The 72089-nt window shown below is 48.0% G+C and overlaps 1 protein-coding gene and 1 pseudogene across 1 annotated transcript; both read right to left on the reverse strand.

The window, feature by feature from the left end:
* Window positions 1-28298: 28298 nt before the first annotated feature.
* LOC125509566 lies at window positions 28299-33021 on the reverse strand (annotated as a pseudogene).
* Window positions 33022-58433: 25412 nt separating this feature from the next.
* LOC125507099 (heat shock protein 81-1-like) lies at window positions 58434-59796 on the reverse strand. The gene is made up of 3 exons (XM_048671792.1): window positions 59638-59796; window positions 59233-59415; window positions 58434-58445 (listed from the first exon to the last, which is right to left on the reverse strand). The coding sequence occupies exons 1-3, from the start codon at window positions 59776-59778 to the stop codon at window positions 58434-58436; spliced, it is 336 nt and encodes a 111-aa protein (XP_048527749.1). The 5' UTR covers window positions 59779-59796.
* Between the last annotated feature and the right edge of the window lie 12293 nt (window positions 59797-72089).

The raw sequence follows: 72089 nt of genomic DNA on the forward strand, positions 1-72089 counted from the left end.
AAAAATCAAGAGGCTTAGGTCCGACCATGGTGGAGAGTATTTTTCCAATGAGTTTGATGCTTTTTGTGCGAAACATGGTATAATCCATGAGAGGACTCCTCCCTACTCACCTCAGTCAAATGGCGTGGCCGAAAGAAAGAACCGTACTCTAACTGATTTGGTTAACGCCATGTTAGATACATCGGGTCTCTCCAAGGCATGGTGGGGGGAGGCGATATTGACAGCATGTCATGTCCTGAACCGAGTCCCCACAAAGAACAAAGAGATAACTCCATTCGAGGAATGGGAGAAGAAAAGTTTAAAACTCTCTTATCTACGAACATGGGGTTGTTTGGCGAAAGTCAATGTTCCAATTCCAAAGAAGCGGAAACTTGGACCAAAGACTGTGGATTGTGTTTTCCTGGGATATGCTTTTCATAGCATTGGCTATAGATTCTTGGTCGTAAAATCTGAGGTACCTGACATACATGTCGATACGATCATGGAGTCGAATGATGCGACTTTCTTTGAAGATATCTTTCCCATGAAGGATATGGCTACCTCATCTAATCAGGAGATGCCTAGTTCATCGAATCAGGAACCAATTACAATTACCGAACCTACAGTTTCGATGGAACACTTTGAAAGTCCTGTGGAGGAGAACAATGAAGTTCCTATTAGGAGCAAGAGACAGAGGACTGCAAAGTCCTTTGGTGATGATTTTCTTGTGTACCTCATAGATGACACTCCCAGTTCTATTTCAGAGGCCTATGCATCTGAAGATGCTGACTACTGGAAGGAAGCGGTTCGTAGCGAGATGGATTCCATCTTGGCAAATGAAACTTGGGAGATAACTGATCGTCCTTATGGGTGCAAACCTATAGGATGCAAATGGGTATTCAAGAACAAGCTTAGGCCTGATGGTACTATTGAAAAGTACAAGGCTCGGCTCGTTGCTAAGGGTTATACCCAAAAGGAAGGTGAAGACTTCTTTGATACTTACTCACCTGTGGCTCGACTGACCACTATTCGAGTTCTACTTTCACTAGCTGCCTCGCATGGTCTTCTCATTCACCAAATGGATGTTAAGACTGCTTTCCTAAATGGAGAGTTGGACGAGGAAATTTATATGGAACAACCAGATGGGTTTGTACTAGATGGTCAGGAAGGGAAAGTGTGCAAGTTGCTGAAGTCTTTGTACGGACTTAAGCAAGCACCCAAACAGCGGCATGAGAAGTTTGAAAGAACTTTAATAGCTGCAGGCTTTGTTGTGAACGAAGCTGACAAATGTGTGTACTATCGCCATGGTGGGGGCGAGGGAGTTATCCTGTGCTTGTATGTTGATGACATACTGATTTTCGGAACCAATCTGAATGTTATTAAGGAGGTCAAGGATTTCCTATCTCGTTGTTTTGAGATGAAGGATTTAGGAGTGGCTGATGTCATTCTGAACATCAAGTTGTTGAGAGACGATGATGGTGGGATTACATTGCTTCAATCTCACTATGTGGAAAAGATCTTGAGTCGCTTTGGCTATAGTGACTGCAAGCCCTCTCCAACACCATATGATGCTAGTGTGTTGCTTCGAAAGAATCGAAGAATTGCTAGAGACCAATTGAAGTATTCTCAGATTATTGGCTCGCTTATATACTTAGCCAGTGCTACAAGACCTGACATCTTTTTTGCTGTTAGCAAACTGAGTCGGTTTGTTTCAAAACCAGGAGATGTGCATTGGAAAGCTCTAGAAGAGTTTTGCGTTATTTGAAAGGCACTGCAAATTATGTAATTCACTACACCGGGCATCCAAAGGTGCTTGATGGGTATAGTGACTCAAACTGGATCTCAGATGCTGATGAGATAAAGGCCACGAGCGGTTATGTACTCACTCATGGAGGTGGCACTGTTTCTTGGAAGTCTTGCAAGCAGACCATCTTAACGAGGTCAACAATGGAAGAAGAACTCACAGCACTAGATACAGCTACGATTGAAGCAGATTGGCTTCGCCGGCTCTTGAATGACTTGCCGGTTGTTGAGAAACCTGTACCGGGTGTCCTTATGAACTGCGACAATCAAACTGTGATCACGAAAGTGAGCAGTTCAAAGGATAACATGAAGTCATCAAGACACATTCAAAGAAGGTTAAAGTTTGTCAGGAAAAATGAAAAACTCCGGAGTTATTGTGTTGGATTATATCCAAACGTCTAAAAATTTGGCAGATTCTTTTACTAAGGGTCTATCACATAACGTGATAGATAATGCATCGAGGGAGATGGGTATGAGACCCACAATATGAGTTGTTCACAGTGGTAACCTATTCTTTGTGATCGGAGATCCCGTGAATTAGATGTGGAAGACAAGCTGTTGGTCAACTGAGAGGAGAGTATCCTTACTATTTATAATACCACTCCATGAAGATGCAATACTCTCCTAATCTGCATGGCAGGTTGATGTATATCTTAGTGTGTTCTAAGTGGCTTATTTAAGCAGAGATGTTATCCTGCAGAACATCTTTTGAAGAACACACCTATATGAGTCTGATTGTCAAACGTCGCAATCTATGAGAGTAGGGTTCTCTCTAGTAAACTCATGAAAGGTCAACGAGTATGACGCATAAGCTCCACCCGCAGGGAAGATCCACGGTAGCCACGTATCGGTCAAGGCTTTATGTGAAGCTAGATTCACAGAAAACTTGCAGTTCATGGCCCAGTCCACTGTTCAAGTTGCTTACTAGTGTAGCATAGAGTTCTAGGTGGAAGTTCAACTTAACAGTCTCCACTGCAGTATCGGTATATAAAACAGTGTTTTGGAACCAAAGGCAAATTTTTGTGTGCCTCTAGGATCTGGTGGGGGATTGCTGGAATTTTGTCTATTTTGGGCCTAGCCCAATAGCAGTTTCAGAAATTCCTAATAAATCCTAGAGGCCCACGCAGCCCATTTGTGCAAGGCAAGAGGTGGAACAAAAATTTAGTCCCACATTGCTAGTTTAGAGGGAGTTGGACCTCTTTATAAGGGAGGTTCTTCCCCCACATGTATGAGCATGAGAACAAGAGGGACAGCCACGCGCGCTCCTCCTCCGCCGCCCGCCTCGCCACGCCACGCCTCGTCACGACGCGCCGCGAGTTGCGGGTTGCGGGAATGAGCCGAGCCGATGTCTAAATTTTTGCCACGCACGACGGGTATACGAAAGGTCACGTGGGAGTTGAAACGTTTTTCTGTAGTGGACACTGAATTCGAACGGCGCGCCTCCTCGGCCGCTGCCTGTTCGCTTCATCTCCCTTCGTTGCTTCACCTCCCACCGCAGCCTCTTCGCGTCCTTCTCCTGTGCCTATATAAGAGAGGTCGCTCCTCTCCAGAGAGACACACCAGAAGATCCCCTTACTCTCGCCACAAAGTTCCTGAGCACTACGCTACTGCTACGATATTCCCCATCCCGGTTTGCGGCGTGCACCGCAGGTCGGGACAGTAGGCCTCCGAAACCGCACCTTTTGAGTCCTGTACGGGAGAAGGGTGATAAGGTTTTTGGGGAGCGCTCAGCGCGACTACTGGCTGCTTCATCACGGACGATCCGTTCGCCGACGACTACTTCCCCGACGACGACTTCTTCCCCGACGTCCACGACCTCCTCGACGACATGGCAGGCGAGGACACCGACCCCAAGTCCAGTGCTTCTGCTGCTGCTGTCCCGTACGTGTTCTTGTCTTTCCTATTAAAGGTTCTACCGCAGTTCCTTGTTCTAGTCCTTGTCCTACACATGTTAGGTTCTACTTCATATATGCTACTTGCTATACTGTCTGCTTTAGATATGATAGGCTATGGTTCATATATGCAGAAGCTATTTACCTTCTCTCTGTCAGAACGCATGACTTGTTTTATCTCTTCTATATTCTTCATGCTTTATCTAGTATTTCTGTTAATAAAATCATTTGGTAAATTGCTCATATTTCCAACACTCCTCCTCCCTGTTCCTTCCTTTGTTAACCCCCTTCGTTAACAATGTGCGGAGTGTAGTCTAGGAAGTAGAGAAAGATTTGGGGCGTAAAAGGCCAGATGGCCCTTCCTTCTTTTTCTCCGTCAGTTTAGTTATGTATGCAGATAAAGCTTATCGATGCAAATGCGATGATGCCGAAATCTCCCTTAGCTGAGTGATGTATGTAATCTAATCTATGCTAAAGTTTATTAATAGGGAAACGATTACAATCAGCCATCCGATAACGCACTGAGTTCCGTCGCATAGACAGGCGTCAGATAAGACTGATCAGACAACGCACGACCTCTAAACAACCGATCAGGACTTTACAGCTTGACGCGTGCCTTTGTCATCTTGACAATTTTTCTGCAACATCAACCGTGTTATAGAAGTTCTTCCGCAACAACATCGATGTTGCAAAAAAGTTAAGGTGAAAAAATTTCTGCACAACATCATCTCTTTCCGCAACAACACTCATGTTTTAAAAAAGTTAAGACAGAGAAAAAAACTATGAAATAGAACATCTGTTGCAAATGATTTTGCAACAAAAGGTCTGTTGCAAAGAGTTCCGCAACACCGTCTCTGTTGCATTGGTAAGGAAAACGGACGGACCGCTAAAAAGTCTGTCGGCCGACGCGTAGCGTCGCCCTGGGGACCGCCTATGCATCAGTTAACTGAAATAAAACTACGTCAGTCACTTTGATCTAGAGCCCTTAGATCTTCATCCAACGGTGAAATAGATTGCGTTACTGTTCATCTTCTACCTCCCAGCGTAGCCAGGCCGGCGGCCTAAGAGCCTGCCTCCGGCCCCCGCGGTCGGCAGCTAACGCCGCCCCGCTCTCCCCTCCACCCCCCACCACCACCACCACCGTACCGGCCGCCGTGCCGGCTGCCGCCCCGGCCATCCCTCTAAGCTCCGCAACATCGGAAAACAACTCCGGCGATCCCCTGCACCCCCCCACCCCTAAGATAGATGGTGGGGCTAGTTCTTCTCTGGCGAGGTCCGGCTAAGAGGGAAAAGGAAGGAAGAAGAAAAAATGTGACTGGCGCGAGGAAGCGCCAAATCCGTAAGTTTTGTGGTTTCTTTGTGTGTTACATTTAGTTCATCATGTGTTCACAAATTATAGTTGACCCAGTCTCTTACATTTTCAGCCGCTATCATTAAACATACCCCTTCCGATCCAAAATAAGTTTTGTGGTTTTAGTTCAAATTTGGACTAAAACCATGTCACTTATTTTTGGATCAGAGGGAGTAGTTGAATATGTAAACTTGAAGTTGTGCATTGTAATTTGTCAACGCACATTTAAATACCATTTCTGTCTTACTATTTCTGGATTTATTGACTCAAAACGTGATGCACTAATCTAGTCCTAATATTCATGCAAGTTTCTACATAACCTAATTTGTCTATTTGTTATGGGTAGTAGGATTTATGCACAGGAGAAGGATAACTTGCAACTCAAGACATATAATACATCTCATAGTCTTAACTCTCTTATTGTACTCCATCTGTTTCTAAATACAAGCCTTTCTAGAGATGGACTACATATTGCTCCGTACGTAGTCCATATTGAAATCTCTAAAAAGGCTTATATTTAGAAACGGAGGGGGTACTATTGACTCTGATACTTAATTAATTTTCTTCCTAATTTATCTTCAATCCTCTATAGGCCTAACCTAATGTGCAAGAACTTGACTAGTTCAATTAAAGAAACACGGTACTGATCAGGGTGCCCTGGGCCTATATGACAAGTGATGGTTAATAACTGTTGAATCTTGTGTTTTTTTCATTATGTACTTGTTTTATTAGTTTATATGGTTCTTATTACTAATCTAGTTTTGTGTGTTCCCCAGGTGGTTTCAACTTACAGGAGAGCAGAGTTCCTTGGGCTTATCATTCCTCGCAGCCCCAGCCCCCAGTGAATGCCTTCACAAATCCTGTCAAGCCATCATTGTTTTCATACTCTCCTGAGCCATCCTCAGCACCCTGTGGGACTGCAATCCTCAGCACTACCACCAACCCATTTTGGTTGCGCCCTCCAGGACCCCAGTCACCATTATTCTCATACCCTCCTGAGCCAATCCACAAGCCATCATGGTTTTCAAGCTCCTCTTTTGCACCATCTACTATATGTTGGGCAAATGTATCCAATAACACAGCGGCATATACAGCTCCTGCAGATACATCTTCTGCTGTAAGTATTCCTATAGAAGATTATTCTTTCATGATGCATTTCATTCATACGAGTTGGTGTGTGTTCTCATTGATTAATTGTTCTGATGGAAGCAGCAAGGCCATATGTTTAGCCAAATTTTCTCCCTTCAAAATCTAGTCAAGCTGGAGGAAGTTTACTCAGCTCTTCGGTCGCCCATTCAGCACCAGCTCCATCGCCAAACGGTCATTCCACTACTGCAGGTGTCACTGAATGGCTATATTTCCTGGATTTTTGTTTCTTTATCTGATTTATTATTGTCGTCCTTTCCAGATAAATATTGGTCAAGCTGAGAAAACTGTGGAGTTGGTACTACCAGTTGACATTACTACTGCAAGGATTAGATTTTCTCCAAGGAATGATGATACTGGCAGTCGTGCTACAGAGGTATGGCAATAAATCTCCATAGCCAAGAATTGTGTTGCAAGTAAAATGAAATATTGTGGACCTCTTCAAACATGTTTCAAGCCATATATGCTCACATGTTTGGGCTCATGAATATTCATATAAAATGCTCCCAGCTGCTTTTTATTGCATCAAAAGAATTGAATCTGTCCATTTGAATTACCCCATAAATGAAATTTGCATATCCTTTTGCATAGGTTCATCATAATGTTAAAGCTTCAGCAACACCAGTGTCTTTCTATATCTATCCTGGAGAGAACCAAGAGCTAACTATCCGATCGGTTGAAAGGATAGAGCAGAGGTGTTTAGAGGGGGGTGATTAGACCCTCAATAAGCAAAAGTATCAGTTTTTAAGTTCTTCAAGTTGATGTGGAGTTTTAGCACAAGCTTAAGCATTCACAATACATTTCAAGCAAGCATGGCAAGAGTATAAGCAACGGAAAGAGTAAAGCATGCAAGTTGCAAGAAAGTAAAGGGATGGGATTGGAGTGTGCAAACGCAATGAAGACACAGATATTTTGGGCGTGGTTCTGATAGGTGGTGCTATTGTACGTCCACGTTGATGGAGACTTCAACCCATGAAGGGTAATGGTTGCGCGAGTCCACGGAGGGCTCCACCCATGAAGGGTCCACAAAGAAGCAACCTTGTCTATCCCACCATGGCCATCGCCCACGAAGGACTTGCCTCACTCGGGTAGATCTTCACGAAGTAGGCGATTTCCTTGCCCTTACAAACTCCTTGGTTCAACTCCACAATCTTGTCGGAGGCTCCCAAGTGGCACCTAAACAATCTAGGAGACACCACTCTCCAAAAGGTAATAGATGGTGTGATGATGATGAACTCCTTGCTCTTGTGCTTCAAATGATAGTCTCCCCAACACTCAACTCTCTCTCACAGATTTGGCTATGGTGGAAAGATGATTTGAGTGGAAAGTAACTTGGGGAAGGCTAGAGATCAAGATTCTTGTGGTTGGATGGAATGTCTTGGTCTCAACACATGAGTAGGTGGTTCTCTCTAAGAAAATGAGTAGTGTAAGTGTAGGCACATTCAGATGGCTCTCTCTTGAATGGAGAAGGGGTGGAGGGGTATATATAGCCTCCACACAAAATCCAACCGTTACACACATTTGACCCAACTCGGTCAGACCGAATAGAAGAACTCAGTGAGACTGATTTAGATCAAAATGTGAACGTTAGGAATCTCGGTGGGACCGACATGATCAACTCGGTGGGACCGATGTGCTAGGGTTAGGGCAAAACCTCATCTCGGTGAGACCGTTTGCATGAACTCGGTGAGACCGATTTCAGCAAAGTGCAAACAGAGAGTTGGTCAAGCTAACTCAGCGGGACCGATTGCACATGTCAGTGAGACCGAAATAATTACAACATGTAACAGAGAGTTTGCAAAGCCATTTTGGTGAGACCGAGATCCCGATCGGTGCGATCGAATTGTCTAGGGTTTCTCGCAGTGGCTAGGTCAAATGAACTCGGTGGCGCCAGATAGATCAAATCGGTGGGCCAAGTTTGACTTTAGGTTTTGGACATATGTGGAAATGATAAAGTGGCTGAGGGTTTTGGAGCTATATCATTAAGCACTTTGAGCAAGTAGACCATTAAGCTACACCTCATCCCCTTTTAATAGTATTGGCTTTCCTATGGACTCAATGTGATCTTGGATCACTAAAATGAAAATGAAGAGTCTTGAGCCTTTGCCAATCTTTGTCCTTAGCATTTTGAAGGGGTTCCACATCCTCTTGTCCTTGCCACATCATTGTTGAACTCATCTGAAATATACTAGATAAAAGTATTAGTACAACAAGATATATGTTGACATTAATTACCAAAATCACCCAGGGAGCACTTGTGCTTTCAATCTCCCCCTTTTTGGTAATTGATGACAACATACATCAAAGCTTTAGATAAATATATGAAGAGTAACAAGTAAAGCTTTGGAAAGACATGTAACATGCATAGGCTCCCCCGTACACGTATGCAATCATGTAAAGATAGAATGTAAGAGCATGTGAATGCATAAGCATGTCACAACAAGCAATGAGTTACATTTATCTTGGCTATATGCATCAGAGAAAATGATGTAGATAAAAGGAAGTGTACCTTCTATTGGAAATATGCCCTAGAGGCAATAATAAAATGGTTATTATTATATTTCCTTGTTCATGATAATTGTATATTATTCATGCTATAATTGTATTAACCGGAAACCGTAATACATGTGTGAATACATAGACCACAACTTGTCCCTAGTAAGCCTCTAGTTGACTAGCTCGTTGATCAATAGATGGTCGTGGTTTCCTGACCATGGACATTGGATGTCGTTGATAACGGGATCACATCATTAGGAGAATGATGTGATGGACAAGACCCAATCCTAAGCATAGCACAAGATCGTGTAGTTCATTTTGCTAGAGCTTTTCTAATGTCAAGTATCGTTTCCTTAGACCATGAGATTGTGCAACTCCCGGATACTGTAGGAATGCTTTGGGTGTATCAAACGTCACAACGTAACTGGGTGACTATAAAGGTGCACTACCGGTGTCTCTGAAAGTGTGTCTGTTGGGTTGGCACGAATCGAGACTGGGATTTGTCACTCCGTGTGACGGAGAGGTATCTCTAGGCCCACTTAGTAATGCATCATCATAATGAGCTCAATGTGACCAAGAAGTTAGCCACGGGATCATGTGTTACGTAACGAATAAAGAGACTTGCCGGTAACAAGATTGAACGAGGTATGGGGATACCAACGATCGAATCTCGGGCAAGTAACATACCGATAGACAAAGGGAATTGAATATGGGATTGATTGAATCCTCGACATTGTGGTTCATCTGATGAGATCATCGTGGAACATGTGGGAGCCAACATGGGTATCCAGATCCCGCTGTTGGTTATTGTCCGGAGAACGTCTCGGTCATGTCAGCATGGTTCCCAAACCCGTAGGGTCTACACACTTAAGGTTCGGTGACGCTAGAGTTGTTATGGGAAATAGTATGTGGTTACCGAAGGTTGTTCGGAGTCCCAAATGAGATCTCGGACATGACGAGGAACTCCGGAATGGTCCGGAGGTGAAGATCGATATATTGGACGAAGGGTATTGGAGTCCGGAATTGTTCCGGGGGTACCGGGTGACGACCAGCGTGCCCGAAAGGGGTTTCGGAGGCCCCGACAAGCGTTGGGGGGCCTTATGGGCCAAGGGAAGGGGGCACATCAGCCCACTAAGGGGCTGTGCGCCCCTCCCACACCATCTCACGTAACATGGAGAGGTGGGGGCGCCTCCCCTAGGGCAGCCACCCCTCCCGGCTTGGGGGGCAACTTTCCTAGGGGTGGGGGCGCCCAAACCCATCTAGGGTTTCCCCTGTGGCCGCCGCCCCTCCCCTAGGGAAACCCTAGGGCACCTCCTCCTTCCCCCTTCCCCCTATATATAGTGAGGGAGAGAGAGGGCAGCCGCACCCCTTCCCTGGTGCATCCCTCTCCTCCTCCAACTCCTCCTCCTCCGTAGTGCTTAGCGAAGCTCTGCCGGAGAACCATGAGCTCCATCGCCACCGCGCCGTCATGCTGCTGGAGTTCTCCCTCAACTTCTCCTCTCCCCTTGCTGGATCAAGAAGGAGGAGATGTCCCCGGGCTGTACGTGTGTTGAACGCGGAGGTGCCGTCCGTTCGACACTAGGATCGGATCTTCCACGATTTGAATCGCCACGAGTACGACTCCATCAATCGCGTTCTTGTAACGCTTCCACATAGCGCTCTTCAAGGGTATGAAGATGCACTCCTTCTCTCTGGTGACACGTAGGAAAATTTTGAATTATTACTATGTTCCCAAACAGTGGCATCATGAGCTAGGTCTATGCGTAGATTCTATGCACGAGTAGAACACAAAGTAGTTGTGGGTGATGATTTGTTCAATTTGCTTACCGTTACTAGTCTTATCTTGATTCGACGGCATTGTGGGATGAAGTGGCTCGGACCGACCTTACACGTACTCTTACGTGAGACAGGTTCCACCGACTGACATGCACTTGAGGCATAAGGTGGCTAGCGGGTGTCTGTCTCTCCCACTTTAGTCGGATCGGATTCGTTGAAGAGGGTCCTTATGAAGGGTAAATAGCAATTGGCATATCACCGTTGTGGCTTTTGCGTAGGTAAGAAACGTTCTTGGTAGAAACCCATAGCAGCCATGTAAAACATGCAACAACAATTAGAGGATGTCTAACTTGTTTTTGCAGGGTATGCTATGTGATGTGATATGACCAAAAGGATTGATGAATTATATATATATATGTGATGTATGAGATTGATCATGTTCTTGTAATAGGAATCATGACTTGCATGTCGATGAGTATGACAACCGGTAGGAGCCATAGGAGTTGTCTTAATTTATTGTATGACCTGCGTGTCAATGAAAAACGCCATGTAATTACTTTACTTTATTGCTAACCGTTAGCCATAGTAGTAGAAGTAATAGTTGGCGAGACAACTTCATGAAGACATGATGATGGAGATCATGGTGTCATGCCGGTGACGAAGGTGATCTGCCGTGCCTCGAAGATGGAGATCAAAGGCGCAAGATGATATTGGCCATATCATGTCACTTTATGATTTGCATGTGATGTTTGTCATGTTTACATCTTATTTGCTTAGAACGACGGTAGCATAAATAAGATGATCCCTCACTAAAATTTCAAGAGATGTGTTCCCCCTAACTATGCACCGTTGCGAAGGTTCGTTGTTTCGAAGCACCACGTGATGATCGGGCGTGATAGATTCTAACGTTCGCATACAACGGATGTAAGCCAGATTTACACATGTGAAACACTTAGGTTGACTTGACGAGCCTAGCATGTACAGACATGGCCTCGAAACACAAGAGACCGAAAGGTTGAACATGAGTCGTATAATAGATATGATCAACATGGAGATGTTCACCGTTGATGACTAGTCCATCTCAGGTGATGATCGGACACGGCCTAGTCGATTCGGATCATGTATCACTTAGATGACTAGAGGGGTGTCTATCTGAGTGGGAGTTCATTAAATAATTTGATTAGATGAACTTAATTATCATGAACATAGTCTAAATTGTCTTTGCAAGTTGTGTTGTGGATTAATAGCTCGCGCTTTAGCTCCTTGTTTTAATACGTTCCTAGAGAAATACTAAGTTGAAAGATATTGTAAGCAATTGTGCGGACTAGGGCCGTAGTCTGAGGATTGTCCTCACTGCTACATAGAAGGCTTCTGTCCTTAATGCACTGCTCAGTGTGCCAACCCCTCTGGCGTCGTCTGTGGATGTTGTGAACATCTGGCAGACACGTTCTGATGACTACCTGATAGTTTAGTGCGCCATGCTTTACGGCTTAGAGTCAGGGCTCCAAAAGCGTTTTGAACGCCATGGAACATATGAGATGTTCTAATTAAGAGCTGAAATTGGTATTTCAGGCTCATGCCCGTGTTGAGAGGTGTGAGACCTCTGACAAGACCTTTGCCTACAAGATGGAGGAGAATAGCTCAGCTAGTGTGCATGTGCTCAGAATGTCTGGGTAGTTCAATCAATTGAATCAAGTGGGAGTTAATCTTCCAGAGAGTGATTGACAAAAGTTCTCCAGTCACTATCACAAGCTACTAGAGTTTCGTGATGAACTATAACATGCGAAGGAAGATGATCCCGGAGCTGTTCGTCGTGCTTAAGGCCGTAAAGGTAGAAATCAAGAAGGATCATCAAGTGTTGATGGTTAACAAGACCACTGGTTTCAAAGAAGGGCAAGGGCAAGAAGGGGAAACTTCATGAATAGCAAGCCAGTTGCCCCTCCAGTGAAGAAACCCAAGAACCCAAACCTGAGACGAAGTGCTTCTATTAAGGGAACGGTCATTGGTAGCGGAACTACCTCAAATACTTGGTAGATAAGAAGGCTGGCAACTTCAACAAAAGTATATTTGATATATGTGTTATTGATGTGTACCTTACTAGTACTCCTAGTAGCACATGGTATTAGATACCGGTTCAGTTGCTAATATTGGTAACTTGAAACAAAAGCTACGGAATAAACGGAGACTAGCTAAGGGCGAGGTGACGATATGTGTTGGAAGTGTTTCCAAGGTTGATGTGATCACCATCGCACGCTCCCTCTACCTTCGGGATTAGTGTTGAACCTAGATAAATGCTGTTTGCATTGGTGTCTGCATTGAGCATGGACATGATTGGATCATGTTTATTGCAATACCGTTATTCATTTAAGTCAGAGAATAATGGTTATTCTGTTTACATGAATAATACCTTCTATGGTCATGCACCCAATGTGAATGGTTTATTGAATCTCGGTCATAGTGATACACATGTTCATAACATTGATGCCAAAAGATGTAGAGTTGATAATGATAGTATCACTTTCTTGTGGCAGTGATGCTTAGGTCATATTGGTGTAAAGCGCATGAAGAACCTCCATGCCGATGGACTTTTGGAGTCACTTGATTTTGAATCACTTGACACATGCGAGCCATGCCTCATTGGCAAGATGACTAAAACCCCGTTTTCGGGAACAATGGAACGGACAAGTGACTTGTTGGAAATCATACATGCTAATGTGTGCTATCCGATGAGTGTTGACGTGTGCGGTGGATATCGTTATTTTCTCACTTTCACCGGTGAATTGAGTAGATATGGGTATATTTACTTAATGAAGCATAAGTCTGAAACATTTGAAAAGTTCAAGCAATTTCAGAGTGAAGTTGAGAATCATCATAACAAGAAGCAAGTTCCTACGATCTGATCAAGGGGAGAGTATCTGAGTTATGAGTTTGGCAATGACTAAAGACAAGGTGGAATCGTTTCACAGTTGACGCCACCTAGAACACCATAGCGTAATGGTGTGTCCGAACATCGTAATCGCACCCTATGTGATATGGTGCGATCTATGATGTCTCTTACCGATCTACCGCTATCATTTTGGGGTTATGCATTAGAGATAATTACATTCACTTTAAATACGGCACCATCTAAGTCAGTGGAGATAACACCGTGGTTTGGCAAGAAACCTAAGTTGTTGTTTCTTAAGGTTTGGGGCTACGATGCTTATGTCGATAGGCTTCGGCCAGAAAAGCTCAAACCCAAAGCGGAAAATTGTGTCTTCATAGAATACCCAAACAAGACGATTGGGTGTACCTTCTATCTCAGATCTGAGGGCAAAGTGTTTGTCGCTATGAACAGGTCCTTTCTCAAGAAAGAGTTTCTCTCGAAAGAATTGAGTGGGAGGAAGATAGAACTTGATGAGGTTGTTGAACCTTTACTTCAACCAGAGAGTAGTGTAGCACAGAAAGATTTTTCTATGGCACCTACCTCAGTTGAAGAGAAAGCTAATGATGATGATCATGGAGCTTCAGATCAAGTTACTACCGAACCTCGTAGGTCGACAAGGATGTGTACAACTTCTGAGTGGTAACCCTGTCTTAAAGGTCATGTTGTTGGACAACGATGAACCTATGAGCTATGAAGAAGCGATGGTGGGCCGGGATTCCAACAAATGGCTGGAAGCCATGAAATCCGAGATAGGATCCATGTATGAGATCAAATTATGGACTTTGGTGGACTTGCCTGATGACCGGCAAGCCATTGAGAATAATTGGATCTTTAAGAAGAAAACAGACGCTGATGGTAATGTCACCATTTATGAAGCTCGACTTGTCTCAAAGAAGTTTCCGACAAGTTCAAGGAGTTGACTGTGATGAGACTTTCTCAATCATAGCGATGCTAAAGTCTGTTAGAATTGTGTTAGCAGTTACTGCATTTTGATTTACGAAATCAGGCAGCTGGATGTCAAAACAAAGTTTCCTTGATGGTTTCCGTGAGAAAAGGTTGTATGTGATACAACCAGAAGGTTTTTTCAATCCTGAGGATGCTAAAAGGTATGCAAACTCCAGCGATCCTTCTATGGACTGGAGCAAGCATCTCGGAGTTGGAACATACGCTTTGATGAGGTGATCAAAGCATTTGGGTTTATACAAAGTTTGCAAGAAACTTGTATTTGCAAGAAAGTGAGTGGGAGCACTACAACATTTTGATAAGTATATGTGGATGACATATTGCTGATCAAAAATGATGTAGAATTTCTAGAAAGCATAAAGGGTTGTTTGAATGGAGTTTTTCAAAGGAAGACCTGTGTAAAACTGCTTACATGTTGGGTATCAAGATCTATAGAGATAGATCAAGACACCTGATAAGACTTTCACAGAGCGCATACCTTGACATGATCTTGAAGGAGTTCAAGATGGATCAGTCAAAGAAGGAGTTCTTGCCTGAGTGTTAAGGTGTGAAGTTAAGACTTTAAGCTTGACCACGGCAGAAGAAAGAGAGAGGACGAAAGTCATCCCCTATGCCTTAGCCATAGGCTCTATACGATATGCCATGCTACCGCACCTGATATAGATGTGCCTTGTCACGTGTCTGGCAAGGGGGTACGAGAGTGATCCAAGAATGGATCATTGGACAGCGGTCAAAATTGTCCTTAAAGGAATAAGGAAATATTTCTCGGTTATGGAGGTGATAAAGAGTTCGGCGTAAAGGGTTACGTCGATGCAAGCTTTAACACCTATCCAGATGACTCTGAGTAGCAAACCGGATACGTATAGTGGAGAAACCATTTGGAATAGCTCCAAGTGGAGCATAGTAGGAACATCTACAATATGAAATAGATATTTGCAAAGAACACACGGATCTGAATGTTGCAGACCCATTGACTAAAACCTCTCTCGTAAGGATAACATGATCAAACCCTAGAACTCATTGACTGTTAATCACATGGTGATGTGAACTAGATTATTGACTCTAGTAAACTCTTGGGTGTTAAGTCACATTGCGATGTGAACTATGAGTGTTGATCACATGGCGATGTGAACTAGATTATTAACTCTAGTGCAAGTGGGAGACTGTTGGAAATATGCCCTAGAGGCAATAATAAAATGGTTATTATTATATTTCCTTGTTCATGATAATTGTCTATTATTCATGCTATAATTGTATTAACCGGAAACCGTAATACATGTGTGAATACATAGACCACAACTTGTCCCTGGTAAGCCTCTAGCTGACTAGCTCGTTGATCAATAGATGGTCGTGGTTTCCTGACCATGGACATTAGATGTCGTTGATAACGGGATCACATCATTAGGAGAATGATGTGATGGACAAGACCCAATCCGAAGCATAGCACAAGATTGTGGAGTCCGTTTTGCTAGAGCTTTTTTATGTCAAGTATCGTTTCCTTAGAACATGAGATTGTGCAACTCCCGGATACCGTAGGAATGCTTTGGGTGTATCAAACATCACAACATAACTGGGTGACTATAAAGGTGCACTACAGGTGTCTCTGAAAGTGTCTGTTGGGTTGGCATGAATCGAGACTAGGATTTGTCACTCCGTGTGACGGAGAGGTATCTCTGGCCCCACTCGGTAATGCATCATCATAATGAGCTCAATGTGACTAAGAAGTTAGCCACGGGATCATGTGTTACGTAACGAGTAAAGAGACTTGCCGGTAACGAGATTGAACGAGGTATGGGGATACCAATGATCGAATCTCTGGCAAGTAACATATCGATAGACAAAGGGAATTGAATACGGGATTGATTGAATCCCCGACATCATGGTTCATCCGATGAGATCATCGTGGAACATGTGGGAGCCAACGTGGGTATCCAGATCCCGCTGTTGGTTATTGGCCAGAAAACGTCTCGGTCATGTCTGCATGGTTCCCGAACCCGTAGGGTCTACACACTTAAGGTTCAGTGACGCTAGAGTTGTTATGGGAAATAGTATGTGGTTACCCAAGGTTGTTCGGAGACCTGGATGAGATTCCGGACATGACGAGGAACTCTGGAATGGTCCGGAGGTGAAGATCGATATATTGGACGAAGGGTATTGGAGCCCGGAATTGTTCCGGGGGTACCGGGTGACGACCAGCGTGTCCGAAAGGGGTTTCGGAGGCCCCGGCAAGCATTGGGGGGGGGGCCTTATGGGACAAGGGAAGGGGGCACATCAGCCCACTATGGGGCTGTGTGCCCCTCCCACCCCATCTCACGTAACGTGGAGAGGTGGGGGCGCCTCCCCTAGGGCAGCCACCCCTCCCGGCTTGGGGGCAAGTTTCCTAGGGATGGGGGCGCCCAAACCCATCTAGGGTTTCCCCTGTGGCCGCCGCTCCTCCCCTAGGGAAACCCTAGGGCGCCTCCTCCTTCCCCCTTCCCCCTATATAAAGTGAGGGAGAGAGAGGGCAGCCGCACCCCTTCCCTGGCGCAGCCCTCTCCTCCTCCAACTCCTCCTCCTCCTCCTCTGTAGTGCTTAGCGAAGCTCTGCCGGAGAACCACGAGCTCCATCGCCACCACGCCATCGTGCTGCTGGAGTTCTCCCTCAACTTCTCCTCTCCCCTTGCTGGATCAAGAAGGAGGAGACGTCCCCGGGTTGTACGTGTGTTGAACGCGGAGGTGCCATCCGTTCGGCACTTGGATCGGATCTTCCGCGATTTGAATCGCCGCGAGTACGACTCCATCAACCGCGTTCTTGTAACGCTTCTGCTTAGCGATCTTCAAGGGTATGAAGATGCACTCCTTCTCTCTCGTTGCTAGCATCTCCTAGATTGATCTTGGTGACACGTAGGAAAATTTTGAATTATTACTACGTTCCCCAACACTTTCGTGTTCATGAATCATTCTTGCAAACAATATGTACATCAGCAAGAGATCATCATGCACATGAGTGTGATGCATATATTTACCTTGTGGTCTAGAGCTGGCTTTGGAAGAGATGAACTTGAGAAAATAGGGTTAGATAACACAAGAACATTCTAATTAAAGCAATTTCAAAAAACCACAAGAGTACCAAGACTGGGATGACATGTAATGGGTGAGTACTTAGTACTTCATTTGGATATAGTCATGTCCCCAAAGATTAAATATATGCAATGAATTCCAGAGATTTTCTTCCTTATATATGGACTCTTTCTCCCCCTGAATCTGATATTGGATAATGGGAGAAGGTAGGGTAAGAGGAAATCAGAGCAAGAAAATTAGAGCATGAAAAGATGCAAACAATCATATATTGACATGTATTTCCCCTCTTAAAGACATGTGACTTCTCTCCTCATGTTTTACTAGCATCTGGAAGAGCTAATATGTGCTCTCTCTCTCTCCTATGTGATAAGCTTTGATGTGCTCTCTCTCCCCCTTTGACATCAATTTCTAAGAAGGGAACTTCTGGGGCATGAGTCAAATAGGTCTGGTCCTTGAGACACACTACAAAGCAACATGTAAATTAAGATGTGAGTAGAGGATAAGAATCATTGACTGGAGCTAGAGAAGAATTGAAATATGCAATGACAAAAAGTTTTCTCAGCAGTGAAATCGGTAACGTCGATCCCTTTTCATTGGTGACACCGAGTTGGCAGTGTCACAGATGATGCATATCAGTCGGACCAGGTTGGTCAATGTTGGTTGTACCGATGAACTGTCTATAAGATATTCTTGTAGTTCGGTCTAGCCGGTAGGCTTGGATCGGTGAGTCCGATTTCAATGCAGAGGAAATTTTTTGTCAACTTAGCTCACTTGGCAATTGAATCTTACAAGGAATTGCAAGGAATTTATTAAAAGATTTGCAATGAATTTGACATAGAAGAAGTAGAAAAAACATACAAAAGGAAAGAGATCTAGATGAAGATTTTTTTTATAAGGGGAACAAGGTAGCAAGAAACATATGAAAAACACAAAGTAAGTGAACAAGGAAACACTAGAGACCTTCATCTAGAAGGGGTCGGCGACAAAGTCACCTATGTTAGAGTATATTGACTGAGGAGTCAAGTGATAACACTTGATCATAGGTCATACTCATCGTTTAAGCTCAAAATGGGGTTACCATTTTTCCTTTAAGCATTTTGATGTATTCACATCTCGTTGAGTTGCTTTGACCCATGACTTGGAGTAAAGCTTCTCTAAGATGGAATAACAAACCTTGGATGGTGTTGATCTTGATCATGTAGTCGAACTTGTGTTAGATGCTCAAGGTTGATGTAGTCCATCAAGAGTTGGAAGCACCACTTATAGTTTGAGTTCATCTTCCTACATGGGTTAGTCTTGCAAGGAAAAGCACTTGTGTATCCAAAATGACAATCATGAATTTTGATATATAGAATTTGTCAAAGGATATGTTGATTGGATTCATTCTTCCTTGTATTCAACATCCATATAGTAGAAACTTGGTGATGTAGAGATTGCTCAAGATGTGAGTGACTTGCAATCTCATAGATTTGGGCTCATCCAAGTACCTACACGGGTTAGATAACATGCAAGGGTACAAGTATAGATCCAAGAGATATGATTATCATCATAAGAGAAATATCAAGGATTAGTCAAAAAGGCTCATGCCTTGCATGTATCCAAATGGAGTTTCTACTCCAAGTTGGAGGCATCAATGATATTCAATCACCTCTCGAACGACAAAAATACTTTCACATCAAGCGGTTTGGTGAATATATCCGCCAATTGCTTATCGGTATGAACATGTTTAAGATTAATGTCTCCTTTAGCAACATATATGATCTCGAATGAAATGATGGCGAACTTCAATATGCTTAGTCCGAGAATGTTGCATGGGATTGTGAGCAATCTTAATAGCACTTTCATTATCACAAAGCAATGGAACATGTTTCACATATATCCCATAATCCTTAAGAGTTTGGGTCTTCCAAAGTAATTGAGCACAACATGATCCGGCAGCAGTGTATTCCGCTTCGTCAGTGGATAAGGATACCGAGTTTTGTTTCTTGGAGGACCAAGATGCAAGAGATCTACCAAGAAATTGACAAGTACCCAAAGTGGACTTTCTATCAACCTTGTCACCGGCATAGTCCCAGTCGGAGTAGACAACAAGATCAAAGGAAGACCTATTAGGATACCAAATGCCAAAGTTTGGTGTATGAATTAAGTATCTCACTATCCTTTTCATAGCCTTAAGATGACATTCTTTAGGGGCCGCTTGATATCGTGCACACATGCACACACTTAGCATAATATCGGGACGGGAGGCACATAGATATAACAATGAACCAATCATAGAGCAGTAAACCTTTTGGTCAACCGGTTTGCCATCCTTAGTCAAGTCAAGATGTCCACTAGTTGGCATGGGTGTTTTCATACCTTTGCTTTCTTGCATGTTGAACCCCTTGAATAAGTCCTTGGTATACTTTGTTTGGAAAACAAAGGTACCCTCCTTAGTTTGCTTGATTTTTAAACCAAGAAAGAATTGAGTTCACTCATCATAGACATCTCAAACTTCTCCAACATTAACCTTCCAAACTTTTCACTAAAATGAGGGTTAGTCGAACCAAATATGATATCATCCACATAAATTTGGCACACAAATAATTCACCATTAACCCTTTTATTAAAAAGTGTAGAATCAATTTTTCCAATTTCAAAGCCTTTTTCAATAAGAAACTTAGTCAAGCACTTATACCATGCTCTAGGAGCTTGTTTAAGACCATAAAGAGCTTTGCGAAGTTTGTAAACATGATTAGGTTTCTTAGGATTAACAAAGCCAGGAGGTTGTTTAACATAGACTTCCTCCTCAATTTCACCATTTAAAAAATCACTTTTAATGTCCATTTGGTATAACGTGATATCATGGTGATTGGCATAAGCAAGTAAGATGTGTATGGACTCAAGTCTATCAACGGGGGCATATGTCTCACCATACTCCATAGCTTCGACTTGAGTGTAGCCTTGGGTGACGAGACATGCCTTGTTGCGTACAACTTGTCCATCCTCAGCTTGCTTATTCCAAACACCCACTTGGTTCCAATGACATTTTGGTTGTCGTCCGGCTTTTCTACTAAAGTCCACACTTGATTCCTCTCGAAATTGTGTAGCTGCATTGCGTTCACCCAAAATCCGGATCATCAAGAGCTTCTTCAACCTTCATAGGTTCAATACTAGAAATGAATGAGTAATGTTCACAAAAGTTTGCCAAACGAGTTTTAGAGTGAGTAATTCTCCCAGTTTGAATATCATCAAAGATTTGTTCAACGGGATGGTCTCTTGAGACTCTTTCTCTAACTCGCGAGAGCTTTTGTTTGGGTCGGGGTGGAACATCCTCTTCATTGGCTTCTTCTTCTTGTTGTTCTTTTTCATTGTTGTTGGAGTTGTTGTTCTCTTGTGGAGGTGGAGAAGGGGGTCGATGAGGTTCATCTTGTTGTACTTCCTCGTTTCCTTCGTCTTGACATGTTCCACTTGTGGATGCCTCCAAGTCAACTTGTGGTTCACCTTGTCATGAAGTTGAGGCTTCCACTTGAAAGGAAGATAGACAATAGACAAGTCTTGAATTGCTTCTGAGGGATTATTATCTCCTACATCAATTGGCAATTTCTCCACTTGCGAGCCGTTAGATTCATCAAACTTCACATCTACCGTCTCTTCAACCTTTCGGGTGAAATTGTTGTAGACACGGTAAGTGTGAGAGTCTGAGCCATAACCGAGTAGGAAACCTTCATGAGATTTAGGGGCAAATTTCGAACGACGATGCTTATCAAGAATATAACACTTTGAACCAAATACTTGAAAGTATCCAACTTGGGGTTTATTACCGGTGAGAAGCTCATATGCCGTCTTGCCGAGAAGCTTGTGAAGATATAGTCGATTTGTTGCATGACAGGCTGTCTCAACCGCTTCTGCCCAAAAGTGTTTTGGCATCTTTTATTCATCAAGCATTGTTCTCGCCATCTCAATAAGTGTTCGGTTCTTCCTCTCAGTAACTCCATTTTTTTGAGGTGTGTACGTAGCCGAGAACTCATGTGAGATCCCTTCTTCGTCAAGAAAGATATCCACATTGGTGTTCTTGAACTCCGTTCCATTGTCGCTACGAACCTTCCTGATCTTCACTTCAAATTGATTCTGGGCCTTCCTATAGCGAAGTTCTTGAAGATCTTTTTGAACTGCGATTTATCATCAAGAAAGAAGACCCACGTAAATCTTGAAAAATCATCAACAATGACCAATACGAACGAGTTACCACCAAGACTCTTGTAGGCGTTGGGACCAAAAAGATCCATATGAAGTAGCTCGAGTGGTCTTCTCATGGTCATGATGTTCTTCACGGGATGACTTCCACCAACTTGTTTTCCTGCTTGAAAAGCACTACAAAGTCTATCCTTGTCAAATATGACATCTTTAACACCAAGGATATGATCACCTTTAATAAGCTTATCAAGATTTCACATGCCCACGTGTCCTAAGCTTCTATGCCATAACCAACCTTTAGAAGATTTAGCAATTAGGCAAGTTCTAGGTTGAGCTCTTTTAGTGAAATCAATAATGTATAGATCACCTCTACGTATACTGGTAAAGACCATATTATGATTATCTCTTCGAAACACTTGGCAATCTACTTCAGTGAATAGAACATTGAAACGAAATCGGCTAGTCTAGATATGGAAAGTAAATTGTAGCCAAGAGATTCAACGAGCATAACATTTTGGATGGAGCTGTCATGTGAGATGGCCACCTTACCAAGGCCAACTACCTTACCCTTTGAGTTGTCACCAAAAGTGACATACTTTCGAGGACCGTTATTTTCAGCAAGCTCACGAAACATGTCCTTGTCTCCGGTCATGTGATCGATACATCCACTATCAAGAACCCATTCCTTTCCTCCAGCCATGTAACCATGAAGGTTAGACATAAGACCAAAATGTCTCATTGACTCATCAAGATCAAAGTCACTATCATCATCCTCATCATAATATCCATGTTCAACATCGTCTTGTGATTGATCATCTCCTAGAGAGAGTGATTCATTAGATTTATGACCATGACAATGTGCATCTTTATGAATTCTAATGACTTGAGAAATGATGATACTAATGACTCCAACATCTCCTTTGGCACGCATGAGATCATGATGCTCAAATAGACAATCACCAAATTTAGGATCACTAGGATTCATTTTATGAAAAGCAATGGACTTTTGAAGAATCTCATCTAGATTATTCAAGGAATGGTTTGGGAAGCGCTCCTCAAGGTATCTCCATATAGTATAAGCACATTCAAATGTAGGCAAGCATACATGCAAATTTCTAGGCAATCCTCTAAAGGTAAGATCAATAGCTCTAAGATTGCGAGTCATGTCAAGATACTCATCGGGGGTAGGATGCAGGGAATCAATAGGAGGCGCACAAGGGATAGTAATATACTTGTTCAAATTATATTCATTGAAAATCTCAAGCATCTCATTTTTCCAAGCACTATAGAACTCTCAATCAAGAATAGGCACTCTACGTCTAATACTCCCAATCATAGACCCATCCATCTTCCTCCAGTGGTGATTAAACCAAAGTAATGGAGACCAATGCTCTAATACTAATTAAAAGGATCGAGAAGAGGTGTCTAGAGGGGGGTGATTAGACCCTCAACAAGCAAAAGTAGCAGTTTTTAAGTTCTTCAAGTTGAGGTGGAGTTTTAGCACAAATTTAAGCATTCACAATACATTTCAAGCAAGCATGGCAAGAGTATAAGCAGCAAAAAGAGTAAAGCATTCAAGTTACAAGAAAGTAAAGGGATGGGATTGGAGTGTGCAAAGCAATGAAGACACGGAGATATTTGGCATGGTTCCGATAGGTCGTGCTATCGTACGTCCATGTTGATGGAGACTTCAACCCACGAAGGGTAACGGTTGTGCGAGTCCACCGAGGGCTCCACCCATGAAGGGTCCACGAAGAAGCAACCTTGTCTATCCCACCATGTCCATCACCCACGAAGGACTTGCCTCACTCAGGTAGATCTTCACGAAGTAGGCGAACTCCTTGCCCTTACAAACTCCTTGGTTCAACTCCACAATCTTGTCGGAGGCTCCCAAGTGATACCTAACCAATCCATGAGACACCACTCTCCAAAAGGTAATAGATGGTGTGATGATGATGAACTCCTTGCTCTTGTGCTTCAAATGATAGTCTCCCCAACACTCAATTCTCTCTCACAGATTTGGCTATGGTGGAAAGATGATTTGAGTGGAAAGCAATTTGGGAAAGGCTAGAGATCAAGATTCTTGTGGTTGGATTGGAATGTCTTGGTCTCAACACATGAGTAGATGGTTCTCTCTAAGAAGATGAGTAGTGGAAGTGTAGGCACGTTCTGATGGCTCTCTCTTGAATGGAGAAGGGGTGGAGGAGTATATATAGCCTCCACACAAAATCCAACCATTACACACGTTTGACCCAACTCGGTGGGACCGAATAGAAGAACTCGGTGAGACCGATTTAGTTCAAAATGTGAAAGTTAGGAATCTCGGTGGGACCGGCATGATCAACTCGGTGGGACCGATGTGCTAGGGTTAGGGAAAAACCTCATCTCGGTGAGACTGATTGCACGAACTCGGTGAGACCGATTTCACCAAAGAGCAAATAAAGAGTTGGTCAAGCAAACTCGGTGGGACAGATTGCACATTTCGGTGAGACCGAAATAATTATAATAGGTACCAGAGAGTTTGCAAGGCCATCTCGGTGAGACCGAGATCCCGATCGGTGAGACCGAATTGTCTAGGGTTTGTGGCAGTGGCTAGGTCAAATGAACTCGGTGGCGTCGGATAGATAAAATCGGTGGGGACGAGTTTGACTTTAGGTTTTGGACATATGTGGAAATGAGAAAGTGGCTGAGGGTTTTGGAGCAATATCATTAAGCACTTTGAGCAAGTAGACCATTAAGCAATACCTCATCCCCTTTTAATAGTATTGGTTTTCCTATGGACTCAATGTGATCTTGGATCACTAAAATGAAAATGAAGAGTTTTGAGCGTTTGCCAATCTTTGTCCGTAGCATTTTGAAGGGGTTCCACATCCTCTTGTCCTTGCCACATCATTGTTGAACTCATCTGAAATCTACTAGATAAAAGTATTAGTCCAACAAGAGATATGTTGATATTAATTATCAAAATCACCCAAGGAGCACTTGTGCTTTCATCGGTGGACAGTGTGAGGGGAAACCACTAGTTCAACAGGTAGATATTCCAGAAACTATCGGTGGTATTATATCAGTTTCTTAGCTTCTGGTACTAGTTTGTTCTGTGGACTTCTGATAGGTTGATGCTACATTTTTTTGAGATTTTTGATACTGCAATGTTTTTGTGGCAGTAATTTTCATTATATGGCTCGGATTTTCTTGAGACTTTTGATAAGCTTGATGTGTTTTTGCCTTTTCAATTTCACATTGCATCACAAACTTAAGTAGATGCAGGTTCAAGAAGAGCAAACAATATTTTGTTTTCCACATTAACTAGATGCATTTCTTGCTATAAAATGGATACACCGTCATGTTCTACTTTGCTTCTGTTAGCCCATGGGAAAACTTATTGAAATAAGCTTTTGTTGCTTCATGCTAATAATCTGAGTAAGCAAAAGAATGGGAGCGGCTAGATGTCAAGTGACTGAATCTAAAATTTTGGGTCAGACACTTTTTTCTTCTTTAACAACTAGCTAACCAAAGACGGGAGCTACTCGAGGGAAAAAGCAGCCGTGGTGCCCAGCCCATGTGGGAAAACTTATACTGTCAATATGTGCAGTCCGACACTGCATTAGTACGTACAACACTGGCTCGCTTCGTCCCTCGTGTCTTCGCATGCAACACTGAATATCCTTCGCTTACACCAATGATCTGTCAGGTCGGCTAGTATTAGCTAGTTAGCTCGAATCAGCTGATCAGTCCGACATGCAACTGCAAGACCGTATTATCAGCTAAACTACACTAGCAAGCAACGCTCCACAGGCACAGGCAAGACTCTATTTTTTCTGTGTTCTCCTCTAGGGTGGCCTGCCCAATTTTATTTTCCATTATCCACCAGTGTGGCTAACTACTCTACACAAAATGAATGATTAATGCATGCGTACAACAGCTCGAAGTGTACGTGTGTAAGCCATCAAAGAAATGAATAAAGCACAACCTACTATACAGATACACGCATGTGCTAAAAAAATCATATCTAAATTATATAATCTCTCAACTTTTTGCCACATCCTGCAATCGAATGCAATAGAGCATGAAAATAACCACCGTCCAACAAAAAAGGGAAGTTTTCCAAGAATAATGAGCTAGCGGCATTGGTATTACCCTTCAGAAAAAGGAAAGAAAAAGCAAATAAAATAAAGAAAAAAAATTGCACACAGTTTACACAGAAATTGTGGATATTCATAATATGCAAGAATAAGCATATAATAATGAAAGTTTCAAAAGAAAGTTTTCTAAGAAGGAATGAATTTGTGGCATGGTGTTACCCTTCAAAAGAAAGAAGAGTGTCAAACAAAGAATTAAAAAAAATTGCACACAATATACAAAAAAATTATGCTTTCAAATATATGCGAGAATAAGCACATAATAGTGGATTGTTTCTTAGAAAATTGCACTTTTTAAAAATAAGCACATAATAGTGGATTTTTTTGCAGAAACAATATTCATAAGAAGAATTGATTAGAGGCATTGGTATTACTCTTAAAGAAGAAACAAAATGAAACAAAGCTAAAAAATCAAATAATTAAATATTCTAAGAAATAATGAATTAGTAGCATTGGTATTACCTTTTAAGAAGAAATAAAATGAAATAAGAACTAAAACACAAAAAATACAATCTAAAACAAACAACGACAAAAAATGCACCCAATATACACAAAAAATGCGCTTTTAAAAAATATGAAAGAATATGCATATAATAGTGGAATTTTCTTAAAAAAGGAAGAACGAATTTCTAACATTGGTATTATCTTTGAAGAAGAAAGGAACTAAACAAAAACTAAAATAAAATCAAGATAATGAAGTTTCATAAGAAAGAATGGATTAGTGGCTTTGGTAATACCCTTAAAGCAGAAAGCAAATGAAACAAAAAACTAAAACAATAAAATATGAAATTTTCTAAGAAAGAATAAATTAATGGCTTTGGTATTACCCTTTAAAAACAAAGAAAATCAAATAAAAACTAAAGCATAATAAAATAATGAAGTGTTTTAAGGATGAATGAACTAGTGGCATTGGTATTTACCCTTTAAGTAGAAAGAAAAGTAAAAAAGAAATGAAAAATCTGCACAAAATATACACTAAAATTGCGCATATTGAAAATATGCAAGAATAAGCATACAATAGTGCAATTATGGCAAACAAGAAGTTTTCTAAGAAGCAATGAATTAGTGGCATTGGTGTTACCCTTAAAGAAGAAAGAAAAATAAAATAAAAACTAGAATAAAATCAAAACAATAAATTTTCATAAGAAAGAATTAATTAGTGGCATAGTTATTACCCTTTGGGAGGAAAGAAAATTAAGAAAAACTCACACACAACTTTACACTAATTTGCACTTTTTATAATATGCAAAGAATAATTATATACTAGTGCAGTTTTTGCGCATATTATATAGTATTTATGTACATACATTTACACCCAACCAACATCCTAAAAATGCCCACAAAATAAAATTTTAAAACCGACTAATAAAGAAAAAGAAAAAAGAAAAGCAAAAAAATAGAAATAGAAAAAAAGATAGACAAAAACAGAAGAAGATAGAGGAAGGCTGGGTCGTCATACGGGCTGATGGGGTTCAGCCTGTTAAGGTTTGACTCGCCCAAAACACTGGTCAGTTGAATTCCCAGCCCAAATCAGACACAACACACAACAGAATAAAAAAGGAAGCACGGATCTTGAAGCAGCAATCCGCGGTCAGAAAAATCGACTGACCCTAATTCAATTTTCAGGCAACTTACATATAGCTAAAGTGCAAAAGAATTTACTAGCATCGTTACAGTGGAGATTCCTAGGAGTATTTTTATTCAAATAAGCTTTTACTATTTCATTTCTAGCGAATACTTTATTCAAGCAATCCTTCACTTGCACGTTACAATGGAGAATCCTAGGAGTAAACCCAAGTTCTCCATTAGCACTTGTGGAGCCCAAATGTCAAAATATTTGATATCTCAGAACCGAAGCTAACTTCATGCTGTGTGTGTTGCCATGCGATATATGCATCGAGTTACTGACATCTTGATCTGCTGGGGAACAAAAAGGGTATATCAATGGTGCAGTCCTGGCTAGGAGGAATCCATTTGATCCTGTGATAACTCCATTTGGTGGTGCCCCTGTGCGCTACCTCGGCTCTATAAGGCAGACTATTACAACTTGCAGAGCTTGCTGCAGGAGAAAGCAACGAGCAAGATTGTTGCTCACATGTGAAGGACTTCAGGGTTGGCAGGCATGGCTACGGCAGCGTAAGTTTGATGGAGAAACCGATGTGAGGAAGCTCGACATCGCATCCATCGTAGAGTTCAAGCACCGTGAGCGCAGGAGCTCAACAAGCCTGCAGAGATCACACTCCTGAATGTGAAGTGCGTCGATAAGAAGACCGGGTTGCAGTTGACGGAGGGTTCAGGGTCGGTAGTTAGGTTCAATATTATTCCAGTCGCAAGGCTCTATGGCTATGTAAAAAATACTCTGTTCCTGCATCTTCTATGAAACAACAATTTTAGAACGCACATATATGTACGAAGAAAAAGGCTACATGAGGCAGTCCAACATAAGTCAATTCCTATGTAGGATGGCAATTCCTTTGTCATCCAAGGGACAATTCAAAAACGAATCCAGAAGCGGCCAAACAAGCTAAAGAGCAAAAGCAAGGGAAAACATAAGTAAAGCAGATACAAGCAATAGCAGAGAATTATAGAAATATAGCTAACATATAGTAGAACCAACAATAACGAACTGTTCCACGAGTACCACAAACAGCTAACCGCGCTTAATGTTTGGCCAGCCAAAAGACAAAACCGATACAGCTAAAACGTGCCAAAACCATCCAACGTCGACACTAAGATAAAAACAACTAGGCGGTGCAGGGCATGGACATCTGACGACGACAGCCGACAGGCAGCCTTGGCGCTTAGTCGACCTCCTCCATCTTGCTCTCGCCGGCGTCGTCCTCCAGGGGCGGCATGTCGGTGTCGTTCTCTGGCGCCTCGTCGTCCTCATCAATGCTCAGGCCAAGCTTGAGCATGCGGTAGATCCTGGTGCCGAAGGTGTTGGGGTCCTCCAGGCTGAAGCCGGAGGTGAGCAGGGAGGTCTCGAAGAGCAGCATCACCAGGTCCTTGACAGACTTGTCGTTCTTGTCGGCGTCGGCGCGCTTGCGGAGCTCGTCCATGATGGTGTTCTCAGGGTTGATCTACATGGTCTTCTTGCTCGACATGTAGCCAGCCATGCTCGAGTCCTTTAAGGCCTGGGCCTTCATGATCCTCTCCATGTTGGCGGTCCACCCATACTCGCCAGTCACCAGACAGCAAGGTGAGTCCACCACACGGTCAGAGACGATAACCTTCTCAACCTTGTCGCCCAGCACCTCCTTGATGACGTTGCACAGCCCCTCGAACTTCTCCTTGAGCTCCTCCTGCTTCTTCTTCTCATCCTCGCTCTCATCAAGCTTCAGACCCTCCTTGGTGGCAGAGACAAGCTTCTTGCCCTCAAACTCCTTGAGCTGACCAATGGCATACTCATCAATGGCGTCAACCATGTAGATGACCTCATAGCCCTTCTTCTTCAGCTTCTCAAGGAAGGGAGAGTTCTCCACAGCCTTCTTGCTCTCACCAGTGATGTAGTAGATCTCGTTCTGTCCCTCCTTCATCCTGGTCACATAGTCCTTGAGGCTCGTCAGCTCATCACCACTCTTGGTGGAGTGGTACCTCAGAAGCTCAGCAATCTTGGTCCTGTTCTGGGAGTCCTCGTGGATGCCAAGCTTGAGGTTCTTGGAGAAGGCCTCGTAGAACTTGTTGTAGTCCTCCTTGTTCTCAGCAATCTCAAAGAAGAGCTCAATGCACTTCTTGACAAGGTTCTTCCTGATCACCTTGAGGATCTTGTTCTGCTGGAGAGTCTCACGGGAGATGTTCAGGGGAAGGTCCTCTGAATCAACAATGCCCTTGACAAAGCTCAGGTACTCAGGGATCAACTCCTCACAGTTATCCATGATGAAGACACGGCGCACGTACAGCTTGATGTTGTTGGCCTTCTTCTTGTTGTCGAAGAGGTCGGGGCCCTCTTGGGCACAAACAGGACAGCCTTGAACTCAAGCTGACCCTCAACAGAGAAGTGCTTGACAGCCAAATGCTCCTCCCAGTCATTGGTCAAGCTCTTGTAGAAAGCAGCGTACTCTTCCTTGTTGATCTCCTCTGGCTTCCTCTTCCAGATAGGCTTCTGCTTATTGACCAAGTTCCACTCGTGAGAGACTTCCTTGATCTTCTTTTTCTTCTCTTCCTTCTCCTCATCAACATCCTCAACCTTGCCCTCCTCAGTATCCTTCTTCTCCTCCTCATCTTCATCATCAGAAATTTCCTTTTCGGTGGTCTTCTCAGCCCACAGGGAGATGGGGTAGCTAATAAACTCAGAGTGCTTCTTAACTAGATCCTTGATGCGGTGCTCCTCAAGGTATTCCATCTTTTTAAAAAAAAAGGAGGATGACCCCGGCCTCTGCATCTGGGAGATGCATACGGCCACTTTATTGATTATTCTCGAGGACCTTACAAAGTATTACAACAATATGCGTGAATCCACCATCTTGGCAACATATGCCGCTACTCCTATCCAAAATGATGAAGGGGTGCTAGCTGGGCCACTACCCAAACCACTCACCTAAGCCTAACATCAAAAGCCGGAAGCCGAAACTCATTCGGAGGCCCCAACCGAGCCACATACCGGGTTTGGGGCACAATCCGGTCAGACGCACTTGTGTGTCGTCGCCGCCATCTTCCACAGGTCTTCAGATCATATTGAGGCTTCTACCTTGTCTGGCCACTCAGCCATCGACGTCACCATGACGCCAGACAGCAACCTCCTCCTGCGCGACCCCATCTCCGCACATCGGACGCCGAGTCTCCACATCGCCATGCCATCGATCTCCGCCGCCATCAAAGTGTGAGATGAAACACCGCTCCACCATCCCTCCAGCCAGCACTTGCTCCAAGACGATGCCCCCAGAAGGGTAAGCGATAGAACACCATCATCATCCGATCCGGAAGACCCAGATCTGGGGTTTCCCCCTAAGCACCCCGAACCTGATGGCGCAGACTGCCGACGATGCCTCGGCCATCGGCAGTAGCTCCACCAGACGAGCGTCGCCTACGTCGCCGCAGCCTCCAAGATGAAGCTGACCAGAATGCATGTGTCGACACCGAACCGCCGCCACTTCTACCGCCACTTGAGCAGCCCCCGAGCAACACCTTCAGGAAGGAGCACGGCACCGTGGTGTCGTCGTCGCTTGGAACAGGGGGTTCTGAGGTTTTCACCTGAGCTCCTGGGAGGGGTGGAAGGAAGGAGGTCCTCTCCGAAGCCTCCAACGAGGGAAGCAACACCCAAAGGCACTGCCATCGGAGTGGCCGCCACGCCGGCCAAGAGATTCCCCCGGAACCCTTCCAGCCACCGGGTCTGCAAGGCCAGCACCCAAGAACGGTGACCGAAGCCACCAAGGGCCGGAACCGCTGCAGATCGGAGTAGATCGGGGTCGAGGACGAACATCACCATGGCCACCAACATCCAACGAGGAACCGCCGCCGTAGCCGAAGCCCACCACCTCCCCGCCATCCACATGTTCAGGGAATTGGTCCACCTGTCCACGCCGGCGCCGCCCGCCGCCAAGCTGCGCCGCGTGCCACCAGCCATGGCCGCCGCCATGGATCCGAGCCGCAGGCGGGCCGCCAGCCGCGGGGCCCCGTGGGCACACCAGATCCGGGCCGCCAGAGCCACGACGCGGCATCCAGGCGCCAGATCCGGATCCCCGGCGCGCGAGCACGGCGCCTCAGTGCAGCCAAGCCCGCCACTGCGCGCGCCCTCGACGCGAGAGCCGCGTGGGCTGGAGACCTCATGCGCCCACGGCTCCTACGTCGCGACCATGGCGTGCCGAGCAGCGCCGGCCCACGCACAGCCACACGCCGCAGCGCCTCGCGCCTGCCTCCTCGGCTTTGCGCAGCTGCCCCGCGCAGCCCACCTCGCAAGCGGGAGTGGAAGAGCCTGCCGCCGCCGACACCACACGGGCTTTGCCCGGGCGGCGCTCGCCGGCGGCGGCGGGGGAGGAAGGGGGATAGGTGGCGGCGGTGCCCGGCAGCTAGGGTTAGCGCCCGGGCCGCTCGCGGGGAGTGACACGGGGTTCCTCAAAGCTGAGGTCAAAGGAAGGCTCTGGAGTCGGTTCCGATAGGTCGTGTTAGAAAAACTTTCCAAACAAGCGACCAGTTTGTATCCGGATCAAGGTATTCCATCTGAAAGCAAATTGTAACAAATCAGGCAATGAACAGAAAGCATGTGCAAACAAATACTATACACAAAAACGATTTAAAGAACAGCCAAACATACATCAATACAAAATCAAAAATGAACTACTAGAATACAGGTAGAAATTCCATGCAGATATGTAATTCCATAATACATTATTGCAATTCAAACTGACATAATGTTTTATTGCAGTAATTAAAAGAAGGTCAAATCAATAAGTACGAGTTAATCCATGCATTGCTTACATATGAGAGCATTAGAATGCAGTCAACATAAGCTCATCATCAATTTAATGATTTCACAGTCAAATTTAAAGTAATAAACCTACCAATCATGGTTGGGACGTCAATTTATACAGGCTACATATCAACCAGCATAGATCTTAATCAAGCTGAGTCCAGGCATGATAAAATTACTGGTATCAAATTAACACAGAACTATCCCAATTCTAACAGCAAGCTGGTTAAGCAATGCAGCCTCCCAGATAAGCATACACAACTAATCACATTACCATCAAATTTCCGCATAATAGAGGCAACAGAGTTTTCTCATGCAGTGCAGAACTATTGGACACAAAAACATACAGTTTAGATCAAGATAAGCCTATCTACCAGACCGTTGTAAGCACAAATCACATCAACACATGGTCAGTAAGCCAATTATCACAGTTTAAAAGGCTTAGACTACATAGACAAGTAGATCACGGAACCGACAGGACTAAGCTTATGCAGTGCAGACATAGATGCCACAAAATCATACAGTTCAGATCGGGAACAAGTCAAACAAGCAACCTACTAATACAGCTACACTAACCACAGAACCAACATCAAGACATGAAGAGTAAATCAATCACGGCATAGGAGGCTTGGACTGCATACCTGGTCGTCCTTGAGGTAGAGGACCATCTTGGTACCCCTGCCGAGCTGCTCCCCAGACGTATCACGAGTGACGGTGAAGGAGCCACCGGCCTGGGACTCCCACATGTATTGCTCGTCGTCGTTGTGCTTGGTGGTGACGACAACCCTCTCAGCGACGAGGTAGGCGGAGTAGAAACCGACACCGAACTGCCCAATCATGGACACATCGGCGCCGGCGGTGAGGGCCTCCATGAACTCCTTGGTCCCCGACCTGGCGATGGTCCCGAGTGTCGGATTTCGGGTTCCGGCAGACCCTCTAGGTTCGAACACTGGGGTGCGCGCGGAGATCTCGCCCTCTACCTACCTGCACCTCGCCGCCTCGCTAGGATCTAAACTATGAAAGGAACAACACAAGAGACACAGGGTTTATACTAGTTCGGGCCACCGTTGTGGTGTAATACCCTACTCTAGTTTGTGGTGTGGTGGATTGCCTCTTGGGCTGATGATGAACAATACAGGGAAGAACAGCCTCGCGAGGGTCTGTTCTTGGCTGGTGCGATTGAGGGAGTCCTGGATTAGGGGGTGTTCGGGTAGCCGGACTATACCTTCAGCCGGACTACTGGACTATGAAGATACAAGATTGAAGACTTCATCCCGTGTCCGGATGGGACTTTCCTTGGCGTGGAAGGCAAGCTTGGCGATGCGGATATTCAAGATCTCCTACCATTGTAACCGACTTTATGTAACCCTAACCCTATCCGGTGTCTATATAAACCGGAGGGTTGTAGTCCGTAGGCAATCAACTCCATATACAACAATCATACCATAGGCTAGCTTCTAGGGTTTAGCCTCCTTGATCTCGTGGTAGATCTACTCTTGTACTACCCATATCATCAATATTAATCAAGCAGGACGTAGGGTTTTACCTCCATCAAGAGGGCCTGAACCTGGGTAAAACATCGTGTTCCCTGCCTCCTGTTATCATCCGGCCTAGATGCACAGTTCGGGACCCACTACCCGAGATCCGCCGGTTTTGACACCGACATTGGTGCTTTCATTGAGAGTTCCTCTGTGTCGTCGCCTTTAGGCCCGATGGCTCATTTGATCATCAACAACGATACGGTCCAGGGTGAGACTTTTCTCCCCTGACAGATCTTCGTCTTCGGCGGCTTCGCTCTGCGGGCCAATTCGCTCGGCCACCTGGAGCAGATCGAAAGCTACGCCCCTGGCCATCAAGTCAGGTTTGGAAGCTTAAACTATACGGCTGACATCCGCGGAGACTTGATCTTCGACGGGCTCGAGCCACGGCCAAGCACGCCGCACTATCTCGAGGGGCATGATCTAGCTCTGCCCCCGGACAGTGTCCTGGAGGCCGCACATGCATCGGTTCCGACCCCTAACTCGGAGCCTATTGCGCCAATTGAGGATGAGTGGTTGGACGTCACCTCGGGGGCTGCGATCCTGAAAGCGATCGAGCCGAACGCTAGCCCCGCACTCTGCACGACCCGTGACTCCGAGGATCTGGACTCCTCCCTGGACTCCAAACCCCCCGCGCCCCTGCCAATCGAATCCGATTGGGCGCCAATAATGGAGTTCACCGCCGCAGACATCTTTCAGCACTCGCCATGTGGCGATATCCTGAACTCTCTCAAGTCTCTCTCCTTATCAGGAGAACCCTGGCTGAACTACGGTCAGCGAGGATGGGATACAGACGATGAAGAAATTCAAAGCCCACCCACCACCCACTTGGTAGCCATTGTCGACAATTTAAATGACGTGCTCAACTTCGACTCCGGAGACATCGACAGCATGGATGACGATGCAGGAGATATCGACGAACCAACGCCCATAGGGCATTGGACAGCCACCTCATCTCACGATGTGTACATGGTGGATACCCCTAAAGGAAGCGACAACGAGGAAAAAGGGGATGGGATGGGAGATCGACCCCCCAAACAGCAATCAAAGCGTCGGCGTAAACGCCGACCCAAGCCCCGCCTCGACAAAAACCCAGCCATAGAGCAGGACGAGCCGGTAGACGACAAGCAGGCCTTAGAGCAACCGTCCGAACAGGGCAACACGGATAGAGAAACCGAACATCCCTTCTCCGGCGAAAACGGCATTCCGGACGACCTCACGCTGAATAAACTTATGGAGCAGAAGAATCTCCACGAGAGGCTCGTTGCAACTGCACGCAACCTAAAAAAGCAGAAGCGGAAGCTAAAAACAGCGGAAGATGCACTCCGGATTAGATGGAGCAAAGTAATCAATACCACAGATAAGTACGGCGACAGTCGCCGCACTAAAAGCTATCCGAAAAGAAAGCTACTGCCTGAATTCGACGAAGAGGCCCTAGAGCCCTTGCATTCAAAAAATGAAAAAGCCACACGGTCAGATAGACGACCCCATAAAGCGGCAAGCGGTGCCGCACCTAAATCGGCATGCGACCCACTTAAGGATTCGCATCATGGCCCAGTCAGGTCCATTTATGGGCCAAGAAAGCAAGCTCTCGTAAGCAACACTATGAAGCCATCATCAGAATCCGGCACACCCAAATACAGGGGCGCCACACACCCCCTATGTTTCACCGATGAGGTCCTGGACTACGAATTCCCAGAGGGATTCAAACCCGTAAACATAGAGGGATATGATGGAACAACAGATCCTGGAGTTTGGATCGAGGATTATATCCTCCACATACACATGGCTAGAGGAGATGATCTCCACGCCATAAAATACCTACCCCTTAAGCTTAAAGGGCCAGCCCGGCATTGGCTTAAAAGCCTTCCCGAAAACACAATTGGAAGCTGGGAAGAGCTCGAGGATGCTTTCTGAGCAAACTTTCAAGGGACTTATGTCCGCCCTCCGGATGCAAACGATCTTAGTCACATAACTCAACAACCCAGAGAATCAGCTCGGCAGTTCTGGAATAGATTCCTCACTAAAAAGAATCAGATAGTCGACTGTCCGGACGCCGAAGCCTTAGCAGCTTTCAGGCATAACATCCGAGACGAATGGCTCGCCAGACACCTCGGCCAAGAAAAGCCAAGAACAATGGCCGCATTAACAAGCCTCATGACCCGCTTTTGTGCAGGGGAGGACAGCTGGTTGGCAAGGTGCAGCCCTAGCGACCCAAGTACATCCGAAACTAGGGATGGAAACGGAAAACCGCGACGCAACAAGGACCGTCGCTGGACTAAGGACAAAAGTCCGAAGAGCACGGCAGTCAATGCCGGATTCAAAGGCTCACAACAAAATCAGGAAAATTCGCCCCCCAGGATAACAGGGACGATCCATCCAACCTAAATAAAATCCTGGACAGGATATGTCAGATACACAGTACTCCCGGGAAGCCTGCTAACCATACCCACAGAGACTGTTCGGTTTTCAAATAATCCGGCAGACTCAATGCCGAACACAAGGGGCTCGACACACCAACCGAAGACGAGGACGAACCCCAAAAGCAGAGCACCAGGAAACAAAAGAACTTCCCACAATAAGTAAAAACTGTGAACTCACTTCACATAACAAAACGTGCGGCGCCCGTAAAGGTATGCACCACACGGCCCATCCCCAAAGGGTCCTGCCACTGGTTGTCAAAACCGATCATCTTCGATCAGCTAGATTATACTAGGAATATCAAGAATGTAGGCTGGATTGCCTTGATACTCGATCCAATAATTGGCGGACTCCGGTTTTCAAATGTCCTTATGGACGGCGACAGTGGACTAAACCTGATATATCAAGATACAATCCAGCACATGGGGATAAACCCAGCAAGAATCCGCCGCAGCAAAACCTCCTTTCAAGGGGTAATACCTGGTCCGGACACCCATTGTATGGGTTTTCTCCGGCTCGAAGTCATATTCGGCTCTGCCGATAACCTCCGCCGTGAAAAGATGACCTTCCATATCGTCCCGTTCTCAAGTCGCTATCAAGCACTACTGGGACGCGAAGCTTTCGCTCGCTTTAACGCAATACCGCATTATGCATCTATTACGCTTAAGATGCCTGGTCCACGAGGCATCATCTCTTTGAAGGGGAAGCACTAAAGTGCGCCTCCCCAAGCGGAGGACTGTGCGGCCGCTTTGACAGCCCCACAGCAAAATGGCCTCACCGGCCAAAAAACTTCGAAATAGGTCATTCAAGACCACGAATGCGGATAAACGAGTTTGGTGCAAAATCATCAATGATGCAGGCCTAGAAGCCATATACCCCCACACTAGGGGCTCCACGCATATACAATAAGAGACAATAAAGCTCAAACTTATATATCTTACTTTATACTTTGCTTATTTTAAACTTTTTCGGCACGACCCGTTTTCAACTCAGTTCCTCTCTTTTACAGATGAACGTCGTGCGGCGCCCGTCCAGGATACGGCACAACGGAGACACAGGCGCAGACATGCAGTAGGGACCTATCCTAGAGGATTCTTTTTAGATTAAGACCCTGCGTAAACCTTTTTTACTGTCTCTTGTTGCTACACATCACCTGGTTTTTTCTTTCTGATATAACCAAGGAGGAGGCTGGTGTCTTGGCATGTGGCCACATCAAAAATTTTGCACGTACCTGGACACTAGGGGCTTTTTTAATAAAGAGTGTTGTTTCGCCCGCACTCATAAAGACCGAACACCTTAGGGAGTGTTCGGCGTCGCGAGTTTTGGCATTATATGCATCAGCTCCGAATCATGTCTTTGGTCAAATGTTGGGTTGCCCGGCTCCTGAGTTCGGCTACCTTACGTTCCGCTCTATCGGCTAAGGTAGCACCGGGAGAACTACTGCGATTGTGCCCCGGTTCGGCCGGGCGAGCACCTCAGTAGAGAAAGCCGAAAACTGACTATCATGATGTAGCGTGAGACTGGTCAGCCACTCGATGACCTATCGGAATCTATCGGATTCCTCCGCTTTAACGAAGGGCCGCTTCCCGGTCAGGCACATATGCGCCCCGAACTCGGACGAGCGCAGTTGCCACCAAGGAGCTACCTAAATAGTCTCACTGTCAAACCCCTATGGCTAAGTGAAAGTGTTAAAGCATTATAGTCCGGTTTCCTGGCCCACTGCGCTATCACCTCCTTTGTAGGACCAAGACGTTGGGTTAAGTGTGAAAATGCATCTTCTGCGAGCACCCCCGCACTATGTGCGTGGGGGCTGAAGCCAACGACTGCCATCTTTCAGATTCTATATATATATATCTTAAACGGCCGCACAGGAGGTGTTCCCAATACTTGGAGGCACAAGTATAAAAAAGGCCACTACAGTTTATCAAAATATTACTTTATAATTACATATGCTATCATAACATAGCATCTTTCGAGCACTGCATCTCTATTACACGAGCGCCTTCAAGAACTTCCTAAAAATAGTGCTCGGAGGGTACTCGGCTTTTGTCCGAATCTCGGGACGCAACAAGGGTGGTCTCCATCTCTGCCCAGTATGCCTTAACACGGGCAAGAGCCATCCTAGCGCCCTCTACACATGCTGACCTCTTCATTGCATTTATACGTGGCACCGCGTCAAGGAATTGCTGCACCAAGCTGAAATAACTCTTCGGCTCCGATCTACCCGGCCACAGGTGACCCATGACGTACTTCATGGCGAGTCCGGACAACCTATTCAGTCCGGCCCATTGAGCCAAACGATCATCCACTGCCAGTGGACGCTCTGGATTGTGAAATTGCGACCAGAAAAGCTTTTCCACTTCGTGATCTTTCTGATCTCGAAAGTGTTCGGTCGCATCAGCAGCACTCGCTGCCAAGTCCAGATAGGTATCCTCCACACTCCACATCCGGTCCAACGGAGCAAACTTCGGATCACAAAACTTCCTCCACAGCATAAAGGGCTTTCCAGCCGCAATCTGTTTGGCCTGACGCAGCTCCTCCTTCGCAGCTCTCATCGCAGAGTGAGCGTCCTTGGCATCGGCAACGGCCTTCTCTAAGTCCGTCTGTCTCGCCCGGTCTTCTTTCTCAAGAAGTTTGCAACGGTCTGCAGCACTCTTTAACTTCTCGGCCATCTCGGCCATCTCTTCTTTGCTTCGGCAGTGAGCAGCCTGTTCGGCTCTCAGCTCTTCAAGGGCCTTCTCGGCAGCCGCATCGCTTTTTCTGGCTTGCTCCTTAGCTCGGGCAAGTTCTGCCCTAAGATTCTCCACGGCGGCCGTACCATTTGCGTCAAGCACACACATTGTAAGACACTGGCATGAAGCTCCTCTTACCTGATCCCGCCCGAAGAATTACATACCTTGAGCCTCATCAAGCCGCTTGTTGACAAGCGCGATGTCGGCATCTACCACGTCCAGTTGCCGCTTTAGTTCGGCCACATCATCAGTTCGGCTTGATTCCGGACACCTCGCCACCTACATTCAAAGGCGACATCTTAGACCTGGGATTATGATCCTCTGCATGCCGTCATTTCTTGACAACGCGCAGAGTCTCAGGGGCTACTATCTACATAGGGCGCATCTTACTTACGCGCAACTGACAAAAGTGTACATTATCTAACGTACCTCAAAACCCGTCAGTAAAGTTTTGATGGCCTCATGCAATCCGCTTTCTGCGGATGAAATCCTTTCAATCACCGTGCCCATCAATGCATGGTGCTCCTCTGAGATAGAAGCTCATCCCAGCAGAATCTTTAGCTCCTCCGGCCGAGCACCAGACGGTGCCGGACTTGTCCTATGGCCTCTTTTGAAGGCCGGACGCGGAGAGCCTTGGGGGGCCACATAGCTATCTTCCGCCCCTGCCGGATTCAGAGAAACCCTCCGCGACGACACCTCAGGGTCACCCACCTCGCTAGGCGGTACGGCAGGGGGAGGCGTCCCCGCTCTCCATCATCTCCGGAAGAAGATCCCCCGAAGACGAGCTCTGTTGAGAAGGGCTGAGGTCCGAGCTACAAGGTAAAATTTCGGGTAATCTTCTCAGATATAAATCAAGGATTTCTCTCGTCCCTCAAAAGGAAAACCTCTCTCTACTTACGGCTCGCTGGAGGGCTGATCCCTTTGAGGGCGTAGTTCGGCCGAGGAACTCCCCGGCGTCGGACCCTCTGACGAGGATTTTCTGCCCCGCTTCGGGGCCATGGTCTCTGGTTTGTCAGAGGCGGCCCTCTTCTTCCCCTTGGGAGAGGAATTGTCGGTTCCTGCCTTCGGAGCAGCCTCCTTCGAGGAGGCCATAGTTCCCTTGTCTTTCCCCTTACTTCCCTCCAAAGGCATTATCTTCAACATCCTGACAAGCACGGGATCCGGCATGGTTTTGGGAAGGGGAGCCAGACACCTGATCAGCTTTTCCTTCGCTATCCACTCCTATTTAAAAGGACAGCTCTTTTAGGGGCAAGTTTATGATGATTATATGGATAGTAGGTCCGGGCACAAGGTTACTTACTTGGGTATCCGGGCGATTGCAGCTTAGGCCTGCGTCCTCGGTCAAATCCGGACACATCATTTGTGATCCGAAGAACAGTTTATACATCTCCACGGGCGTTGCGCCCATAAAATGCTGTAGAGCTCGTGGTCCCTCCGGATTAAACTCCCACAGACGAAGGGAGCGACGTTTGCCGGGCAGTGTTCGGCGAATCAGCATGACCTGCGTCACCTTGACCAGGTTGAGGTCTCTTTCTAAGAGATCCATGATGCGGCCCTGCAACAAGGGCACGTCTTTGGATAACCCCCAATCTAATCCTTTGTTGACCCATGACGCTAGCCGTGATGTAGGACCCGAGCGAAAGGCAGGAGGCGCCGCCCACTTGGCGCTCCTGGGAGCGGTGATATAGAACCATTCTCGTTGCCACAAGCCGAGCTCCTCTTGAAAGGAGCCCTTGGGCCATGGAGCATCAACATTCTTACTTATGACAGCGCCTCCGCACTCTGCGTGCCGTCCCTCGATCATCTTCGGCTCCACTCCAAAAGTCTTGAGCCATAATCCGAAGTGAGGAGTAACATGGAGGAACGCTTCGCACACAACGATGAATGAGGAAATGTGGAGGATGGAATCCGGAGCTAAGTCAGGAAATTCCAGCCCGTAATAAAACAGTAGCCCCCTCACGAAGGGATCCATCGGGAAGCCTAACCCCCGAAGGAAGTGAGACATGAACACTATGCTCTCACCGGGCTGGGGACTGGGAATAGCCTGCCTTTGAGTAGGCAACCTATGCGGAATTTCGGCGGTCAAGAACTTAGCCTCTCTCAACTTTAGCACGTCCTCCTCCGTGACGGAGGAGGGCATCCATCGGCCTTGAAGGTCAGAACCGGACATTGTCGAACGTCCGAAGCGTCTGGAATCTGGAGCCTAGGGTGTTGGAACTCGAGGTGACGGGCGAACTCGTTTGAGATTGGAAAAAGGAGTAAGGCCTTGGTCTCTTTATAAGAGGTTGAATACCAGGAGCCCTCCCCGTAACCGTTTGGGACTCGCCTTTAATCGAGAAAACATGCTAACGGGCACGATTGGGTTACCCACATCCGTATTGATGAGAATCCCATAAAAGGGGGGCACACGATCTCTGCTTTGACAAGACGTGCCAAGGAAACCGCCTCGCAAAACACACTGAGATGGAAAAGTGTAAACGATTCGAGTAAAGGACTTGGTTGTAGTGTGATGACGCACTGTGAAATACGTCAGCAAATTTGATTTGTGTTAATATTATTCTCTCTATGGCAATATGTGGAAGCTTATTTTGCAGAGCCGGACACTACTCTTGGTGTTTACAATCTTCTATGAAGGACTTGGAGGAGGAACCCGCCTTGCAATGCCGAAGACAATTTGCGCGCCGGACTCATCGTCATTGAAGCCTAGTTCAGGGGCTACTAAGGGAGTCCTGGATTAGGGGGTGTTTGGGTAGCCGGACTATACCTTCAGCCGGACTCCTGAACTATGAAGATACAAGATTGAAGACTTCGTCCCGTGTCCGAATGGGACTTTCCTTGGCGTGGAAGGCAAGCTTGGCGATGCGGATATTCAAGATCTCCTACCATTGTAACCGACTTTATGTAACCCTAACCCTATCTGGTGTCTATATAAACCAGAGGGTTGTAGTCCGTAGGCAATCAACTCCATATACAACAATCATACCATAGGCTAGCTTCTAGGGTTTAGCCTCCTTGATCTCATGGTAGATCTACTCTTGTACTACCCATATCATCAATATTAATCAAGCAGGACGTAGGGTTTTACCTCCATCAAGAGGGCCCGAACCTGGGTAAAACATCGTGTTCCCTGCCTCCTGTTACCATCCGGCCTAGACGCACAGTTCGGGACCCACTACCCGAGATCCGCCGGTTTTGACACCGACAGCGATGAACTGCTAGGGGGAGTTCAGTCGCTCTCTCTCTGCTGATTGATTTCTTGATGCCGGATCAAGATGCCCCTATCCTGTGGGTGGCTAGTCCTATTTATAGGCAAGGGCCCTGGGCCTCTTCCCAAATATTGAGCGGGAAGGGCACCAACAATTGGCCATTTTGAAGGGGAACATCTAGTACACTTATCCTGACTAAAGTTGGTCCTTGCCTCTCAAAGGCTCTGGTGGTGACGCCAGATTGGGCTCCACGATGACTTCCTTCCTGCCATTGCGACGGTCTTCGTCTCGTTGCACCGAAACGGATGCCTTTGCTTGATGCTTTCGCCTACGCTTGCTCCCTTTGCACCAAAGAGGAAAGGAGGACACTGCGCGGGCTGGCGCCCGCCTGGCGCCCTTGGTCGTCATGGCTTGCGTCATGGGCACCTCGTGAGGTACCCCACCTTGATCTCTCCGCCTCCTCGCAAGCCAGCCTAACGAGGCCGTGCTTGAGGAAGCTTCCTGTCGTCCGCCCCGCGAGGCTTGGCCCCTCGCGAGGGTCTTGAGCTTGTGCTGATGAAGATGGGTCGTGCTGGGCCACCCCTTGAGCCACGCCGCAGGCCGCAGGCAGGCAAGTCTGGGGACCCCCGTTCCCAGAACGCCGACAGTAGCCCCCGGGCCCAAGGCGCACCCGGACTTGGCGGAGCAGAGAAGCGAAGGGGCAAGTGTGAAGCATCGCGGGCCCTAACAGCCTGCGGCCTTGGGCGCCGCGTGGCGGTTGGTTGGATGTGGTCGCCTTAGCAACTGCGCGAATTGACAAAAGAGCGGCGTCTGTCTAGGCTTTGCTTCCTCCGGTCATTGCTCAGATCCCCTTTCTTGCGCCTTTCCTTCCTGCCTTCGAAATCTCCAGATCTACTTCGACCACGTGCCTTAGCAAGACATGGCGCCTCGCCAGGCCCCGGCCGGAGCTTGGTACTCAGTCGCCTTGGACTCGCCGAATGTGGCAGAGGAGGGCCTTGCCCGGGTGCGCCGGATGGTGGCGGCGTAAGGCATCGACGGGGCAAAGGTGTTCAAGGCTGGCTCCGCCCTTTCCGAGGGCCAAGGAAGCACCTTCTATCCGCTCTTCATGAGCGCCATTGCTGCCGGTCTGGTGCCTCCCTTTTCTGAGTTCTTCTTCTCTGTCCTCCGCCACTACAAACTGCAAGCTCTGCACCTCCACCCCAACTCTGTTCTTATTCTGGCGATCTTCGCCTACTATTGTGAGGCTCACGTCGGGGTGCAGCCCTCAGTGGCCTTGCTGCGCCACTACTTCTCCCTTCGGACCTCTCGCGGTCCCATCTCCGCGTGCGCGAGCTTTGTCGCGTATGGCAGCTCCAACACCATCTCGAAGCCCAGGAAGAGGATTGAGGGCTTCAGGAGCAAGTGGGTCATGGTAGATGTTGGGCGCATCCACCCTCGGCTGATTCTGCCCATGGAGCATCCCACGAGCTCCGATGATTGGTCTCGCGCGGAACTCATGGATCCCCGCACGAAGCCGGTGCTGGAGAAGATGGACGCGGATCTGTGGCCGAGCAACATGGCGGCGGAGAAGCTGACCGGTGCGTCGCTCCTGAGGGAGTTCCTGGAGCACCAGGTGGCCCCGCTCCGTCAGTACATGCTTCTGCTGTGGAGGCCCTGCCTGAGCCCTGCAGTCTTGGCCAATGGAGATCTGGCCGCGGTCCTCAAATCTTTGGTCGGGGGAGACGTGGCGAGGCTGGAGGGCACCCCTGTACCCTTGTTCCTTCGAGACGATTGGGAGCAGGCGGTGGAATCCATGCCCGTCTTCAATGGGGACGGGCCCGTGCCCGCGGAGGTTCCTGAGGACCCGGCGGCCCTGGCGATGGTGAACGTGTCCTCCGGCGACTCCAGCGAAGAGGAGGAAGAAGAGGAGCGGGAAGCGGGGCCTGACTCCGAGGCGACCGACGGGGAGTTGAGAGCGCCCCTCCCCCGGCGAAGGTCTCGCACTCTCCGCCTCTTTCCGAGCGACGACGACGAGGATGGCGACGAGCGGGGCGGCGAGAGCTTGCCCCCGATCCCGAAAAAGGACAGGATTGGGCTGGTCCCCCGGGGGTCTGCCCCGGCTCCGAGGTGATCCGCAGACATGCCTCCTGCTCCCGGGCCTCTTGAGCCTGATCCCTGCAACCGGCTCTCGGGCTTCAAGTATGGCCGGAGGTTGCTCGAGCTTGCGAGCGATGACCGTAAGTGCTTGATTCTTGTTTTATTCCTTGCTTTGTCGCTGAGGCTTGATATCTGTATCTCTTGGCTAGGCTGGCGCCTGCGGCGAAGAAGCTGAAGGGAGCTCCTGAGGCTCCGTCTGGGGCAGCGCCTCTGCCCGCGAAGGAAGGACGGCAAGACACGGGCCTCTCCTGCCCGGTCGTCCTCGCGAGGCCTGGCGGAGCTGGCTGGGGCGAGCTCAGCCCCCATGGCCCAAGCGACTCCTGAGGTATCCTCGCCTGATGCCCCCGCCATAGCTGTTGGGGCGCAGCGGGTTCCGCCTCAGGATACTATGGTTACGCTGCCGTCCTCTCCTACTACTCCACCAACTGCTGTCTCTCCGACTCCTCCCACTGTCCTGTATCATGCTGCTGCTGAATTGGACCGGCTGCAGCGAGATCTTCTGGGCGCCGACCCTCGCTTGGTGGCCGGGTGCTTGGAGCTGGCCTCTGGCTGGATTCGCTCTGACGCTTCGATTTGAGCGGCGCTGGTTCAGGCCTCGACAGCTTGCGACGAGGAGAAACAGGCCGTCCTTGGGGCGAAGGCTGCTCGTGACACCACCTTGGGGGAGGTAGCCGATGTCTGAGGTTGCTGCAAGGCGCTGGAAAGCGAGCTGCAGGGCCTGTGGGACCAGCTTGCCAAGGAGGCCCGCATTGGCCAAGAGAAGGAGGAAGACATGAAGGCTTGCGAGGAGGCCGTCAAGGACTGGGACGCCAAGCTTAACAAGCACCGTGACCGCCTAGGTGCGCTGGAGCAGGAGTTAGAGGCGAAGAAGGTCGAGCTGGATGACAAGGCACGGGTTCTTGCCGAGGACCGCGAGGCCTTCACGGAGATGGAGGTGAAGGCTCGCACCTTGCTGAGGACGCTTTACGACAGCGGCCTGGAAAGCCCGCTGGCCGGCGCCGAGGACGGCCCCGCCAAGCTGCTTCCCTTCCTGATACGTGCTCTTGAAGATGTCACCCTTGGCCTTGGCCCTACGGCTGAGGCCGAGGCATGTGTCCTGTCTTCTGTAGCGCTGACGCGGGTCCTTACCCACGTCTATCTTCGTGATCCCAACGTCGACCTCGACAGCCTGCTGGAGCCAGCAAGCGGCGAGCTTGCCGCTGCCACCGCTGAGGCCATGAAGGGTCGAGCGGAGGCTCTGCTGTCGAAGTTCTGGGCCTTCAGCACCAAGCCGAAGCGGGGCGCTGCCGGTCCTGGGGCTTCACGAGGCGAACCCGCTCCACGCAGCTCCGCCGCCAACAAGTGACTCCGTCGTGGCTCCTGTTCTGCTTTCAGCTCCTGCAACATGCATCATGCCTCGGGGAGGCGTTTAAACTTGTGTTTGGTGTTGCGCTAACAGTTATGGACTGTAATATTTGCTTTTGAATTCCTTGAGATTTGCGCTTCTCCTTCCTACTTGCTTATGTTCTACGCCGGCAGAGCCTGGCCCCGCGCATACCTCAGCCGCCGTTAGCCCCGACCGGAAACCAGGACGGGACCAAGGAGTGAGGGGCTACGTGACAAGTTAGGCTCCTGAGTCGCGATGCTCAGGAGTCCCCCTTGGCGCACGAACAGCAAGTAGGGAGGTGAGATGTGTGGGTGAATCTACCATTCTACGTCTGCAGAGCCCGGCCCCGCGCATACCTCAACCGCCGTTAGCCTTTCGGAACTAAGGAGTGAGGGGCTACGTGACCAGTTAGGCTCCTGAGTCGCTATGCTTAGGAGTCCCCCTTGACGCTCAAACGGCCTTCGTACCTTGGCTCCGCTCGGGGAGAGACGTGCGATGAACCAGGCCCGAGGGGCCTGGCTGGGTGGCGTACGTCTGGGCGTGACCCAAGCATAGCCCCCGTGCCCAGCCCCCTCGCGCGGCACTCCCGAGGGAGGCATTGCAATGAGGCCAGGCACTGAGCTCTGGGCTCCCTGAGGTTGATGCGGCCGGGGGCCACCCTCAGTTGTTTATCACCAGCGCGGAGCATAGCGCTTCCGTATGTGTACGGGCATAGCCGCTCCTCGGCAGTGTCGTTCGCCAGCACGGAGCATGGTGCTTCCACTGGTGCATGGGAGGGGGCTCCCCTCCGGGAGGAGCCCCCGGGGCGTGTACAGCCCCGCCCTGACACGTGGCTGGCACGGTAGGGCCTGACGAGGTGTATCTGGGCACCCGTGAGCCAGCGCGGGACTCACGGGGCCCTACCTCAAGGCGGGTTGCGCCTGGCACTGGGCCTTAACTTGTGATGTGTTCCTGCAAATTTGGTTAGATGCCGACGCTCTACGTCCTCGGGTCCCGGCCCACAAGCGGGTCTCAGCCGTCGCTGGTATGCCAGGTCGCGATGCCGTGGACAAGGCCAGAGGGTGAGGGCTGGAGAGCCAGTAGGAGCCCTGAGTCGCAATGCTCAGGTACCCCCCCTTTAACGTGCAAGCGGCCGACATGAAGGAAGCAGGAGTGCCGTGGACAGGCATCAAATAACAATCATGATGGGTCGAACACATGACCCGAAATAAACGCAAGAGGGGTACATGCCGCTGGGTCTGGCCCGAGCGACTTGGGGATGATGCAGCCCGAGGGGCGCCCCAAACAAAGTAAGCTAGGAACATGAAGTAAAGGAGATACATGCCGCAGGGACGGACCCACGCGGCCTGGGAATAATGCAGCCCTGGGGGGCGCTCCCAGCTAGAAATGAAACTTGAAGGATGTCACCTGATAACGTTGAAGACGAAGGAATGTTGAAGTAGCGGACGTCGTGGGCTGTGGAAGCCGATCTTCACGAGCCCCCAGGCCCAGGAGCCTCGGGAGGCTCCGGAGGCGCTGGTGGCTCCTCGTGGACCATCTCCATCTCCGCTAGGACTGCGGAACGCCTGGCCTCTTGAGCCTCCAGGATGCTCCTCATGAGGCGCTGGTACGTGGCAGCCGCATTCGGCATGCCGTAGGGCATGCAAATGTAGCTGTGGCGTGGGCCTTCGCAGCGCCCCACGTGTGAGGGCCAGAAGCGCTCCTGAGAGGCGCTCGGTTGAGCCCTGGTATGTCGAAGCAGACGCGCAGCCCACCATCCTCACATGGATGGGGAGCTACGGCGGGTAAGCGGTGGCTGCCACTCATGACTCTTGACTCCTGCAACTCCTGCGTGATCTGACTGACGAACTCCTGAGGGTTTGGCCCTCCTTGCCTTGCTCCTTCCTGAGGGAAACATGCTTTGAAGCACGCCTCCAAGTGGTGCCCAAGCGCCTCCCTCGTGACCTTGGCAAGGTCGGTGGCCCTCCAAGAGAGAGCCCCCGAGTCTTGCTTGAGGAGGGCGCCGGGCGTGCCTTCCTATGCGATAGAAGGAGGTGCCCCCTGAGCAGGCGCGGACCCTGAGGGGCCTGCCTCCCGAGGGGTCGGGCCTGGCGATGTCTTCTTCTTCTTGGGAGCGGTCTCAGGGAGCCTCACGCTCCTGCGATCTGGGTCTTCAAGTGATGCGGCTTGAAAGGCTCGCTCTAGGGAGCACACTGCGTCTCTCTCTTCACAAGGCACTGTGATGACTCCGCCGCTTCCTGGCATCTTGAGGACGTTGTAGCCTTGATGAGTCACAGCGATGAACTTGGCCAGAGCTGGGTACCCGAGGATGGCATTGTATGGCAGGCGAATGTGGGTGACATCGAAGTCGATGAGCTCGGTGCGGTAGTTGTCGTGCGCCCCGAAGGTGACAGGGAGGTGGACCTGCCCAATCGGAACCGTGGAGCCATCGGTGACTCCGGAGAAAGGCTTGGTTGGCTGAAGCTGATTGTAAGGCACTTGGAGATTGTTGAATGTCTCTACGGACAGGACATTGAGCCCTGCCCCGCCGTCGATGAGGGTCCTGGTGACTTGCACATTGCTGATGATTGGGGAACAAAGCATCGGGAGGACTCCTGCTGTGGCCGCGTACTTGAGCTGATCCGCTGAGCTGAACGTGATGGCGCATGCTGACCACCTGAGAGGGCGCGTGGCTTCAAGCTTGGGGAGGACTGCATTCACTTTGCGGGCGAACTGCTTGAAGATGCGTTGAGAGGCTGGGGCTTGAGCTCCGCCCAGGATGCAAGCGATCGTGCGCGGCTCCTGGAAGCCCCCAGCCCCCTCGTCCTGATGATGGTCCTCGTTTCTCCTTGGCTGCGGCGGCAGAGGAGGGAGGCCTGCGTTTCCTTGCGGGTGATCCTTGCGAGGCTGATCCCTCCAGCCTCCCTCGCGAGGCTGATCCTACCAGCGATCCTCGCGAGGTCGGTCGCGCCACCCTTGGCGAGGGCCACGGTCTTCCCAGCGTCCTGCGCTCCTTCCTCCTCCTCGGCCATAGCCTCGATCGTTGCGGTTGGGCGTCGGCCGATCCTCCCTTCTCGCACGGCTCGGAGCTCTTGACATTCGTTGGTGTTGTGGGTGTGGAGGTCATGGTACACAGAGTACCGGCTGCCCTTGGAAGACTCGGGCTGATCTCTGCCCCACTTGGTGTCTGGTTCTACCGCGAGCACGGCAGCCCCTTTGCGCTTCACGTCCTTGGCCTTGGATTTCTTCTCTTCTGGGTTTGCGGCTGGAAGCTCCAGGAGGGAAAGGCGTCCTTCCTCAGCCCTGGCGCACTTGGTCGCCAAGTTGAACAGATCCAAGGAAGTGCACATATCTTCATGCATCGCCAGCTCCTCCTTCATCTTGACATCGCGCACACCGTCGGAGAAGGCAGAGATGATGTCCTCCTCGGTCACCTTGGGAATCTTGAGGCGTGCGTTGTTGAAGCGCTGGATGTACTTCTGTAGGGCCTCCCGTGGTTGCTGCTTGATGTGGCGCATGTCACTCACGGCAGGAGGCCGGTCGCGAGTGCCTTGGAAGTTGGCGATGAAGCGGGTGCGCATCTCGTCCCAGGAGGAGATCGTACCAGGAGCCAGGTTCAGGAGCCAGGTGCGGGCTCCGTCCTTGAGTGCCATGGGAAACCTATTCGCCATGACCTTCTCGTCCCCGTTGGCGGCTTCGATGCCCAGCTCGTAGAGCTGGAGGAACTCCACAGGGTCGGCCATGCCGTCGTAGCGAGGAGGCAGGTCTGTCTTGAACTTGCCGGGCCACGCGACGCTGCGCAGCTCGATGGTGAAGGCGCGGCAGCCTGCTGTGGCCACGGGAGGCCTTTGGTGATGAAGAGCATGGTCTTGCGGGTCCCCATGCGCTGCGGCTGGGAGCAGTGCGGGGTCTTGGCGTGCTGGAGCAGGAGTGTGGTCGTGACGAGCCGGCGCAGGGAGCACTCGGGCAGCTTCTTGGGGGTGAGGAACCTCTTGACACCTCTGCTCTTGCTGCGCTGGCGCCGGGCGGAGCGGGTTCCGCCGAGGGGCCACGCGCCTTGGGGCCAGTGTTGGAAATATGCCCTAGAGGCAATAATAAATTGGTTATTATTATATTTCCTTGTTCATGATAATCGTTTATTATCCATGCTAGAATTGTATTGATAGGAAACTCAGATACATGTGTGGATACATAGACAACACCATGTCCCTAGTAAGCCTCTACTTGACTGGCTCGTTGATCAATAGATGGTTACGGTTTCCTGACCATGGACAGTGGATGTCGTTGATAACGGGATCACATCATTAGGAGAATGATGTGATGGACAAGACCCAATCCTAAGCCTAGCACAAAGATCGTGTAGTTCATATGCTAAAGCTTTTCTAATGTCAAGTATCATTTCCTTAGACCGTGAGATTGTGCAACTCCCGGATACCGTAGGAATACTTTGGGTGTGCCAAACGTCACAACGTAACTGGGTGGCTATAAAGGTACACTACAGGTATCTCCGAAAGTGTCTATTGGGTTGGCACGAATCGAGACTGGGATTTGTCACTCTGTGTAAACGGAGAGGTATCTTTGGGCCCACTCGGTAGGACATCATCATAATGTGCACAATGTGACCAAGGATTTGATCACGGGATAATGTGTTACAGAACGAGTAATGAGACTTGCCGGTAACGAGATTGAACAAGGTATCGGGATACCGACGATCGAATCTCGGGCAAGTATCGTACCACTAGACAAAGGGAATTGTATACGGGATTGATTGAATCCTTGACATCGTGGTTCATCCGATGAGATCATCGTGGAACATGTGGGAACCAACATGGGTATCAAGATCCCGCTGTTGGTTATTGACCGGAGGACGTCTCGGTCATGTCTGCATGGTTCCCGAACCCGTAGGGTCTACACACTCAAGGTTCGATGACGCTAGGGTTATAAAGGAAGTTTGTATGTGGTTACTGAATGTTGTTCGGAGTCCCGGATGAGATCTCGGACGTCACGAGGAGTTACGGAATGGTCCGGAGGTAAATATTTATATATGGGAAGTCCTGTTTTGGTCACCGGAAAAGTTTCGGGTTTTATCGGTAACGTACCGGGACCACCAGGAGGGTCCCGGGGGTCCACCAAGTGGGGCCACCGGCCCCGGAGGGCTGCATGGGCCAAGTGTGGGAGGGGACCAGCCCCAGGTGGGCAGGTGCGCCCCCCCACAAGGGCCCAAGGCGCCTAGGGTTTGGGGAGGGGGCGCCCACCTAGCTTGGGGGGCAAGTTTCCCCTCTTCCCCCCCTTGGCCGCCCCACCAGATGGGATCTGGGCTGGCCGCCGCCCCTAGGGTGGAACCCTAGGTGGGGGCGCAGCCCTCCCTCTCCCCCTATATATAGTGGAGGCAAAGGAGCAGCCCATAGACGAAGTTTCTTCTCTTGTTGGCGCAGCCCTACCCCTCTCCCTCCTCGTCTCTTGCGGTGCTTGGCGAAGCCCTGCTGGAGTACCACGCTCCTCCATCACCACCATGCCGTCGTGCTGCTGCTGGATGGAGTCTTCCCCAACCTCTCCTTCTCCCCTTGCTGGATCAAGGCGTAGGAGACGTCACCGGGCTGTACGTGTGTTGAACACGGAGGTGGCGTCCGTTCGGCACTAGGATCATCGGTGATTTGGATCACGACGAGTACGACTCCATCAACCCCGTTCTCTTGAACGCTTCCGCATAGCGATCTACAAGGGTATGTAGATGCACTCTCCTTCCCTCATTGGTAGACTTCTCCATAGATTGATCTTGGTGATGCGTAGAAAATTTTGAATTTCTGCAACGTTCCCCAACAGTGGCATCATGAGCTAGGTCTATGCGTAGTTTCTATGCACGAGTAGAACACAAAGTAGTTGTGGGCGTTGATTTTGTTCAATATGCTTACCGTTACTAGTCCAATCTTGATTTGGCGGCATTGTGGGATGAAGCGGCCCGGACCGACCTTACACGTACTCTTACGTGAGACTGGTTCCATCGACTGACATGCACTAGTTGCATAAGGTGGCTAGCGGGTGTCTGTCTCTCCCACTTTAGTCGGATCGGATTCGATGAAAAGGGTCCTTATGAAGGGTAAATAGCAATTGGCATATCACGTTGTGGTTTTTGCGTAGGTAAGAAACGTTCTTGCTAGAAACCCATAGCAGCCACATAAAACATGCAAACAACAATTAGAGGACGTCTAACTTGTTTTTGCAGGGTATGCTATGTGATGTGATATGGACAAGAAGAATGTGATGAATGATATGTGATGTATGAGATTGATCATGTTCTTGTAATAGGAATCACGACTTGCATGTCGATGAGTATGACAACCGGCAGGAGCCATAGGAGTTGTCTTTATTTATTGTATGACCAGCGTGTCATTGAACAACGCCATGTAATTACTTTACTTTATTGCTAACTGGTAGCCATAGTAGTAGAAGTAATAAGTTGGCGAGACAACTTCATGGAGACACAATGATGGAGATCATGATGATGGAGATCATGGTGTCATGCCGGTGATGATGATGATCATGGAGCCCCGAAGATGGAGATCAAAAGGAGCAATGTGATATTGGCCATATCATGTCGATTGCATGTGATGTTTATCATGTTTATACATCTTATTTGCTTAGAACGACGGTAGCTTAAATAAGATGATCCCTCACTAAAATTTCAAGAGAAGTGTTCTCCCTAACTGTGCACCGTTGCGAAAGTTCGTCGTTTCGAAGCACCACGTGATGATCGGGTGTGATAGATTCTTACGTTCGAATACAACGGGTGTTGACGAGCCTAGCATGTACAGACATGGCCTCGAAACACATGCGAAACACTCAGGTTAACTTGACGAGCCTAGCATGTACAGACATGGCCTCGGAACACGGAGGACCGAAAGGTCGAACATGAGTCGTATAGAAGATGCGATCAACATGAGATGTTCACCGATGATGACTAGTTCGTCTCACGTGATGATCGGACACGGCCTAGTTGATTCGGATCATGTATCACTTAGATGACTAGAGGGATGTCTATCTGAGTGGGAGTTCATAAGATGAACTTAATTATCCTGAACATAGTCAAAAGGTCTTCGCAAATTATGTCGTAGCTCGCGCTTCAGTTCTACTGTTTAGATATGTTCCTAGAGAAAAATTAGTTGAAAGTTGATAGTAGTATTTATGCAGACAGTAGAAGGCTTATGTCTTTAATGCACCGCTCAGTGTGCTGAACCTTGAACGTCGTCTGTGGATGTTGCGAACATCTGACATACACGTTTTGATGACTACATGATAGTTCAGTGCGTAATGCTAAATGGTTTAGAATTGAGGCACCAAAGACGTTTTTGAAACATCGCAGAACATATGAGATGTTCCAAGGACTGAAATTGCGATTTCAGGCTCGTGCCCGCGTCAAGAGGTATAAGACCTCCGACGATTTTCTTAGCCTGCATAATAAGGGAGAAAAGCTCAATCTTGAGCTTGTGCTCAGATTGTCTGAGTACAACAATCGCTTGAATCGAGTGGGAGTTGGTCTTCCAGATGAAATAGTGATGGTTCTCCAAAGTCACTGCCACCAAGCTACTAGAGCTTCGTGATGAACTATAACATATCCGGGATAGATATGATCCTTGAGCTATTCGCGACACCGCGAAAAGTAGAAATCAAAAGGGAGCATCAATCGTTGATGGTTAGTAAAACCACTAGTTTCAAGAAGGGCAAGGGCAAGAAAGGGATACTTCATGGAACAACAAATCAGTTGCTGTTCTAGTGAAGAAACCCAAAGTTGAAGCCAAGCCCGAGACTAAGTGCTTCTGTAATAAGGGGAACAGTCACTGAAGCAGAACCACCCTAGATACTTGGTAGATGAGAAGGCTCGCAAGGTCGACAGAAGTATATTGGATATGCATTATAATGTGTACTTTACTAGTACTCCTAGTAGCACCAGGGTATTAGATACCGGTTCGGTTGCTAAGTGTTAGTAACTCGAAACAAAAGGCTACGGAATAAACGGAGACTAGCTAAAAGGTGAGATGACGATATGTGTTGGAAGTATTTCCAAGGTTGATCAAATATCGTACGCTCCCTCTACCATCGAGATTGGTATTAAAACCTAAATAATTGTTATTTGGTGTTTGCGTTGAGCATAGACATGATTGGATTATGTCTATCGCGATAAGGTTATTCATTTAAGGAGAATAATGGTTACTCTGTTTATTTGAATAATACCATCCCGATCGTAGTGATACACATTTTCATGCCAAAGGTATAAGATAGTAATGATAGTACCACACAAATGTGGCACTGCAATTTGAGTCATATTGGTATAAAACGCATGAAGAAGCTCCATGTTGATGGATCTTTGGAATCACTCATTTTTGAAAGGATTGAGACATGCGAACCATGTTTGTTGGTAGATATGCATGAAGAAACTCTATACAGATGGATCGTTTGGACTCACTTGATTTTGAATCACTTGAGACATGCTAATCATACCACATGGGCAAGATGACTGAAAGCCTCGTTTTCAGTAAAATGGAACAAGAAAGCAACTTGTTGGAAGTAATACATCTTGATGTGCGCAGTCCAATGAGTGCTGAGGCATGTAGTGGATATCGTTATGTTCTTACTTCACAGATGATTTGAGTAGATACTGAGTATATTTACTTGATGAAACATAAGTCTGAATTATTGAAAGGTTCAAGTAATTTCAGAGTGAAGTTGAACATCGTCGTGACAAGAGGATAAAATGTCTATGATATGATCGTAGAGATGAATATCTGAATTACGAGTTTGGCACAGAATTAAGACATTGTGGAAATTGTTTCACAACCAATACAGCCTGGAACACCATAGTGTGATGGTGTGTCCGAACATCATAACTGCACTCTATTGGATATGATGCATACCATGATGTCTCTTATCGAATTACCACGATAGTTTATGGGTTAGGCATTAGAGACAACCACATCCACTTTAAATAGGGCACCACATAATTCCGATGAGATGACACCGTATGAACTATGGTTTAGAGAAACCTAAGTTGTCATTTCTTAAAAGTTTGGGGTTGCGACGCTTATGTGAAAAAGTTTCAGGCTGATAAGCTCGAACCCAAAGCGGATAAATGCATCTTCATAGGACACCCAAAATAGTTGGGTATACCTCCTGTCTCAGATCCGAAAGCAATAAGGGATTGTTTCTAGAATCGGGTCCTTTCTCGAGGAAAAGTTTCTCTCGAAAGAATTGAGTGGGAGGATGGTGGAGACTTGATGAGGTTATTGAACCGTCTCTTCAACTAGTGTGTGGCAGGGCACAGGGAGTTGTTCCTATGGCACCTACACCAATTGAAGTGGAAATTTATGATAGTGATCATGAAACTTCAGATCAAGTCACTACCAAACCTCGTGGGATGACAAGGATGCGTACTACTTCAGAGTGGTACGTAATCCTATCTTGGAAGTCATGTTGCTAGACAACAACGAACCTACGAGCTATGGAGAAGCGATGGTGGGCCTGGATTCCAAAATGGCTCGAGGCCATATAATCCGAGAGAGGATCCATATATGAAAACAAAGTGTAGACTTTGGAAGAACTACTTGATGGTCGTAAGGCTGTTAGGTACATATGGATTTTAAAAGGAAGACGGACAATGATGGTAAGTATCACCATTAAGAAAGCTCGACTTGTCATTAAGATGTTTTCTGACAAGTTCAAGGAGTTGACTACGATGAGACTTTCTCACTCGTAGCAATGCTAAGAGTCTGTTGGAATTATATTAGTGATTACTGCATTATTTATGAAATCTTGCAGATAGGATGTCAAAACATTGTTTCCTCGATGATTTTCTTGAGGAAAGGTTGTATGTGATACAACCGGAAGGTTTTGTCAATCCTGAAAGATGCTAACAAGTATGCAAAGCTCCAGCAATCCTTCTAAGGACTGGAGTAAGCATCTCGGAGTTGGAATGTATGCTTTGATGAGATGATCAAAGATTTTGGGTGTATACAAAGTTTATGAGAAACTTGTATTTCCAAAGAAGTGAGTGGGAGCACTATAGAATTTCTGATGAATATATGTTGTTGACATATTGTTGATCAGAAATGACGTAGAATTTCTGGAAAGCATATAGGGTTATTTGGAAAGTGTTTTTCAATGGAAAGCCTGGATTAAGCTACTTGAACATTGAGCATCAAGATCTATAAGGATAGATCAAAACGCTTAATGGTACTTTCAAATGAGCACATACCTTGACATGATCTTGAAGGTGTTCAAGATGGATCAGTTAAACAAGGAGTTCTTGCCTGAGTTGTAAGGTATGAAGTTAAGACTTAAAGCTCGACCACGGCAGAAGAAAGAGGAAGGACGAAGGTCGTCCCCTGTGCTTTTGTCATAGGCTCCATACGGTATGCTATGCTGTGTACCGCAGCTGATGTGTGCCTTGCCACATATTTGGCAAGAGGGTACAAAGGTGATCTAGGAGTAGATCACCAGATAGCGGTCTAAATTATCCTTAGAGGAATAAGGATATGTTTCTCGGTTATGGAGGTGATAAAGAGTTCGACGTAAAGAGTTACGTCGATGCAAGCTTAACACCTATCCGGATAGCTCTGAGTAGAGATACCGGATACGTATAATGGAGCAACAATTTAGAATAGCTCCAAGTAGAACAGTTATTTGAAATGGCTCCAAATGTAGCGTAGTAGTTGCATCTACAAGATGACATAGAAATTTGCGAAGTACATACGGATCTGAATGTTGCAGACCCTTTGACTGAAACCTCTCTCACAAGCATAACATGATCAAACCCAGAACTCTTTGGGTGTTAGTCACATGGGGATGTGACCTTGAGTGTTAATCACATATTGATGTGAATTGGATTATTGACTCTAGTGCAAGTGGGAGACTGTTGGAAATATGCCCTAGAGGCAATAATAAATTGGTTATTATTATATTTCCTTGTTCATGATAATCGTTTATTATCCATGCTAGAATTGTATTGATAGGAAACTCAGATACATGTGTGGATACATAGACAACACCATGTCCCTAGTAAGCCTCTAGTTGACTGGCTCGTTGATCAATAGATGGTTACGGTTTCCTGACCATGGACATTGGATGTCGTTGATAATGGGATCACATCATTAGGAGAATGATGTGATGGACAAGACCCAATCCTAAGCCTAGCACAAAGATCGTGTAGTTCGTATGCTAAAGCTTTTCTAATGTCAAGTATCATTTCCTTAGACCATGAGATTGTGCAACTCTCGGATACCGTAGGAATACTTTGGGTGTGCCAAACGTCACAACGTAACTGGGTGGCTATAAAGGTACACTACAGGTATCTCCGAAAGTGTCTGTTGGGTTGGCACCAATCGAGACTGGGATTTGTCACTCCGTGTAAATGGAGAGGTATCTCTGGGCCCACTCGGTAGGACATCATCATAATGTGCACAATGTGACCAAGGAGTTGATCACGGGATGATGTGTTACGGAACGAGTAAAGAGACTTGCCGGTAACGAGATTGAACAAGGTATCGGGATACCGACGATCGAATCTCGGGCGAGTATCGTACCACTAGACAAAGGGAATTGTATACGGGATTGATTGAATCCTCGACATCGTGGTTCATCCGATGAGATCATCGTGGAACATGTGGGAACCAACATGGGTATCGAGATCCTGTTGTTGGTTATTGACCGGAGGACGTCTCGGTCATGTCTGCATGGTTCCCGAACCCGTAGGGTCTACACACTTAAGGTTCGATGACGCTAGGGTTATAATGGAAGTTTGTATCTGGTTACCGAATGTTGTTCGGAGTCCTGGATGAGATCCCTGACGTCATGAGGAGTTCCGGAATGGTCTGGAGGTAAAGATTTTTATATGGGAAGTCCTGTTTTGGTCAACGGAAAAGTTTCGGGTTTTATCGGTAACGTACCGGGACCACCAGGAGGGTCCCGGGGGTCCACCAAGTGGGGCCACCGGCCCCGGAGGGCTGCATGGGAAAAGTGTGGGAGGGGACCAGCCCCAGGTGGGCTGGTGCGCCCCCCCACAAGGGCCCAAGACGCATAGGGTTTGGGGAGACGTCACCGGGCTGTACGTGTGTTGAACACGGAGGTGGCGTCCGTTCGGCACTAGGATCATCAGTGATTTGGATCACGATGAGTACGACTCCATCAACCCCGTTCTCTTGAACGCTTCCGCGTAGCGATCTACAAGGGTATGTAGATGCACTCTCCTTCGCTCGTTGGTAGACTTCTCCATAGATTGATCTTGGTGATGCGTAGAAAATTTTGAATTTCTGCTACGTTCCCCAACAGCCAGGGTGCCTTCTTGAGGGGGAGGCGGCTGAGGCGTCCCCGGAGCTTCATCGCCCGCGCAGGGCGGGGCGCGTTGCAGCGAGAAGGACGGCGCGGGGGAGCCCCCTGCGGCGCAAACGAGCTCGGCGACGCGGTCGAGCCACTCTTCATAGACGTCGTCGACAGGGTGGTAGCGCAGGAGCTCGTTTGCCACGATGAGTGCAGCTCGAGCCTCCATGGGCGCGCGGAGCGCGCGAGAGGAAGAACTAGCTGGGGCGAGTGAAGGAGTAGCAGTGCGGCCGTCTCACCTCATGGACGGATGCTGGGATGATGCTTGCTGCTCGTTCCCTGCCGGGCCGGTGGCAGCGTTGACGGCGGGAGACGGGGAATGGCGGGGACGGCTGCAGACGGGGGCCGTCTGGGCGACGCGGGAAGCGAGAGCGGCTCGGCGCTCGGCGCGGGCCCGACGAGCGTCTGACATGGATGCGGTGGTCGGCGAAGAACCGGGCGGCGGAAGACGAATTCTGGCGCACCCCTACCTGGCGCGCCAAATGTCGGATTTCTAGTTCCGGCAGACCCTCTAGGTTCGAACACTGGGGTGCGCACGGAGATCTCGCTCTCTACCTACCTGCACCTCGCCGCCTCACTAGGATCTAAACTATGAAAGGAACAACACAAGAGACACAGGGTTTATACTAGTTCGGGCCACCGTTGTGGTGTAATACCCTACTCTAGTTTGTGGTGTGGTGGATTGCCTCTTGGGCTGATGATGAACAATACAGGGAAGAACAGCCTCGCGAGGGTCTGTTCTTGGCTGGTGTAATGAACTGCTAGGGGGAGTTCAATCGCTGTCTCTCTGCTGATTGATTTCTTGATGCCGGATCAAGCTGCCCCTATCATGTGGGTGGCTAGTCCTATTTATAGGCAAGGGCCCTGGGCCTCTTCCCAAATATTGAGCGAGAAGGGCGCCAACAATTGGCCATTTTGAAGGGGAACATCTAGTACACTTATCCTGACTAAAGTTGGTCCTCGCCTGTCAAAGGCTCTGGTGGTGATGCCGGCTTGGGCTCCACGATGACTTCCTTCCTGCCGTTGCGACGGTCTTGGTCTCGTTGCACCGAAACGGATGCCTTTGCTTGATGCTTTCGCCTGCGCTTGCTCCCTTTGCACCAAAAAGGAAAGGAGGACATTGCGCGGGCTGGCGCCCGCATGGCGCCCTTGGTCGTCATGGCTTGCGTCATGGGCACCTCGTGAGGTACCCCGCCTTGATCTCTCCGCCTCCTCGTGAGCCAGCCTAACGAGGCCGTGCTTGAGGAAGCTTCCTGTCGTCCGCCCCGCGAGACTTGGCCCCTCGCGAGGGTCTTGAGCTTGTGCTGATGAAGATGGGCCATGCTGGGCCACCCCTTGAGCCATGCCGCAGGCTGCAGGCAGGCAAGTCTTGGGACCCCCATTCCCAGAACGCCGACACCGAGGTTGTTGACAAGGTCCGACTTGCTCATGCCAATGACGCTATCGACGATCGTGAGCATGTTGGTCGCCTTGTCGGGGATGATGTGGATGAAGAGCTCAGGCTGCGCATCGAGCTTGCTCTTGTCCGTGAGGCTCTCGAACCTGATCTTGTCCAAGGCCTGCGAAAATCACACCAGTAAACACACCACGTCAGCCTAGGGACACAGATCTGAAACGCATCTCGCACGCCACGAATCAGACCGCGGGTCAACGGATCTGGCTCGACGGAATCTAGACCCTAGCGTAGGCCACAAATCCACCATGCACTCAGACAGATTCGTACTCGCGGATCATGGGGTAAAAATAGAGAGAGGAGAAGGGGATCCAGAGGGGGCGCTTACATCGGAGGAGTTGGAGATGAGCTCGCGGAGGAAGATCTCCTTGTTGGAGTAGAAGGTGTTGATGATGAGCGAGAGGAGCTGGTTGATCTCGTCCTGGAAGGCGAAGGTCTCGGTCTCCGTCGCCATGGCTGCGCGCGTCATTGATCTGCTCGAGGTGGGGAGGATAAGCGTGCAGGAGGCGGCTAGGGTTAGGAGGGGTTTTGAGAGGACGAGAGGCCGTGGGGGTGGGAGCCTATTTATGTGTGGTCTCGCGGTTCTTGAAGGTTCTATATGGGCCTGGAAGCCGGGCGAGGCCGGCGCGCGCACGTTGACGATTCGCTGCCGGTGCTTGCTCGTGGGCTTCCCGGTAAGGGTTGTGGTGAGTTTTTGGAATGGTCGTCGGCTTTTGGTCCTTCGTGGCCCACCGGGACCGGGGTTTTCCATTTTAGCCTGTCGACCAAAGAGACCCGTTTGGTATCTTTGGACTTGGTTTTGGAAGGCAAAAGAGTGGAAAGATCAGAGCTTAGGTGGATTCCAAACCAGTTGATTAGGTGTCTTCTGCAGAGGAAAGGAATTACAATTTCTAATTACAAATCCATGTGGTTCTCCTCAGGTGCGAGCAAATACTCCTAGCTTATAGGTTACTCATTTTATGAATTGTAAAAGTGTTGTTGTTTTTTATGAATTGTTATTAAAAATGGAAAAACAAATTTAAAATTGTGTTTAGGTGAAACATGTTGAAACCCTCTTACATATACGATTTATACAATACAGAACACTACTCATGTGCTTGTGCTAAACCCTTTGTTGTCGAGAGAGCTATGTTGCACTCAAAAGTACTCTTATGGTCCCGAGCTCATTTGATCTTGGGATGAACAGTAAAATCCAAGAATAATGAAAATAAATTCAAAATCTCTAGAAAAAAATTGCGACAAATGTTGTCAATGCTTGCAAAGTTTCATCGTGAATTGACATTTGTGGTCGTGGCAAATAAACAAAAATTATCGCTCCAAAATACTTTTGAAAAATAACATTTTTGGAGCACCGATTTTTTTGCCACGACTTCTACAGATGGCATTTCACTATGAAACTTTGCAAGCATAGACAACCTTTGTCAATATTTGCCACAATTTTTTTTTTAATAATTATTTCTATTTTACTGTTCACCCGAGCTCATATGAGCTCGAGCTAAGAAACTCCATGTCATGTTGCACCCTTCTTTTTCTTTAAGATTTGCATGGGAACACGCTACTATACAAATAGAAACCCAAAAACTCGTACATGATAACCAGGGCTGGCCCTGGGGAGGGGCAGGGGCGGCCGCCCGGGCCCCCAAATTCTAGGGGGGCTCGTTCGCAGGTAGGCCATGGCCTAGGCACGCAGCAGGTAAATCTCAGATCATTAACGTTCAAATTCAGCTGGCAGCCCCGCACGTGAATACTCAAAAAAACTGATAGCCCCGCACGCAACAGCCGACGAGTATTCCTCTTTTTCCTTGAGATCGCAAGTACTGAACATCAGTCACGCCAAGATATCAGGCCTTGCCCAGCGGCATGACCATCATTGACAGATAGTAGCGCACAATGCCCACGCCTCGTTTTTTCCGTCATACACACCAGCCGCCAACACCCAATTCCAGTCCCCTACACGGCAAGACCATGGCCTTCGATGCCGCGACGGCAGCGATGGAGGAGCACGCCTGTAGATTCATGGCCTTCGATGCCGCAACGGCGGCGATGGAGGATCACGCCTGGTAAGTAACAACGTGCTCTTTTTTATCAACACAACCTTTTTTTATTGAATCCTTTGGGATTACATGTATTTTGAGATTTCTACACTTGCTCCAGCTGGCGAAATTGTAGTCTTCATAATTAGGAGGATTCTTCACTTAGCATTACAAAATCAACAAGTATTATAGTTCGACTCTGAAATATAAATTCTGGGCACTTTTGACTCTAGTAGCAACTCAAGTGTTGGAAATATGACCCAGAGGCAATAATAAATTGGTTATTATCATATTTCCTGTCCATAATTTATTTTTTTATTCATGCTAGAATTGTATTGACCGAAAACTTAAATACATGTGTGAACACATAAACTATACCATGTCCCTAGTAAGCCTCTACTAGACTAGCTCGTTGATCAAAGATGGTTAAGGTCTCCTAACCATGGACGTGAGTTGCCATTTGATAACGGGATCACATCATTAGGAGAATGATGTGATGGACAAGACCCAACCGTAAGCTTAGCATATGATCGTATCACTTTAATTTTTGCTTCAGCTTTCTTCATGTCAAGTATCTCCTCCTAAGACCATGAGATCATGCAATTCTCAGATACTGGAGGAATGCCTTGTGTGCAATCAAACGTCACTTCGTAACTGGGTGATCATAAAGGTTCTCTACATGTATCTCTGAAGGTGTCTGTTGGGTTGGCATTGATCGGGACTGGGATTTGTCACTCTGTATGACAGAGAGATATCTCTGGGCCCTCTTGGTAATACAACATCGTTAAGAGTTTACAAGTAATGTGGTTAATGAGTTAGTCACGGGGTCTTGCATTACGGAACGAGTAAAGAGACTTGTCGGCAACGAGATTGAACTAGGTATGGAGATACCGATTACCGAATCACGGACAAGTAACATATCGCCACACAAAGGGATTGCATATGGGATTAACCGAATCCTCAACATCATGGTTCAACCGATAAAAATTCTTCGTGGAATATGTAGGAACCAATATGGGCATCCAGATCCCGCTATTGGTTATTGACCGGAGAGGTGTCTCGATCATGTCTACATGATGCTCGAACCCATAGGGTCCGCATGCTTAACGTTTGGTAACACTAGAGTAGTATTGGGATATGTACGTTTGTGACCAAATGTTGTTCGGAGTCCCGGATGAGATCCTGGACGTCACGAGGAGCTCCGGAATGGTCAGGCGGTAAATATTTATAGATAGGAAGTCCTATTTTGGTCGTTGAAAAAGTTTCGAGCATTATCGGTATTTTACCGGGAGTGCCGAGAGGGGTCCGGGGGTCCACCGTGGGGATTCCACTTGCCCCGGGGGCCCACATGGGCTGTAGGGGGTGTGCCCATGTGCCGAGAGGGGAGGAGGAAGAGTCCAAAAGGGGAAGGCGCCCCCTAGGTGCCTTGTGGAGGGAGGAAACCTCCCTAGGCCAATGCCCCCTCCTTGGAGGAGGGGCTAGGGCTGCACCCCAGCCCTCCCCCTTGCCTCCTATATATAATGGGGGAGAGGAAGGGGTTGAACACACCAGTTGCCATGCCCTGGCGGCAGCCCTACCTCTCCCATAACAACGTTCACTACAAAAAAAAGACACATCCGTGACATTTTGGGCCGAACGAATTTTTTTTCTGTCATACTTATGACACTTCTATGACAATAATTGTGAGAAAACACGGTATCATCATAGATGTGGTGGGGTCCTACTTCTATGACAAAAAGTCATGACAGAAAATGGGCTTTTTGTCATGGGCGGGCCGAAGACGCAGCTGCATGACATTCTTTAGACCGTCCATGACGGAAAAAACCATGGTAGAAGTGAGGGCGAGGAAAATATCGGGGTGGTCCCGGTTACGGTGGGTGGTTGGGGCCGAGTGATGCGCGTTTCTCTCATACACGCACGTGCGTGGGTGCGAGGCATTGGGCTCGAACAGAACCCGAGCGAGGCGTTGGGCTCTAACTGAACCCGAGCAGTTGCACTGCAGGCTACGCGTTACTGAACCCGAGGGATCAATCGATGGCTGTTAACTGAACCCGATCGAGCGATTCCTTCGCTACTACTGCTGACTGAAGCCGATCGATGCAGCCTCTGGATGAACAGTCAACGTTGCTGGGGGGTTTGGATGAACAGTTCCCGGTGGGTGTGGATGAACAGGACCCCATGGTGTTGCCTCTCAATGAACAGTGAGCGTTGCTGGGGGGTTTGGATGAACAGTTCCCGGTGGGGGTGGATGAACAGGACCCCGTGGTGTTGCCTTTGGATGAACAGGACCCCCGATCGATCGAGCCGGTTGGGCCTGGATGAACAAGCCCCGTGGAGGGCTGGATGAACAGGACCACCCCGTGGAGGGCTGGATGAGCAGTAGACGGTGGAGGGCTGGATGAACTGTAGACGGTGAAGGGATGGATGAACAGTAGCCCATGGAGAGGGCTAGTTGAACAACAGTCGGTGGAGTAGCGCGCGGTGGAGGCTGGATGGACAGGAGCCCGTGGATGAACAGTCGCAGGTGGAGGCTGGAGGAGGTCGACGGTGGATGAACAGTAGCCCGTGGAGGCTGGAGGGGGTCGATGGTGGAGATGAACAGTATCCCGTGGAGTCCCGTTTTGCGGTACGCCACACCCCTCCCAATGAACAGGACCCCCGTTTCGACCGTAGCGCTCCAACACAAGTCTGTTTCCTCCGTTTTGCGGTACGCCACACCCCTCCCGATCAACAGGACCCCCGTTTCGACCGTAGGAGGTCTATTTCCTCCGTTGTGCGGTACGCCATACCCCTCTTGATGAACAAGATCCCGTTTCGAACGTGGCCGATCGAACACAAGGCCGTTTCCTCTATTCTGTGGTACGCCAGGCCTCATTTCCATCAGCTGTTCCGTCCTAGCCGGTTGGCTCCCACGCATTCGATTGCCTCTCGATGAACAGGACGCATTCCGTTGCCTCCCCATGAACACGACGACGACGCAGTTTCTCCGTTTCGACCCAGCCATGTACACGAGCCATGGCCGTACGTACGCGCGAGTAGGCGTTCGAGACCCCGCCCGTATGTACGTACGTGGCCGTATTTACTTTCTTGCACCATGGACGATGTACGTACGTGTACATGCTACGTGCGCGCCTCTACTACGACACGTGCACGCCTCTACATCGACCAGTATGTACGTACACGTTCGCGACCAGAATGACAACGCTACGTATGCTTCGACCAGGTGGGTCCCGACTGTCAGGCACTTCCTTGCGTGCGAAGATGTAGCTGGTGGGTCCCAACAGTCAGGGGGGCGAATCATTTTTTTTTGCCCGGACGCACTTCCTTGCATGCGAAGATGTCGCTGGTAGGTCCTAGCAGTCAGGGGGAAAACATTTTTTTCGTGAAATACGGTTGCCCATCTGGTGGGTCCCTGCTGTTAGGTGGAGGAATCATTATTTTCCATGTAATAAGGAGGCACTTCCTTGCTGCGGCAGTGGACCCAGCTGTCAGCCTCTCCACGTACTGTCCACGTCCGATGGAAGCCGTTCCTTGACCACGTTGACCATGTCGCGCCGAGAGCACCAGGGCGGTGGACGACGGCGAGGCCTAGGAAGGGGACGACGCGGAGCCGGGGAAGACGCGGCAGTGGATGTCCACACGTAGAGGAGGATGAGGGTTCACTGGTTCGGTGCGGTGTGAGGATGCCGTCGCCACAGAATAACATGGGGTGTGGGTGAGTAGAGGGATGGCCTGACCAGCGGTGGGAGTAGTAGGGGGTGGTGAGGCCTCCGCGGCATCGCAACCGGCCACGGGAGGCAGGAGCATGAGGCATGACCGGCGCTGCTTTGGGCGGCTGGAGCAAGAAGACCAGAGGTTGAAGAAGCACTACGGCCGTCGGATGGACATCTTACGGTCACTGGAGCTTGAATCGTTCATATTGACTAAGTTGACAAAGCACTCCGTCCCCGTCAACTTAGTAGGCCCACAAGTCAGCCTCCCACCAAGGTGGGTCCCAACTAGCAGGGGGATTATTCATTTTTTTGTGCGTAATAAGGAGGCACTTCTGGTGGGTCCGAGCTGACAGCGGGGGGAACGTTTTTTCGTGGAATATGGTGGCCCGGCCGGTGGGTCCCAGCAGTCAGGGGGGAACGTTTGTTCGATAAATACGGTTGCCCGTCCGGTGGGTCCATGCTGTCAGGTGGAGGAATCATTATTTACCGCGTAATAAGGAGGCACTTCCTTGCTGCGGCCGTGGACCCAGCTGTCAGCCTCTCCACGTACAGTCCACGTCCGATGGAAGCCGTTCCTTGACCACGTTGACCATGCCGCACCAAGAGCACCAGGACGGTGGACGACGTTGAGGCCTAGGAAGGGGACGACACGCAGCCGGGGAAGACACGGTAGTGGAAGCCCACGCGGAGAGGGGTACGAGGGTTCACTGGTTTGGCTGCGGTGTGAGGCTGCCGTCGCTACAGAATAACAGGGGGTGTGGACGAGTAGAGGGATGGCCTGGCCAGCGGTGGGAGTAGTAGGGGGCGGTGAGGCCTGCACGGCATCACAGCCAGCCATGGGAGGCAGGAGCACGCGGCACGACTGGCGCTGCTTCGGGCGGCTGGATCAAGAAGACCAGAGGTTGAAGAAGCACTACGGCCGTTGGATGAACATCGTACGGTCACTGCAGCTAGAATCGTTTATATTGACTAAGTTGACAAAGCCCTTGATACGCGTCAATTTAGTAGGCCCACAGGTCAGCCTCCGAAACGGTGCACCCATTTACAGTTTGTTAAAAGTACAACCCATTTCTAGCTAGGACAACGATTAATAATTTCGACCAACCGCTCAAAACAGAATTCAAAAAAAATCCCACATTTTTATGGGATCCGAAATATTTTTATCCCGAATTTCTAGTCAGATTAAATGTAATTTCAAAATAAAGTTGTATTACATTAATATACAACGAAATATTGCGCGCACAACAAGTAATGAAATTAAAATTTTCAAATTCCAAAAATAATATATTTTTAAAGTAATTACGCGTTTGGTGCATTTTTTATAGTTATTGCCCAGTTATTATAATTACATCCCATTTATTATTCCTTAAAGTCCATTTTCTTGTTAAGCCTAATGCATACCTTCCAGGAAAGTTTGCAGCCCAGCGGGGCGGAGAATAACAAGTTGACCCGGATATTGTGTACAACTGTCGGCCGAGTTGCATTGCTGATGTTGAAAAAAATGCCTGTGTAGTACAGTACAACCTAACATGGCTACTCAGCCCACATTCAGCGACGCTGGAAAGGCCCAAACAAGGCTTCTGTACAATTTTTTGAAGTCACTGAGCTCAATTAATAACTTAAGAAAAAAGTTAGATTAAAGTGGAACCTAATTAAAAGTTGTCACGAGCAAAGAAATAATTCAATGGATCCCACTTGTGCGCGCGCGTGTGTGTGTGTGAGAGAGAGAGAGAGAGAGAAAGACCCATCGGTCGATGCTCGTAAATACATCTTTCAGCCATATGCATTGCTGATGCTCAGTAAAAACTTATATAGTTGACACAATCATATAGAACATCATAGCACATTGAACTTGCATACAAAAATTTCACGTAGGCGGCACAATCAGGATGGAAGCAGTGGATCGCTACGGGTAGGGCTATGTTGAAACCAACGAACTCGTACATAACAGTTCATCATCTTTATCAATGACAGGGAAATATCTTGAATTGTGCAAAGAAAATAGACAGACAACACAATAAGTTCTGCTAGCACATTCAGTTGACGTACAACCCTTTCTAAAAAAAGTTCAGGTACAAAATTAGAACAGGTCACAATCAAATGTACTGGCACATCAGTGCTTCACATCCATAGCTCGGATTTAACTAGTATCTGACAAGATTCAGTTGTTACCTCAAATTAGAGCACATCTAGGCAGCCAGCCCTACCTCTTCTCCCAAAGAAGCAGTGGCCTCCGTCGCGCGATGGAGTAGGCCCTGTGCCATCCATCGTTCCGAGCAACACGGGGAAAGTCTGACGTTGACTCCTGTAATGGACGTCGTCGACGGACCCTGGCACCAGCGGCGGCGGCAGGACTCCGATTGATGGATTGACCACTTCTTTGACATGCACGAACACTCAATACAGGTACATCCCTAACGTGGTCCGCGACGGCCTTGGTGGCGACGAATAGTACAACCCCAGTTCCTGCACCGGTATCTCAACACCAATCACCTTCGGTATGGTGGACGGCTTCTTCATCCATGCCATAACCGTCTGAGCCCAGCTATCTGGAGGAACAAACATACTTACGAGCTCACCTCCAAGGTCGTTGATAAGCTCATTCATGGACTCGCTGTTCCAAGCACGTCGAGGCATGCCGTGGAAGGTAAGCTTTGTTAAAAAATCAAGCTCAGAGGGGACCGTGCCCCATCCTGGGTGCCACCGATCAAAGCTCACTAGCGCGCCATCGCAGAACAAACGCCGGGAAGATTCGAACACACGACTGCAGTCGAAAGTTGTCCGGAACCTGACGAAGAAATCAGCCGGTGGCGGACAGACTTCGATGAGCAAGACACTTATTTGGATGTCGTGCGCAATGCCAAGAGCTTTGACAAGGTCGTCCGGCGAGACGGGAGGCCGGTCGCCGTTGATGGTTACCATCAGCACTTTGCCGGCAAATTGGTCATCAAGCGCCGCCATGCCACTGTTGAGCGACGGCACGTAGCGACCGAAGGCAAGACGGACCTCAGGATCTCTGGCTCGGAGATCCGCATTGACCGGCGACATGATAGTGAGCTTGAGTACAGGGAATATAGGAGGGGGATTTGGGGGAACTGGAGTAGGAATCGAGATTCCAGAGGTGGGGGAGGGATGAGAGATTGGGGATGAAAAGGTAGCTTGAATTTCGAACACGCGCCAATATGCTCTCAGCGCGCAAGCGCACGAAAACACCGCTGGCGCCCACATGTTGGCCTAAGAGTCCTTATTCTTTCTTTTTTGGAGAGCCCGACCTTTTTTTAGGATATTTTGAGAGCCCGGCCTGAGAGTCATAATTGACATGTTTGGCATTGCGTTACTACTCCACCCATATTCAACAACACCTCACTGGCCCAAAGAAGTGTACATCATCGAAAAGACACTGAGCTCAAATTATATAACTTGAAAAAAGGAGATACACTCTGAACACTGGAGAATGGTGATGCCCTCATTTAGCCCACCAGTAGTTCGAGACAATAAACAGTTCAAAACAACGATATATACAACATTCAAACACTGACTAGTGACTACTACTGACATAAACAGCAAGACATGATAGTTCATAAGAAGTCTTGCTAAACCACCAAAACGCACCCATCTGCAGCACTCAGACTCTCGTGATCCAGACGAGAATGACATTCTAAACAGAGGCAACTATTACATAGTAAGAGTGACATAGACGAGGATGACCAAATGACAAGGAATATGCATAACAAAAGAAAGAACTACCCATCCAGAACAAGCAGCACAGACAACAAAGTCATTCGAAGAGATGATCCAACACCATCATAATTTGCAGCCCCGCTTCAGCGACCAATGATCCAGAGACACCAGTACTCCACCCTTTCGACGCAACAGCCCAATTACCTATCAACCTGAAGGCTTGAACCACATCACTGCCTGTCGTAATTGAGACATCCAAGGATCAAAGTTAGTCCTGTTGCCTTTGTCATTCACACCTTCTTTTGGCTGCAGGCTGTATCGTTGACAATCAGGGGAGTTTGCTCTCGAACTCCTAGGGCTCGCCATGTAGACACAGTTTTCCATAGCAAACAGAGCCTCTCCGCCATCAAGGTCCTTGCCAATGGTGATATCTTGGTTAATCGGATAATTGAGTCCGAGAAATAAAGAGTGTGAACCAAGGCTGTTTACCCGCCACCAACTAAAAAATCCTGAAGGCCCCAACAAGCTGGTATCCTGCTCATAGACATAACAACCACTGTCCGGATACTCACGTATTTCACGGTGCTTGTATACAGTGGGGTTTTTGCAATATAACTTTTCCTGCTCATGTGTCCGAATGATCATCAGTCTTTTGCCGTCGTCTGATCGAGCTAGGAACCAGTTGTGCTTCCCTGTTTTTGGCAAAGGTGGTGTGACTACAAAGGGCAGTAACTATAGGGACACTTCATCATATCAAAAAGGACATGCATTGTTAATGTAAGATCAGCATTGTTCAGAGTATGAGTAGGATAATGCAAGAAACAACATTGATATGTCCCTGTTGGAACTGGGAGGAAAATACAGGGAAATGTATACTGTGTTCAAAAATATAGAAGTGCCATGCATGGTTATACTCATGTTATCTCGCAATCGATTCTTCACACGAAACTACCATGTCATGCATGTTATGTAATCATGTTCTCTCCTCACAAACAAATTCTTCAAGGTAACTAACAGACCATGCATTGTTATATACTCGTGTTCTATGGGCAAGTTTTTTGTGAGGATATTATTCTAGCCATTGATTGCTGAAGGGCGAATATAGGTATGTACACATGGTAAGCATTACAGGATTTCACTACTTCCAAATATAGAGTTCTCCATATGCACATTTACTTCCCTAATGTATGGTTAGATGAAACCAACAGTGTGGTGCATGTTTCTACATCATGAAAATGAGAAAACTAACATGGCCATTGATACACACTCATATTTAGTAGTAGTATATAGATTACTGTAAAATAAGGAGAATATCCATATATTCCTAACCGTTTGATTATTCAGGGGTACAAAATTGGCTGTAATGACATGATCACAATCGCATGAATTAACTCCTTCCAAATATAGCTGATTTACGACGTCTCTAATACATTGCCATAGTTCTACTCAAATTCTGCTCAAACAGGGATATGCCAATCATCAAAAAAAGTTCAAACAGTGTCATGGCGTCATCATTAACATGAGACAGAAACAACTTACATGCGTCATCCCAGCAATACGTGGTGCCATCTGCTTTGTCGATCGCGTAGATGATGCCATTGTGTTCAATAGCATCACCAAAGTGTGTATCAGCTTTGACGATGATCCTCTGTGAGCTGAGTTGTCTCCAGCTAAAGAAGGCACCGGCGTAAAGATAGGCGAGTCCGCGGTCGAACAAGGCAATTAGCTTGAAGTCTATGTAATTCGCATGTCGTGTGGGCACTTGGCAGATTACAATCTTCTGCAAAATAAGGTTCGTCCAACTGACGTGGTAATCTAGATGACTAGGACCGTGATGGTAAAACTCTATATAATCCAACAAAGGAAGGATAATCTTATGGGAGGTCTGGAAGTTCACAAGCACCAACTTTTTACCGTCTTCTCTGAAGGCAGCCATCCAATGGGAGTTCATGCCGACCCAGTACATACCTGCCAAGAAGTTTCGGGCGATGGTGATCGGATCGAAGTCGAGGGAAATGATGTACGGCGACCCACTACATACCTGCAAAGAAGTTTTAGCTAATGGAGACCGGATTGAAGTCGAGGGGCATCATGTACGCCTCCGTATCATGGTGAGCCAATCTCGCAAGACCAGATAGCAGCAAGCAGGGTGTATTGAAAAGCTTTGGCCTCCCTTCGATGATGGCCATGTGCATGCCCCTCGAGCATGCAGCCAGCCGCAGGGCGCTCAACATATCCATACACGAACAACAGAGGTCGAGGACATCACTGGGGAGATTGCTCCAATCACAGCTCATATGGATGCTGTGCGGTGGGGCTTGATTTACGGGGGAGAAGGCTGTCGGTGCTGGAGCGGCTAGCGAGGGAATAGTGGTACTGGGGGAGGCGAGCGAGGCGAGGGTATGCGCGGACACAGTGAGATAATGAAGAGTGACCTCAGGATCTCTGGTGAGACGGAGATGGAGATGGAGTGGTGCTAGGGGAGAGGAAGACGAGGCGAGGCATGCTATACATCGGTGGTGACAGTGACTGCACAGTGCACAAGGTGAGGCTGACTTTGGTAACCCGGACACGCCGCCTGGACTGGTGTCACCTCGGGCGCAGGGTCTTGTCACTTCACTGTGAGGACCGGATGAATAATAGTATTTTGACCATCAAGTGTACCACAGTTGTACTAGTACTAGTAGGAGTAGTAGGAACATGAGTACACTCCCGTGCTAGCATGCCTCTAGGTTCACTTCATCCTCCAGCTATCATCCATATTGTGAGCAGAACCAAATTCTCATGCATGCGGAAGCGCAAAGAAGGACTTTTCTTTTTTGAGGATAACCACATATTCCTTAACCGTAGTAGGAACATGAGTAGTACTCCCTCCGGTCCTCTTTTGTTTGCGCATAACTTTTTTCAGTATTTCTCTAATTAGTCTGCGTATATACCCTTTTGCATGTGCCCATTTCCCTCCATGCCCCGCATTCATAGCATTAGTTCGCGTACGCATGAGCAGCTGCAGCCAGACTCCAGCCAATAAACTGCAGCATGCAAGTGGGCCATTTTGTGCACGTGGGAGAGAGAAAAGGCAACCGAAGAGCCCGTCCAATCCATTGCATGCAGCACTCAAACCACCGCAGCTCTCCTCATGCATGCGCATAACTTCTCCCCTTTACTTCTCCATCGGGAACTGATTTTCCTCGGCTTTTTCACTACTCCTTGATCTTCATTTGCATCCAAACCACACTGCATTCACATTGTTTAACCTCTTCACATCCTCCTGGAGTAATTCCGAAGCCCCTATAAATAATCATCTTCTTCAGTTACACTAGCCATCTAATCCTAATTCTCCAAACCATAGCCCT

This window comes from Triticum urartu, chromosome 5, assembly GCF_003073215.2.
Source record: "Triticum urartu cultivar G1812 chromosome 5, Tu2.1, whole genome shotgun sequence".
Taxonomy (NCBI): domain Eukaryota; kingdom Viridiplantae; phylum Streptophyta; class Magnoliopsida; order Poales; family Poaceae; genus Triticum; species Triticum urartu.

What these genes read in the sequence shown, in the direction of transcription:
- LOC125507099 (XM_048671792.1), bottom strand. Translation starts at nt 59,778, where the DNA reads ATGACGCGCGCAGCCATGGCGACGGAGACCGAGACCTTCGCCTTCCAG. An exon ending in TCATCTCCAACTCCTCCGAT is followed by an intron (nt 59,416 to 59,637) that starts GTAAGCGCCCCC and finishes TGATTTTCGCAG; the next exon opens with GCCTTGGACAAGATCAGGTT.